This window comes from Salvelinus alpinus, chromosome 26, assembly GCF_045679555.1.
Source record: "Salvelinus alpinus chromosome 26, SLU_Salpinus.1, whole genome shotgun sequence".
Taxonomy (NCBI): domain Eukaryota; kingdom Metazoa; phylum Chordata; class Actinopteri; order Salmoniformes; family Salmonidae; genus Salvelinus; species Salvelinus alpinus.
Window position 1 is genome coordinate 33,878,724 of NC_092111.1, and position 72,089 is coordinate 33,950,812.

At 42.5% G+C, this 72,089-nt stretch overlaps 3 protein-coding genes across 5 annotated transcripts; 2 read left to right on the forward strand and 1 right to left on the reverse strand.

Annotated features, from left to right (window-relative positions):
* Positions 1-10,371: 10,371 nt before the first annotated feature.
* LOC139555221 (otolith matrix protein OMM-64-like) lies at positions 10,372-23,380 on the forward strand. 3 transcript variants are annotated; one of them, XM_071368835.1, is made up of 19 exons: positions 10,372-10,480; positions 11,289-11,350; positions 11,894-11,917; positions 12,355-12,420; positions 12,529-12,570; positions 13,941-13,976; positions 14,095-14,148; positions 15,003-15,041; positions 17,645-17,824; positions 18,614-18,646; positions 18,772-18,849; positions 19,248-20,102; positions 20,495-20,539; positions 20,692-20,748; positions 20,870-20,923; positions 21,013-21,075; positions 21,710-21,775; positions 22,433-22,514; positions 22,616-23,380. In XM_071368835.1, exons 1-18 carry the CDS (start codon positions 10,470-10,472, stop codon positions 22,459-22,461), a joined length of 1,794 nt encoding a protein of 597 aa, XP_071224936.1. In that variant the 5' UTR covers positions 10,372-10,469; the 3' UTR covers positions 22,462-22,514; positions 22,616-23,380. The 3 variants fall into 3 exon arrangements, with proteins under 3 accessions (XP_071224936.1, XP_071224937.1, XP_071224938.1); XM_071368836.1 differs by having other exon boundaries at positions 17,648-17,824; XM_071368837.1 differs by lacking the exon at positions 21,710-21,775.
* A 4,683-nt stretch (positions 23,381-28,063) lies between these two features.
* Positions 28,064-34,200, reverse strand: LOC139554346 (streptococcal hemagglutinin-like). Its single transcript, XM_071367099.1, has 2 exons — positions 33,906-34,200; positions 28,064-29,379 (listed from the first exon to the last, which is right to left on the reverse strand). The coding sequence occupies exons 1-2, from the start codon at positions 34,198-34,200 to the stop codon at positions 28,064-28,066; spliced, it is 1,611 nt and encodes a 536-aa protein (XP_071223200.1).
* Positions 34,201-41,179: 6,979 nt separating this feature from the next.
* Positions 41,180-54,537, forward strand: LOC139554347 (uncharacterized). Its single transcript, XM_071367100.1, has 4 exons — positions 41,180-41,349; positions 49,162-49,223; positions 53,532-53,585; positions 53,747-54,537. Exons 1-4 carry the CDS (start codon positions 41,339-41,341, stop codon positions 54,535-54,537), a joined length of 918 nt encoding a protein of 305 aa, XP_071223201.1. The 5' UTR covers positions 41,180-41,338.
* The last annotated feature ends 17,552 nt before the right edge of the window (positions 54,538-72,089 follow it).

Genomic DNA, 72,089 nt, shown 5'->3' on the forward strand with positions numbered 1-72,089 from the left:
ACAATGATCCAGGGTTTTGCCAGCCCGGGTCGCGCATTCGATCCCCAGCTACAATCCCCAGCTACAATAAATGCAGCCTCAGGATATATGGTTTCCAGTTTAGATAGAGTCAAATTAAGTTCTTTCAGGGCCGTCGATGTGTCTGCTTGGGGGGGGGGGGGGGGATATACACGACTGTGATTATGATTGAAGAGAATTCTCTTGGTAGGTAATGCGGTCGGCATTTGATTGTAAGGAATTCCAGGTCAGGTGAACAAAAGGACTTGAGTTCCTGTATGTTGTTATGATCACACCATGTCTCGTTAATCATAAGGCATACACCTCCATAACTATAGGACTGACAAGAGCAGGGTCAAAGATCAAGCACTGATCTCTATCTCTCTAGCCAAGTTGAAAACCTTGGATCTTGAATCTGCATTAACAAATGTGTCAGTATGTTTAAACTGGCAGGTTGTTGAAAACGTGTAAGGTCATACCTCACATTTGATTGTCCACACCCATGTTGGGAAGTTAACTGTTATTTACAATTGTATTGTTGAGGACCTTTCAAAAGCCAACTAGTGAACCACTGAATATGGATAAATATGTCACCTGACACCATTGATATTGAAACCCAATTTCATCCATTCTACCACAATATCTTCATTGCTCTGTTTTGTCCAATCACAAGATTCCAACAGACTCTATGTCATCATTAGACAACAGCATCCCTCCGCAACAGATCAGCTTTCAGGAACTTGTTCTATCAAAACTGAACATTAAACAAAGACGTTTCATTGGGTCTGATACCTCCCTTATTTACAGTTAAGCTTTTTTCTGAGAGATTTCAATAGATTGAATTGTAATACGATGCAATTCGTTTGAAATGCCAAGCAAGCAACCTGGTAAGCAAAAACCTGAGTTCACTCCCATGTTCATTCACTGAAATGTTGTGTGACTGAAAATAACAAGGAATGAAGACTATTGAGGTGTTCTGAGAAATCTCCCGGTGGTTTCCAGGCACCGAGAATCAGGAAGAAGCAAAGGAGAAAGAGAAAGATATCAAATGCTTATTTGTTACACAGGCTAACTAATTGACTGTGTCGAAAAGCTTAGTCCTACCGCCCATTATAGGGTGGAAAAGCCCCTTCTGAAAGATAGCATCAGTACCAAGCTTATTAATGGTACTGAGTAATTTAAATGAGCCTCTATGACGTGACTATAGCTCTTTTGAATTGTCTGCAGCTTAGGCCCACTAGTATAGGATGGAAAGACCCTTCTAAGTCAGATATGGAGGACTCATTGTGGGCCGTTGCCAACACAATGCTAAACTGAAGAGCCAATGAAGCTAACAGCAGGGGGTTAATATCAGTGGAAGCTAGCTAATAATCTATTATTCTGTTACACCAGTAATCTATTATCTTTATCTCAGTGATCACCTATTCACCATACAAACGGTTAGCATTAGCATCAGATTAGCATCTGAAACAGTCAATCCCCAATCCTCAAAAGAGTTTAATCTGACCAGACAAGACCCATTATAATCCTGCCAGTGTGGTCTCTTGCATGTGAAAATGTCTTATTGAATGTTTTCATCAGGTTAGTAGAAGTGCAGACCTCACTACCCTCTGGAGAGCCTTACGGTTGTGGGTGGAGCAGTTGCTGTACCAGGCGGTGATACAGCCCGACAGGATGCTCTCGATTGTGCATCTGTAAAAGTTTGTGAGTGTTTTTGGTAACAAGACAAATTTCTTCAGCGCTGATGCGCCTTTTTCACCACGCTGTCTGTGTGGGTGGGCCATTTCAGTTTGTCCGTGATGTGTATGCCAAGGAACTTAAAATTTTCCACCTTCTCCACTACTGTCCCGTCGATGTGGATATGGGGCTGCTCCCTCTGCTGTTTCCTGAAGTCCACGATCATCTCCTTTGTTTTGTTGACATTGAGTGTGAGGTTATTTTCCTGACACCACACTCCGAGGGCCCTCACCTCCTCCCTGTTAGCCGTCTCGTCGTTGTTGGTAATCAAGCCTACCACTGTAGTGTCTTCTGCAAACTTGATGATTGAGTTGGATCCGTGCATGGCCACGCAGTCATGGGTGAACAGGGAGTACAGGAGAGGGCTGAGAACGCACCCTTGTGGGGCCCCAGTGTTGAGGATCAGCGGGGTGGAGATGTTATTTCCTACCCTCACCACCTGGGGGCGGCCCGTCAGGAAGTCCAGGATCCAGTTCCACAGGGCGGGGTCGAGACTCAGGGTCTTAAGCTTAATGACGAGTTTGGAGGGTACTATGATGTTAAATGCTGAGCTGTAGTCGATGAACAGCATTCTTACATAGGTATTCCTCTTGTCCAGATGGGTTAGGGCAGTGTGCAGTGTGATTGCGATTGCATCGTCTGTGGACCTATTGGGGCGTTAAGCAAATTGGAGTGGGTCTAGGGTGTCAGGTAGGGTGGAAGTGATATGGTCCTTGATTAGTCTCTCAAAGCACTTCATGATGACGGAAGTGAGTGCTACGGAGCGATAGTCATTTAGCTCAGTTACCTTAGCTTTCTTGGGAACAGGATCAATGGTGGCCCTCTTGAAGCATGTGGGAACAGCAGACTGGGATAAGGATTGATTGAATATGTCCGTAAACACACCAGCCAGCTGGTCTGCGCATGCTCTGAGGAGTGGCTGTGTCAGTGGCACTGTATTGTCCTCAAAGCGAGCAAAGAAGTTGTTTAGTTTGTCTGGGAGCAAGACATCGTGGTCCGCGACGGGGCTGGTTTTCCTTTTGTAGTCCGTGACTGACTGTAGACCCTGCCACATACCTCTCATGTCTGAGCCGTTGAATTGAGACTCTACTCTGTCTCTATACTGACGCTTAGCTTGTTTGATTGCCTTGCGGAGGGAATAGCTACACTGTTTGTAATCGGTCATGTTTCCGGTCACCTTGCCCTGATTAAAAGCAGTGGTTTACGCTTTCAGTTTTGCGCGAATGCTGCCATCAATCCACGGTTTCTGGTTGGGGAAGGTTTTAATAGACGCTGTGGGTACAACATCACCGATGCACTTGCTAATAAACTTGCTAACCGAATAAGTGTATTCATCAATGTTATGGTCTGATGCTATGCGGAACATATCCCAGTCCCCGTGATCGAAGCAATCTTGAAGCGTGGAATCCGATTGGTCGGACCAGCGTTGAACAGACCTGAGCACGGGCGCTTCCTGTTTTAGTTTCTGTCTATAGACTGGGAGCAACAAAATGGAGTCGTGGTCAGATTTTCCGAAAGGAGGGCGGGGGAGGGCTTTGTATGCGTCGCGGAAGTTAGAATAACAATGATCCAGGGTTTTGCCAGCCCGGGTCGCGCATTCGATCCCCAGCTACAATCCCCAGCTACAATAAATGCAGCCTCAGGATATATGGTTTCCAGTTTAGATAGAGTCAAATTAAGTTCTTTCAGGGCCGTCGATGTGTCTGCTTGGGGGGGGGGGGGGGGGGGGGGGATATACACGACTGTGATTATGATTGAAGAGAATTCTCTTGGTAGGTAATGCGGTCGGCATTTGATTGTAAGGAATTCTAGGTCAGGTGAACAAAAGGACTTGAGTTCCTGTATGTTGTTATGATCACACCATGTCTCGTTAATCATAAGGCATACACCTCCATAACTATAGGACTGACAAGAGCAGGGTCAAAGATCAAGCACTGATCTCTATCTCTCTAGCCAAGTTGAAAACCTTGGATCTTGAATCTGCATTAACAAATGTGTCAGTATGTTTAAACTGGCAGGTTGTTGAAAACGTGTAAGGTCATACCTCACATTTGATTGTCCACACCCATGTTGGGAAGTTAACTGTTATTTACAATTGTATTGTTGAGGACCTTTCAAAAGCCAACTAGTGAACCACTGAATATGGATAAATATGTCACCTGACACCATTGATATTGAAACCCAATTTCATCCATTCTACCACAATATCTTCATTGCTCTGTTTTGTCCAATCACAAGATTCCAACAGACTCTATGTCATCATTAGACAACAGCATCCCTCCGCAACAGATCAGCTTTCAGGAACTTGTTCTATCAAAACTGAACATTAAACAAAGACGTTTCATTGGGTCTGATACCTCCCTTATTTACAGTTAAGCTTTTTTCTGAGAGATTTCAATAGATTGAATTGTAATACGATGCAATTCGTTTGAAATGCCAAGCAAGCAACCTGGTAAGCAAAAACCTGAGTTCACTCCCATGTTCATTCACTGAAATGTTGTGTGACTGAAAATAACAAGGAATGAAGACTATTGAGGTGTTCTGAGAAATCTCCCGGTGGTTTCCAGGCACCGAGAATCAGGAAGAAGCAAAGGAGAAAGAGAAAGATATCAAATGCTTATTTGTTACACAGGCTAACTAATTGACTGTGTCGAAAAGCTTAGTCCTACCGCCCATTATAGGGTGGAAAAGCCCCTTCTGAAAGATAGCATCAGTACCAAGCTTATTAATGGTACTGAGTAATTTAAATGAGCCTCTATGACGTGACTATAGCTCTTTTGAATTGTCTGCAGCTTAGGCCCACTAGTATAGGATGGAAAGACCCTTCTAAGTCAGATATGGAGGACTCATTGTGGGCCGTTGCCAACACAATGCTAAACTGAAGAGCCAATGAAGCTAACAGCAGGGGGTTAATATCAGTGGAAGCTAGCTAATAATCTATTATTCTGTTACACCAGTAATCTATTATCTTTATCTCAGTGATCACCTATTCACCATACAAACGGTTAGCATTAGCATCAGATTAGCATCTGAAACAGTCAATCCCCAATCCTCAAAAGAGTTTAATCTGACCAGACAAGACCCATTATAATCCTGCCAGTGTGGTCTCTTGCATGTGAAAATGTCTTATTGAATGTTTTCATCAGGTTAGTAGAAGTGCAGACCTCACTACCCTCTGGAGAGCCTTACGGTTGTGGGTGGAGCAGTTGCTGTACCAGGCGGTGATACAGCCCGACAGGATGCTCTCGATTGTGCATCTGTAAAAGTTTGTGAGTGTTTTTGGTAACAAGACAAATTTCTTCAGCGCTGATGCGCCTTTTTCACCACGCTGTCTGTGTGGGTGGGCCATTTCAGTTTGTCCGTGATGTGTATGCCAAGGAACTTAAAATTTTCCACCTTCTCCACTACTGTCCCGTCGATGTGGATATGGGGCTGCTCCCTCTGCTGTTTCCTGAAGTCCACGATCATCTCCTTTGTTTTGTTGACATTGAGTGTGAGGTTATTTTCCTGACACCACACTCCGAGGGCCCTCACCTCCTCCCTGTTAGCCGTCTCGTCGTTGTTGGTAATCAAGCCTACCACTGTAGTGTCTTCTGCAAACTTGATGATTGAGTTGGATCCGTGCATGGCCACGCAGTCATGGGTGAACAGGGAGTACAGGAGAGGGCTGAGAACGCACCCTTGTGGGGCCCCAGTGTTGAGGATCAGCGGGGTGGAGATGTTATTTCCTACCCTCACCACCTGGGGGCGGCCCGTCAGGAAGTCCAGGATCCAGTTCCACAGGGCGGGGTCGAGACTCAGGGTCTTAAGCTTAATGACGAGTTTGGAGGGTACTATGATGTTAAATGCTGAGCTGTAGTCGATGAACAGCATTCTTACATAGGTATTCCTCTTGTCCAGATGGGTTAGGGCAGTGTGCAGTGTGATTGCGATTGCATCGTCTGTGGACCTATTGGGGCGTTAAGCAAATTGGAGTGGGTCTAGGGTGTCAGGTAGGGTGGAAGTGATATGGTCCTTGATTAGTCTCTCAAAGCACTTCATGATGACGGAAGTGAGTGCTACGGAGCGATAGTCATTTAGCTTAGTTACCTTAGCTTTCTTGGGAACAGGATCAATGGTGGCCCTCTTGAAGCATGTGGGAACAGCAGACTGGGATAAGGATTGATTGAATATGTCCGTAAACACACCAGCCAGCTGGTCTGCGCATGCTCTGAGGAGTGGCTGTGTCAGTGGCACTGTATTGTCCTCAAAGCGAGCAAAGAAGTTGTTTAGTTTGTCTGGGAGCAAGACATCGTGGTCCGCGACGGGGCTGGTTTTCCTTTTGTAGTCTGTGACTGACTGTAGACCCTGCCACATACCTCTCATGTCTGAGCCGTTGAATTGAGACTCTACTCTGTCTCTATACTGACGCTTAGCTTGTTTGATTGCCTTGCGGAGGGAATAGCTACACTGTTTGTAATCGGTCATGTTTCCGGTCACCTTGCCCTGATTAAAAGCAGTGGTTTACGCTTTCAGTTTTGCGCGAATGCTGCCATCAATCCACGGTTTCTGGTTGGGGAAGGTTTTAATAGACGCTGTGGGTACAACATCACCGATGCACTTGCTAATAAACTTGCTAACCGAATAAGTGTATTCATCAATGTTATGGTCTGATGCTATGCGGAACATATCCCAGTCCCCGTGATCGAAGCAATCTTGAAGCGTGGAATCCGATTGGTCGGACCAGCGTTGAACAGACCTGAGCACGGGCGCTTCCTGTTTTAGTTTCTGTCTATAGACTGGGAGCAACAAAATGGAGTCGTGGTCAGATTTTCCGAAAGGAGGGCGGGGGAGGGCTTTGTATGCGTCGCGGAAGTTAGAATAACAATGATCCAGGGTTTTGCCAGCCCGGGTCGCGCATTCGATCCCCAGCTACAATCCCCAGCTACAATAAATGCAGCCTCAGGATATATGGTTTCCAGTTTAGATAGAGTCAAATTAAGTTCTTTCAGGGCCGTCGATGTGTCTGCTTGGGGGGGGGGGGGGGGGGATATACACGACTGTGATTATGATTGAAGAGAATTCTCTTGGTAGGTAATGCGGTCGGCATTTGATTGTAAGGAATTCTAGGTCAGGTGAACAAAAGGACTTGAGTTCCTGTATGTTGTTATGATCACACCATGTCTCGTTAATCATAAGGCATACACCTCCATAACTATAGGACTGACAAGAGCAGGGTCAAAGATCAAGCACTGATCTCTATCTCTCTAGCCAAGTTGAAAACCTTGGATCTTGAATCTGCATTAACAAATGTGTCAGTATGTTTAAACTGGCAGGTTGTTGAAAACGTGTAAGGTCATACCTCACATTTGATTGTCCACACCCATGTTGGGAAGTTAACTGTTATTTACAATTGTATTGTTGAGGACCTTTCAAAAGCCAACTAGTGAACCACTGAATATGGATAAATATGTCACCTGACACCATTGATATTGAAACCCAATTTCATCCATTCTACCACAATATCTTCATTGCTCTGTTTTGTCCAATCACAAGATTCCAACAGACTCTATGTCATCATTAGACAACAGCATCCCTCCGCAACAGATCAGCTTTCAGGAACTTGTTCTATCAAAACTGAACATTAAACAAAGACGTTTCATTGGGTCTGATACCTCCCTTATTTACAGTTAAGCTTTTTTCTGAGAGATTTCAATAGATTGAATTGTAATACGATGCAATTCGTTTGAAATGCCAAGCAAGCAACCTGGTAAGCAAAAACCTGAGTTCACTCCCATGTTCATTCACTGAAATGTTGTGTGACTGAAAATAACAAGGAATGAAGACTATTGAGGTGTTCTGAGAAATCTCCCGGTGGTTTCCAGGCACCGAGAATCAGGAAGAAGCAAAGGAGAAAGAGAAAGATATCAAATGCTTATTTGTTACACAGGCTAACTAATTGACTGTGTCGAAAAGCTTAGTCCTACCGCCCATTATAGGGTGGAAAAGCCCCTTCTGAAAGATAGCATCAGTACCAAGCTTATTAATGGTACTGAGTAATTTAAATGAGCCTCTATGACGTGACTATAGCTCTTTTGAATTGTCTGCAGCTTAGGCCCACTAGTATAGGATGGAAAGACCCTTCTAAGTCAGATATGGAGGACTCATTGTGGGCCGTTGCCAACACAATGCTAAACTGAAGAGCCAATGAAGCTAACAGCAGGGGGTTAATATCAGTGGAAGCTAGCTAATAATCTATTATTCTGTTACACCAGTAATCTATTATCTTTATCTCAGTGATCACCTATTCACCATACAAACGGTTAGCATTAGCATCAGATTAGCATCTGAAACAGTCAATCCCCAATCCTCAAAAGAGTTTAATCTGACCAGAGAAGACCCATTATAATCCTGCCAGTGTGGTCTCTTGCATGTGAAAATGTCTTATTGAATGTTTTCATCAGGTTAGTAGAAGAGTTTTTTAGTTGTAACAAAGAAACGTTCTGACAAGCATGCAAGAACAGTTTTGGTTGGAACTATGATTATAATTATTCGTTCTCTTCAAATGCGGCTTTAAAAGTTGCCTCAGAGTGTGAGTGTAAGACTTTGATGTAAAGATAAACATGGATAACTTTAGTATTATCCCTATGGACAAAAAGTTGTTACATTGTCAACCTTATCGATTCTCTCTACTGCTTTAGGAAAACGAAGAAAGACTGAAGGTTTCTCAACAATATCATTTTCCCAACAAAGGATTTGAGGAAGTCTTTTTTGTTGTTGTTGACACAACCCGTTCAACACAAACACTGAGTATACAAAACATTAAGAACACATGCTCTTTCCATGACATAGACTGACCAGGTGAATCCAGGTGAAAGCTATGATCCCTTATTGATGTCACTTGTTAAATCCACTTAAATCTGTGTAGATGAAGGGGAAGAGACAAGTTAAAGAAGGATTTTTAATCCTTGAAACAATTGAGACATGGATTGTGTATGTGTGCCATTTAGAGGGTGAATGGGCAAGACACAACATGTAAGTGCATTTGAATGGGGTATGGTAGTAGGTGCCAGGCGCACCGGCTTGTATCAAGAACTTCACGCTCAATAGTTTTCCATGTGTATCAAGAATGGTCCACTACCCAAAGGACATCCAGCCAACTTGACACAACTGTGGGAGGCATTGTATCCCTGTGGAACACTTTCGACACCTTGTAGAGTCCATGCCCCAACGAATTGAGGCTGTTCTGAGGGCAAAAGGAGGTGCAACTACATATTAGGAAGGTGTTCCTAATGTTTGGTATACTCCGTGTATATTAGGTTAAAGTGATTAATCCTGTGTCGTTGTTCCTCTACTGCTATGAACTCTGTTCACGCCATCACATCACTTCAACACCCCTACTTTATATCTGGCTACATCATACCATTACCACTGGATAACTTCCAATCAGGTAGTCTATTAGTAGCCTACTATGTGGAGAAACCAGCACAGAGAAATCACTTGGTTTAAATCAAAGACAATTTCCTGCCTGACCACATACAGTATCGGTGTGCTGTCCCCCCGAAACACACACCAATCGCAGCTCAGTTGACAAACACAAATAAATCCCATGGACAAACAATAGAAATAAAACAACAAAACGATCTACAGACTAAAGTGTTATCTGTGGGTACTTTGAGAGGGGTACGGGGTTAGTGTGTAAGCTATGTGTGTGAGGGGCTGAGGGTTTTTAAAGGGAGATTCAGGGGTAGATTCAGATCAGAGGGGACTTTAGAACATGAGCTGTTTGAAAACACAAAGGTGTGAGAGCCTCACGTTCAACCCTGTTTTAAACTAGTTTAATGCTAGCTGTTCCTCTGCAACGCCTCTGTCTCTCTGTCAATTCAATTCAATTCAATTCAAAGCGCTTTACTGGCACGGGAAACATATGTTTACATTGCCAAAGCAAGTGAAATTGACAATAAACAAAAAGGGAAATAAACAATCAGAAATTACATTTCAGAAATTACAGAAATTACAGAAATTAACAGTAAACGTTACTCACAAAGGTTTTAAAAGAATATAAACGTTTCAAATGTCATATTATCGCTATGTACAGTGTTATAACGATGTGCAAATAGTTTGAAAGATAAAATAAATAAACATAAATATGGGTTGTATTTACAATGGTGTTTGTTCTTCACTCGTTGCTCTTTTCTTGTGGCAACAGGTCACAAATATTGCTGCCGTGATGTCACACTGGGATTTCACCTAGTAGATATGAGAGTTTATCAAGACTTAAAAAATTTGTATTATACTTCTTTGTGGGTCTGTGTAATCTGGGTGAAATATGTGTCTCTAATGTGGTCATACATTTGCCAGGAGGTTAGAAAGTGCAGCTTGGTTTCCATCTCATTTTGTGGGCAGGTGCACATGGCCTGTCTTCTCTTGAGAGCCTGGTCTGCCTACGGCGACCTCTCTCAATAGCAAGGCCACGCTCACTGAGTCTGTACATAGTCAAAGCTTTTCCTAATTTTGGGTCAGTCACAGTGGTCAGGTATTCTGCTACTGTGTACTTTCTGTTTAGTGCCAAATAGCATTCCAGTGTGTTCTCTGTTTGTCAGTGTGTCTCTGTGGCTCACAGGCTCTGCCCCCTAGGAGCAGAGGGGGTGGTGAAAGTATAAAACCTCTTGGGCTCCCTCCAGCCACACTGTAGACCTACTGGAAACTATAGAGACACCTGAGTATCGCCCCACTGACTGAACTATCCCGTCACAATGCTGTCACGGTAAGTGAGCACTAACACAAGGGTGGCTTGCATTGGGCATTTGGTTTTGACTTACGTGTGTGTATACTGGAACTTTTAAAATGACACAATCTATTTGACATATTTGGACAGCTGTATTCTTGGGGGAAGTGTATTTGTTAGTCTACCTGTAGAAGGAAACTTGAGACGTTTAGACCTGCTGAGGGTATTTCAATGATAGAGAGTGGGGAACAGTTGAATTCATTGTTTTTGTGGGAGTTTTTTGTGGGATCGCAATAGCTTGGTAATGTGTGTGTCCTTTATGTAGTTGTTCCAGATTTACTTTTTTCTTGTTCAATCATTAACTTCAATAAAAATAGCATCACTGATATCAATGACGATACTGGTACAAGATAAAGTGACGGGACTCTAAATAGTCTTTAAAAATATTTAGAGAATTTACCTTTAAAGTCAAAATAGTTCACAATAATCCTTTATTTGACCTTTCATTATATTAAAATATGAAAAGTATATAATGTACCAATATATCATTGATTAATTTTTTATGAACTTTTCATTGATAATTCATTATCCATAATATATATTGAACATAAGAACATCCATAAGATACTTTGCATTGCTGCAAGTTACATATATTCTTATTATAATGCAATGAGCAGGGGAAACACAGTTCCTCCTACCTGCTTCCATTCAAATACTATTTTTTCCTTTTCCACTGCCACTATGACCCTAAGATGGCTTCTAGGAGAAGTCATTACATCTGTTTGACTAAAGTATTGTTTTAAAAGTGTCGTGACCAGTTCTATCTCTGTGTTCTTCATTCTAACAGAACGTTGATTGTTCCTTTGATCTTTGCTTTGGCTGGTCTTGCTCTCTCAGCCCCCATTACTGGTAAGAAAACATGAAATTAAACCTTCTGTTAAATCTTATAATTGTGCAGGAATTTAGAATATTTCCATCAGTAACTACAGCTTAATAATAATGTACATTTTTTTAATAGGTGAACAAGATGTCTAGAGACGACGGTTTTCATTTTAGTTTAATTTCAGTTTCAACGCAATGACAAAACATGCTTCACCTTTCCAGTTATCCAGTCTGTAAGCTACTATAAGCTACTATAAGCTACTCTAAGCTACACTGCAAACATCAAGTGAGCAAACAAAATGACCATTACATTATGTTTAAGGAGGCATTTGCAATGTATACAGCGACCTCCATCCATCCCATTGAATCACAATGGGAGTCCTCTGCTTCTCCACAACGGTAGTGTAATCAGAACCCAGGTCACTCTGTGGAGACACAAAAGAGGTCTGTTCTCTTGTGCCTGATGTGGGATAGAGAGAGAAGTAGGGTGGGCCTCACATATGGTCTATTCAAATGGAGATAAATCCCCAAACCACTAATCATGCTCCCCTATGCATCTTTCCTTTGCAGATGGAACAGAGGGAGACAATGATGGTAACGTGTAATTTGTGTTTTATCATGACGTTCATAATTACCACAACAGTTAGAAAATTACAGGCTAATAAGCTTTGTTAATTATAAGTAGTGTATACACATGAATGTATTTGTATTTAGTCAGAAGTACTGTTTATGATGGAACAATGACACCATTCATTGTGCTGTGCTTCAGAGAGAGCTGCTGCCTTGCTAGAGCACCTTAATGTTAAGCAGACTGACAGACTGACAAGCCCTCCATATGTGCTTTGTCTTCTGATTTCATTTACATTCATTTTCAAAACACTGGACTGAAACCTCAACACTGCTAAAATCAAATCATTAGTGTTGCATGATTGGATACATTAAGATATTGCATTTTATAATTTGGTATTGGCTTAGCTGGGTGATCATTGGCAACTGACAAAGTGGGTGCTATGATACTATTCTGGTCTCAGGTGCCAAAGATGGCGGAGGCCCCACTGGCAGCCCGGTAGTTGCAGCAGCAGCTGGAGACTCTGTAGGTTTGTATTGACTCCAATGTATCTCATACCCAATACCTAGTTAAACACACCAGGTATGTACCATTTCATACCGACGGAAACTAAACAGAAAACCTCTGTTGTTCACAGGGACCACAGATGGGACTGACTCTAGTAAAGAGCTGGCTGGAGGTATGAGTGGCTGGGTTTGGGGACTGGGGGAATCTGTCTTTCTATCAAGGAAGAAGTGTATGAAAAAAGTATGACGTAGAATCAACTCAACTCTCAAGGAAACCAACTCTGTAGATTAGAACAATAATTAGGATGGTGATTCCCCCTGAAAGTAAAAACTTTAACTGCACAGGACCAGTGAAGGACGTTCAACATGAGAGAATTAAAAACTGAGCTGTTGATTGTGACGCTAATTTGTTTTTAGGTGCAGTGGATTCCACAGATGCACCAGATCAGTGTGTGTGTGTGTGTTTGTGTGTGTGTGTGTGTGTGTGTGTGTGTGTGTGTGTGTGTGTGTGTGTGTGTGTGTGTGTGTGTGTGTGTGTGTGTGTGTGTGTGTGTGTGTGTGTGTGTGTGTGTGTGTGTGTGTGTGTGTGTGTGTGTGTGTGTGTGTGTGTGTGTGTGTGTGTTGACTTCAAAAAGACAACCCATGTTGAGCAACTCAGAGTATAATGTGAAAACTGCACACCTAATTCATTAGCCACAATTATACAAATTACAGCACATAATTAGTGAGCAGACAAAATGGGCCTGCTTTGAGACTATCATGGAGACACTTAACTATCCTCTATAGAGGAACTGTAATATCGGACACTCACATAAACCTGTATGTATACACTATAACAACAGCACCCATGAAACATAGCTTGACAAATGCTTTCTAGACCAGACATGAGTAAACTGTCATAGTTTCACCTGTCACCAGAGAGCGGCAGAGACCGCCCTAGAGACTATTATGACACTCAGGTGTTTTCTGTTAATAATTATGATTCCCTTTTATGTGAGGTGTGTTTTCTGTTACCTTTTGCAGAAGCTTGATTTGTTTTCTGTGTGCGTTGTCTCCTGAGTAGTTATCGAGTCTTAGTGTTTGTTGTTTTCCCAGTTTTACATTTTACCTACTCTTGAACGTTTTCCCAAGGGTTCCTCGGTTGGTTCTCTTCTCTGCTCCTGGGTCCTACCTCATCATGCACCATAAATGTGTCAGAGTCTGACTATTTGCAGTGGGGCCATGCTAGAGGTTTAGACAGTTGACAGAATAAACCAAATGGTTCTCAAATCCAAGCCAAAGTTATATCAATTCCCAAACCTTTTCATGCCATTAAACATTGTTTACTTACAGCCTTCTTCAAACACAGATTCTATAACATCCACTTTAAACAGTATTTGAAAGACAGTAAGCCCAATCAAAACCATTTACCAATTAAAAAATATAATAGTAATATTGATCTTGTCCAGACCAATTTTATTACTGAAGAGTCCATGGCTAAAACAAGTTCAATGGCCAGACGTCGAACTCCAACTCACCCAATGTTTTCTTCTTCATTTATCAGATGTGAGTAGCAGTGATACATCCACAGACACAAGCAGTGAGTCACCAATTCATTTGAATGGAAATGAAACACACTGACTATTGGGAATTTCCTGATAATTACAGTAATGGTGACTTCAATGACAGCATCAAAGTCACCCGTCCTTGTCTTCCAGATGTAGATACCAGCGTGGAAACCCCAGGCAGTCCTGATGTCTCTGATGCCCCAGGTGAGGCCTAGGAGTAAAATACACAAAGGTCAAATGTCAAAGATAAGGGTTATGGCCAAAGGTCGAAATCATTCGATAAGAATGAGCCGGTTGACGTTTATTGTCATGAGTCTTGTCCTGGAGGCAGAAATGAGAAATTACCCCTTAGATTGGCAAGCTGCAAAGTCAAAATTGGCTATATTGTAAAAATGAATGAAAACTAAAATGTTGGTCTTAATTTCAGGTTAGGGTTATGCATCAGGCTTTTCATTGTGGTTAAGGTTAGGGTTAGATTTAAAATCAGATTTTATGACTTTGTTGCTGTGCCAGCTAGTGACCATTCTGCAGAGCTGCCTCCAGAACAAGATTCATCACGAAAAATGCTAACCAGCTGGTCAAAATCTGTGAAAGTCCCTGTTGATGATGAGGATTTGTTATTTCAATTCATGCAGAAAAATATTTTTTTGCCCAGGCGAGTGCGGCATGCTGTGACGTGCTGTGCCTTGAAGTGCACATAAAATATATACACTACCGTTCAAAAGTTTGGGGTCACTTAGAAATGTTATTGTTTTTGAAAGAAAAGCAAAAATTTGTGTCCATTAAAATAACATTGAACAAGGACATTTCTAAGTGACCCCAAACTTTCGAACGGTAGTGTATATATACTTAATCTGCATGTCCACTTTAAAGTCACTCCGAACTGGACAAAGCTGTGAGGAGAGACAAACTTTAGCCTCATATCTACTGTCAAAAAAAAATATTGCAGCAAAAAATGGCCAAAATGCTGTATAGTTGTATAATCAATAACAAGGCAAGAAATTACACAGTATTTTCAAGCCTTCCAATAACACTAATGTCATTATGTTACGATGCAGCTGAAGCAGCAGGCAGCCAAGATACAACTGATGCAGCTGGTGAGTGAAGAGATAATGTCATTATGTTAAGATGCAGCTGGTGAGTGAAGAGATAATGTCATTATGTTAAGATGCAGCTGGTGAGTGAAGAGATAATGTCATTATGTTAAGATGCAGCTGATGCAGCTGGTGAGTGAAGCGATAATGTCATTATGTTAAGATGCAGCTGGTGAGTGAAGAGATAATGTCAGTATGTTAAGATGCAGCTGATGCAGCTGGTGAGTGAAGAGATAATGTCATTATGTTAAGATGCAGCTGATGCAGCTGGTGAGTGAAGAGATAATGTCATTATGTTAAGATGCAGCTGGTGAGTGAAGCGATAATGTCATTATGTTAAGATGCAGCTGATGCAGCTGATGAGTGAAGCGATAATGTCATTATGTTAAGATGCAGCTGGTGAGTGAAGAGATAATGTCATTATGTTAAGATGCAGCTGATGCAGCTGGTGAGTGAAGAGATAATGTCATTATGTTAAGATGCAGCTGATGCAGCTGGTGAGTGAAGAGATAATGTCATTATGTTAAGATGCAGCTGATGCAGCTGGTGAGTGAAGCGATAATGTCATTATGTTAAGATGCAGCTGATGCAGCTGGTGAGTGAAGAGATAATGTCATTATGTTAAGATGCAGCTGGTGAGTGAAGCGATAATGTCATTATGTTAAGATGCAGCTGATGCAGCTGGTGAGTGAAGCGATAATGTCATTATGTTAAGATGCAGCTGGTGAGTGAAGAGATAATGTCATTATGTTAAGATGCAGCTGATGCAGCTGGTGAGTGAGGAGATAATGTCATTATGTTAAGATGCAGCTGATGCAGCTGGTGAGTGAAGAGATAATGTCATTATGTTAAGATGCAGCTGGTGAGTGAAGCGATAATGTCATTATGTTAAGATGCAGCTGATGCAGCTGGTGAGTGAAGAGATAATGTCATTATGTTAAGATGCAGCTGATGCAGCTGGTGAGTGAAGCGATAATGTCATTATGTTAAGATGCAGCTGATGCAGCTGGTGAGTGAAGAGATAATGTCATTATGTTAAGATGCAGCTGATGCAGCTGGTGAGTGAAGAGATAATGTCATTATGTTAAGATGCAGCTGGTGAGTGAAGCGATAATGTCATTATGTTAAGATGCAGCTGATGCAGCTGGTGAGTGAAGCGATAATGTCATTATGTTAAGATGCAGCTGATGCAGCTGGTGAGTGAATAGATAATGCCATTATGTTAAGATGCAGCTGATGCAGCTGGTGAGTGAATAGATAATGCCATTATGTTAAGATGCAGCTGGTGAGTGAAGCGATAATGTCATTATGTTAAGATGCAGCTGATGCAGCTGGTGAGTGAAGCGATAATGTCATTATGTTATGATGCAGCTGGTGAGTGAAGCGATAATGTCATTATGTTAAGATGCAGCTGATGCAGCTGATGAGTGAAGCGATAATGTCATTATGTTAAGATGCAGCTGGTGAGTGAAGCGATAATGTCATTATGTTAAGATGCAGCTGATGCAGCTGGTGAGTGAAGCGATAATGTCATTATGTTAAGATGCAGCTGATGCAGCTGGTGAGTGAAGCGATAATGTCATTATGTTAAGATGCCGCTGATGCAGCTGGTGAGTGAAGAGATAATGTCATTATGTTAAGATGCAGCTGATGCAGCTGGTGAGTGAAGCGATAATGTCATTATGTTAAGATGCAGCTGATGCAGCTGGTGAGTGAAGCGATAATGTCATTATGTTAAGATGCAGCTGGTGAGGGAAGCGATACGTTTTGAGAGATGTTCTTGCCACTCAAGGCCACAGCTTCCTCGTTCTTTTGTGTACAACAGCTACTTTTAGCCTCAGAAAGACTAAGCACAGCTGGGTACAACAGCTACTTTAGTCAAAACAAAGATACAAAGTGAAACACAAATTCTTCTAGAGTTATTATACATTGTACAAAATGGTAGTTAGAGGTGACACTTGGATCCCCAATTTCCCCTTCCCTGATACATGTGTAAATATTGTACTATAAATTGTGCCTTTCAGTATTATACTTACAGTGCCTTCAGAAAGTATTCATACTGCTTGACTTATTCCAAATGTTGTTGTGTTACAGCCTGAATTCAAAATTGATTTAATATATTTTTTTCCTTACCCATCTACACACCCCATAATGAGAAAAGTGAAAACATGTTTTTAGAAAAGTTTGTAAATTTATTGAAAATGAAATACAGAAATATCTAACTTACATAAGAATTCATACCCTGAGTCAATACTTTGTAGAAGCTCGCCGATTACACCTGTGAGGCTTTTTGGATAAGTCTTTAACCTCTACGGGACGGTTGAGCTAACGTAGGCTAATGTGATTAGCATGAGGTTGTAAGTAACAAAAAAAAAATCCCAGGACATAGACATGATGACAGTGAGAAGGTGTCAGCAGAGGTTTTGGGTAAGAACTTTTCTCTCTGAATTCCTTGTACAATAACCAAGCTCTGACTTCACTGATCATCAGAACATTATAACTGTAACAAACATCATCAGTGTAACAAACATTGCTATAAACATCAACAGGCAGACTTAAAATATATAATAAATCTATGTTGCTTTAAATTATGATTTCACAATCAGCAGATGTGGATAAGTCTCCAGAAGATAACTCCACAGAGTCTCCAGAAGATAACTCCACAGAGTCTCCAGAAGATAACTCCACAGAGTCTCCTGACAGTACCTCCACAGAGTCTCCTGACAGTGACTCCACAGAGTCTCCTGAAAGTGACTCCACAGAGTCTCCTGAAAGTGACAACACAGGTAAGTGTTAAAAACAGACTGATTCAAAAACAAAATCTTTAAGTTAAAGTACATTGCTGCTGGTGTAGATAAAGACAGATTAAAGATATGCCAAAAATATGAGGACAGTATGACGTGGAAAAGTGCACAGTACACAACAATAACGTTGGAGACACACGTCTAAGAGTATTTTTCTTTGTCCGTCAGATCAGTGTTTCCCAACTCCAGTCCTCAAGTACCCCTAACAGTACACGTTGATTAAACTCATTGAGGTCTTGATGATTAGTTGACACGTTGAATCAGGTGTGCTTGTCTGGGGCTACACCAAAATTGTGTGCTTTTGGGGTACTAGAGGACTGGAGTTGGGAAACTGCATTAGATGACAATAAAGATGAAACAGAGTCAGATGATACCTCTGAGGGTAAGGGACTAAAGACTTGGATTATGTATCTACAAAAATAAATACTTGGATTCTGACATTAACTAATCATAACATGAGGCAGGTGAACTCCTTGCAGAGAAAGACAAAACATAGTTATCTTCACAGTATTTTCAATAGGAAGTGCTGCCAGTAGAAAAAGTTCCTTTGTTTTGGTAGTGAAGAACTAGAACGGTCACAGTGCAATAGGTCATCCTCTGTCATTCCACAGACAAGGTCGACAGGGACGATGCTGTAAATACCGCCGTTAATACTGTACGTCCTCCCACCCTCAAAGCATTGATAAATAGACAATACATGACCCTGTCTAATGAAAACATGATTAGGTACTCATAATAAAACACACAATGAACTTTGTGTTTCTTTTCAAGATGAAGCGCTGACAGACGTGCAAGCTGACTCTGGTAAGTATGAAGAACAACGTCAATGTTTTCATCATATTGTTGTACTAGACAGGTTCATTGGCAATACAACGACATCAAATAATAGGTTGCGACAGTTTGATGACATAAATCATGTGTGATTGTAGACGTGACCAGTGATGACACGGAGGAGGCCACGGAGACAGACAAAGATGATGACAAGAGTGACGACAAGAGTGACTCAGGTGTGTTAAATTGACATTTCTGAACTGGATATTTATTGTCTGGGAAACTGTCATTTTGAACCATTCTACCCATCAGTTGGTCATAAACCTGTTATTCTCTTCACCTCAAGAGGATGCAGATGGGAAGGATACTGCAGGTGAAGAAGAAATGTTAGATAATGACTCTGCAGGGGAGTCTACTCATTGAAGTTTGTGTATCTCTCACCCACAAAGGGTCATTATAGGGAAGGTCTCTCTACTGGTGTCCCCAAGTGCTCAGTACTATGACCTCTTTTGTTCTCACTACTGGTGTCCCCCATGCCCTCTCTTGTTCTCACTTGGTTCAGAACTACATATTCTACGTCATATACCATAATAATTAATTACCAGAATGTCTAAACACTGTCACTTTTCTGCAGATGCTGCCACAGACAAAGACGATAGTGATGAGGATAAGGACATTGAACTAGATGGTAAGGCCCCTGCAGAAGAGAAGGACAGCGCAGAAGACACAGAGACAGAGGAAGCGGCGGACAGCGACAGCAAACAAGACGGCGCAGACTCAGACACTAAGGATGACAAGCCAGACAAAGATGACAAGAAAGACAGCACAGATGATAGCAAAGACAGCGACAGCTCAGATGACCACAAAGAGAGCAGCGAAGAAGAGGCGCGGATTCCAGAGGAGGAACCAGAGCACCAGGAAATAGAAGAAAAGGACAGCGAGAGCCAACAGGACACCTCAGAAGAAAACGACAAGCCAGACAAAGAAGATGAGAAAGACAGCGACAGCTCAGACGACAGCAAAGACAGCAGCGAAGCGGATGTCCAGTTCTCGGAGGAGGAACCAAAGCAGCAGGAAATGGACATGAAGGACAGAGGTGACGTGGGGGAACAACAGGCCAGCCCTGAAGACAACATCGAGGAGGGAAGCCATGTAGGGAGCCAAGAATTTGAGCCTCTACAGGATTCGGAGGAGGAGGCGGAGCTGGAGTCAAAAAAGGAGAGGAAGCTGGAGGAGGCGGAGAAGGAGGAGCTGGATGTGGAGATGAACCTAGACACAACAGAGTCCGACAGTAAGGAGGACAGTAAGGATGACAGTAAGAATGAAATTAAGGATGAGAGTGAGGATAAGACTGAGGCTGACACAGACTCCAACAGCAAGGAGGACATTGGGACCAGCGATGCCCCTAAACCACAAGAGGATGACAGTGAAGAGGACACTGAAGTCCAGCCAGAGGACACTGATGATAGCATGTTGAAGGAGCCCAAAGGTGCGGTTACCACTACTAAACCATAGAAATGTGGCTAATAATTAAGCCATAATGTAATGTACATATGTGATTCCCTGTAAAATGGGCTCTCGAGTGGCCCAGCGGTCTAAGGCACTAGAGTGCTAGAGGCATCACTACAGACCCTGGTTCGATCCCAGGCTGGATCACAACCGGCCGCGCATTGGGAGTCCCATAGGACGGTGCACAATTGGCTCAGCGTCATCTGGGTTAGGGTTTGGCCGGGGTAGGCCGTCATTGTAAATAACAATTTGTTCTTACCTGACTTGCCTAGTTAAATAAAGGATAAATAAAAATATCAAAGCACTAAGTATTACATTGTGAGTGGTATTGGTACCATATTGTGATAACTGAAACACTGCTTTCTGATACAGATTCTGATGATGCTGACAAAGATGATATGGACAAGGATGCCTCTGGTATGTCTATCTATCTTGCATGTCACTTGATCCCCTTGCTTCTTTATCAGCGGATCCATGCAGCACTGAATCAAAGAGACTGGGGTAAATTGTATCAAATATTCCATCATTTCATGCTATTTCTTGATGTTATGCACATTTTCTTTTCATAGACTCAGAGGATGACAAATCTGAATCTGATGCAGAGCCAGGTGCAGATTCACACAAAGGTTTGTTTCCTCTGATCCTGAATCATATCACCTGTGCTTTCAAATGGCTTGGTCTTTAGCTGTTGTAACGTTCTAATTCATTATTGTGGCTCAACATCATATATATTAATCTGGTCTTTAGATGAGGATGAGACCGACGAGGATTCCGATGATGCGTCAGAGTCCATGGCGAAAGGTTAGTCAAAGCCATACAAACAAACGTTCACATTTGAGTAATTGAATTGAAATAGTAAAATAAAGTCTGTTTCGTGTTTTTTTACTCAGATGACGATATGGATGATGATGATGACATGGATGGGGCAGAAACTATGGCTCCAGATTCAGAAGGTAAGGACCAAAACTGACTTACATCTTTGGGTAGTTACCAATGAAAGGCCCGATCATGCTAAGGCTTCCTCGACCAGGGGAAGAAACCGTGCATGTGTGTGCACCAGTCAACTCAGTCAATGTGCCATGAAGTAAACATATCTTTTGTCCCTGTGACTTTTCTGATCAGATGTCTGTTTGTTTGAACAGAGATAATGAAGTCTGATGAGATGTCTGTTTGTTTGAACAGAGATAATGAAGTCTGATGAGATGTCTGTTTGTTTGAACAGAGATAACATCTCACAACATTATGCAGACACAAACGCACACGCACACGCACACGCGCACGCGCACACGCACACGCACACACACACACACACACACACACACACACACACACACACACACACACACACACACACACACACACACACACACACACACACACACACACACACTCTCTTAGTACTGTGCAGGGAGTTATCTGACTCATTTATCCAAACACATGAGGTACAATGACAAGTATGAGGACGAGAACAACACAACGATGACAGAAAGTTTAAAAAAAATATATATAAACCTACATACTGGGAGCACATAACAGAGCTTTACTGGGAACAGTGTGGATTGGAATAAACATCCTTTTCTCCCTCAGCTGTTCCAGCTGACATTCTGGACCAACCAGACCAACAGGATTACATGACACAGGGTGACTCTCACGGTAATGTCAGCAGAACACTATGACACACCAAGCCACATCAGCACATTAACAAATCATATATGTAATTTAGCAGACACTTATTTTCCTCAAATAACCTGTATCCACGCACATTGACTCAGTATCGGTACCTCCTGTATTTTTTATTTAACTAGGCAAGTCAATTAAGAACGAATTCTTATTTACAATGACGGCCTACCGGGGAACAGTGGGTTAACTGCCTTGTTCAGTGGCAGAACGACAGATTTTTACCTTGTCAGCTAGGGGATTCAATCTAGCAACTTTTCGGATACTGGCCCAGCGCTCTAACCACTAGGCTACCTGCCACCCCGTATATAGCCCCGTTATTGTTATTTTATTAGTGTTTATTAATTTTTACTTTAGTTTATTTAGTAAAGATTTTTCTTATCTCTTATTTTTCTTCAAACTGGCTTGTAAGTCAGCATTTCACAGAAAGGTATTCGGCGCAAATACAATTTGATTTGACTTACAGTCATGTGTGCAAACATTTTACTTGTGTACATCTTACATCCGGTTCAGACGTATTTAACCCGTCTGTCACTCTCTGACGTAGAGAGAGATGGATGTGATCCATTGTACTGTATGATGCTGTCAGATTGTATTAATTTCTATGTACTGTATATCTCATTTTGTTTACAGGCGCTGATGCACCGGCAGCCCAGTCTTAGCCCTGTAGCTGGAGCCCACAGGACGCTGTGAATGGAATCAGACAGTTTGATAGGTAGCTAAAGCCATATCCATTGATTTGTACTTACTATAAGAGGAGAGGTACGTTGTACAATGACTTTTTTTTTCACTTCATTCCATCTCTTTTCATTGCAGTCCCATCATGGTGAATCCCACATAAACCAACACGTCCTCCCGCAGTCATGACAACAAACAGCGTAAAAAAAACTTACGTTCCTTAAGTTCCTTAACCCTCTCTTGCCACTCAAAATGGTGAAGGTGTCTACGGGGATACAATTAAATTATTATACTGTTTTGGTGTACATTACATTTTTACCCACTTTTTGACTGCATTGTTGTTTTTTGGCATCTCAAGGGTAGTTTAATATTTGATCATGGAGAATATATATTTTTTCAACTTTGTTTTTGTTAAAGACAGTTTATTTAAGTTGTGACATCATCATTATACAAGTTACACCCCTGTCTTATCAACTAGCGTGTTGATAAAATGGTCACCATGTTCCCTTACAATGCCCTTGAAAAAAAGTCTGTTTTTTTTTAAGATAGCACTCAGTCATTGTAGGTTTGCTAGGTTTCTGCAGGTTGTGGGTTACTACAGTTTTTCTCTTGCTTTCATGTGATGCATTGCTGTCTCAGTCCTTGACAGAAAGCTCAATTGGCACTTTTTCCTTAACCGATAAAAATAACTCTACTGGCTCAGTTCAACATTCATTTTAAAGTTATCAGAAACATAAGGTCCTTTATACAAAATGAAGTGTACATACAATGTCTTTGATCAGATATAATCTACATTGGTTGGACAAATGGTAAAATAACAATTGCATAGAAATAATGAGAATTTAATTTCATAACTGTATGCACACAGGGGGGATATCTAATAAAGATTGAGTTGTCAGATCATTTTTGGGGGGCAAGTTTGTTGGGATAAAAAGCAGTATGTGTGTGTTTTTGTGAATGTGTAAAGGATGTGCTGATGAAACGAGAAGCAAGTAAGAAGCCTACTCACTGACTACCAGGACATTACAATAATATCAACTATAAATAATTTGATAATACAACGAACGAACAAATATAATGTCATAACAATAATCAATGGAGTTTCTAGAATGTGATGCATTGACAGTTGAAATACAGACACATGTCAAGTCGAATAGTAGCATACTAAGTCCTACATCCAGGGTCTGGGATAATATACCACATTAGTAACCAACACAGCAGATAACCTTATCAGACATTGTAACACTATAACAACACTGTAATAAAAGGGATTATGTCAATGATGACATGAAGAAGAGGTGTGAAGTGCACTGGCCTGGTAGCAATCACTGGCCTGGTAGCACTGGCCTGGTAGCACTGGCCTGGTAGCAATCACTGGCCTGGTAGCACTGGCCTGCACTGGCCTGGTAGCACTGGCCTGGTAGCACTGGCCTGCACTGGCCTGGTAGCAATCACTGTATAGCTACAGGTAAGTCAGGGCCAGGGGCCACACATTTATCCTAAACGGTATCTTGAGATACCACATTACATCAATTGTTTTTCATGTCTTCCAGTATGTGCTGTTCAACACTCCTATTTCTGACAAACCTTTCATTGTGGATGGATGAGTATTTCCAGGTAATGATATTCCCTTGGCCTTATTTTCTTTCAATCCAACAGTGTCACTGTGGCTTTTGTCTTATAAGAAAGCATCATGGCATTGCTTATTTCCTCGTTCCTTGGCTTTGTTGAGAAAGAGTGGTGGTCTCTGAAAGTGGCGCAACTGTCCCAGCGTCCCAGTAAGAGGACGGAAATGACCAGTAAGAGACAGATGTACAGAACACACATTTATTGCCACACTCAAGACAGACACACACACACACAGCAAACAGGAAGTGGACTAGGTGGAAGTGAAAGTGTTGTAGTGTAAGAGATTTACGGTCAAAGATGCCCTAAATACCAGTCAGGGAATCCAGAAAAAGCATTGTCCATGTGGATGTGAGTTGAGGTGGAGGACAGGAATTTCTTGAGGTTATTTCAACCTGCCCTCCTTGAGACAACTAAAAAGTTCAGGGGCTTACCAGGTCAGCTGACTCTGTTCTCTGGCAACCTGGTCCCTAACACATACTGTAGGTGTGAAGTTGCCTTCCGCAGCAGGACAATAGACTCAAGGCGTCTGCATGCTTCTCAGCCAAAACAATTCGTAGGAGTTTGTGCATATATAATGACGACGTTGTTTTATATTTTTATTAGTACCCCTTTTTCTGCCCAATTGGTAGTTAAAGTCTTCTCCCATCACTGCAACTCCCATGGGGACTCGGGAGAGGCGAAGGTCGAGAGCCATGCGACCTCTGAAACACGACCCTGCCAAGCTGCTCTGCTTCTTAACACACTGCTCGCTAAACCCGGAAGCCAGACTAACCAACGTGTTGGAGGAAACACCGTACAACTGGTAACCGTGTCAGCATGCATGTGCCCAGCCCGCCACAGGAGTCGCTAGAGTACGATGGGACAAGGACATCCAAACCCTTCCCTAACCCGGATGACGCTGGGCCACTTGTGCGCCGCCTCATGGGTCTCTCGGTTGCGGCCGGCTGCGACACAGTCCGGGATCGAACTTGGATCTGTAGTGAAGCCTCAAGCATTGCGATGCAGTGCCTTAGACCGCTGCGCCACTCGGGAGGCCCCTATGACGTTTCTGTCAGTGTTGATCTTCGGTGAGGCTTTTTTCAGATGTTTGGGCCCCTGAAACCTGGGGGTCTTCTCACATTACAAATAAACCAAACCTGGTGGTCCAGATAGGACCCAGCCTGCATGGAGACGGAGGAAGAGGAGGAGAAAGAAGAGGTGATCTGTTTCACCTGTCTTTGTGTTTGTCTACACCCCCCTACAGGTGTCGCCCATCTTCCCCATTATCCCCTGTGTATTTATACCTGTGTTCTCTGTTTGTCTGTTGCTAGTTCATCTTGTTTGTCAAGCCAACCAGAATGTTTGTGTCAGTGCTTGCTTTTCCCCAATCTCTCTTTTCTCATCCTCCTGGTTTTTGACCCTTGCCTGTCCTGACCCTGTACCCACCCGCCTGACCACTCTGCCTGCCCCTGACCCTGAGCCTGCCTGCCATCCTGTACCTTTGCCCCACCTCTGGATTACCAACCTCTGCCTGACCCTGAGCCTGCCTGCCGTCCTGTACCTTTACCCCTGTTGCTTTAATAAACATTGTTACTCCGACACGGTCTGCATCTGGGTCTTACCTTGATACCTGATAGGAGGAGAAGGAAGAGGAAGTAAGGGGAAGTGAACCAAAGACAAAAGCCTCCAAACAGCTCAGAACAAAGGGTCTGTGCCCTGCCAGAAGACGAAGTAGAAGGCTACTCATTTTCCTCTGTGTGATTGGCTGGTCACCTCTAACCTGAGTGGAGATCTGGTTGATGAAACAGAGAGTGGTAGTACTGGAGCGTCCAATGGGGACTACACCTGTAAAGACAGACTACATCTCCACTGGTTAACCTTTGAGGGCGATGCTGGATCAATCCACCAGCCCGTCAGGCCTCTAATCTCAGCCATTACCCAAGCTTGGCTCCAAGGCCACTTTCAGCCCACAACAGGAACCCACTGTCCCAGCCCAAGGAGCCTAGCAGTCACGTGATGTGGGGAGGTGGGACATGGATCTAGCTAAGAGGAATCTTGGCAAAAGGCATAACATGCTGACCACACCACCTGCGTTGCGTGCGTGAACATGGGGAAATAAATGTACACATAGATGTTATTCAATCATTGCATCCACACTCCTTGTGCACATCAATGAGTGTCTGAGTAGCCAGCCGCTAAAATAGAACTTGTTTCTGTTTGTGACGCATGATGCACTGCAAGTCCCGCCTCTCCCATCTCCTCATTGGTTTTTAGGAGCATATACCCACATGGGTGATTGAAAGATGAAATGAGGTCCACACTCCAGTCCAGTTGGTAGTGGTAATGCACCTTAAAGTTGGTTGCCAACCGCCACATACAGTCCAAAGAAGCAGAAGAAGCCTGAAGGAGGAGAGATTACTAGAAACTAACTCTGTTAACCATTTTATCTGTGTATTAATTGTCGGATTAGATGACCTTGTGCATTTCAGGTAAAATAACAACCTAATATTTATATCCCAGGACAAATTAGCTAGCAACAGCAAGCTAGCTAGCTAAACTGCCATACATGTTTAATGCTTTTTGACCTGTCCAGAAATTAATATAGTTGGTTCAGGGTTCGTTTTGATATTTCAACCTGCATGTCCTGATGGTGTCTGGTGTGGGTGGACAAAATCAACATGCACGCGATGGCGCACGCCTGGTGTAATCAGCATGTAACACTATAATACGGCAGCCTTTCTACATGCCCCCCACCATCAACCCTGTTATTTGGATATCCAAAGGGAGGAAGGGTCGCATCTCCTGAGACACACTTCCTCTGAGTACCAGTCAGTCCCAAACGTTCTAAAGAGAATTAGGCCATAGTGCTGGTTCTGTTCAGTTGACCAATTAACAACTAGAACATAAGAACTGGCTATTAGAACTACACGTGTACTACATTGAACATGTCCCAAATTGACTTGAATTAGAAAAAGTCAAGTCACGGTTGTTGCTAAATCAACAATTCAAGTAACAGGGCGATTATATAAAAAAGAGATGAATCAATGCAAAAATGTACCTACATGTGTATACAGTTGAACAAAGTTATTGGGTTGATCAAGGGAACAGTTGGTTTTATATTTCAGTGGACAACAATGGGGGTCTGTTTTAATGGCAGAGGTAATTACTTTTGTTATGAAAGATATATTTATCCAGTTTATCAGGAAGAATTTATTAAACCAATAAGTCTCTGAGCCTCGAGATATTAATGACAGCGTAAAACAGTCCTTCGGCTGGTGTTGACCTGGGCTGTGACTGATGTGAATTAGCAAGCTCAGCAGGAATGCAATCACCCAATACTGGAGAAGAGGGCTGAATTAACAGTGGCTCTCTGGACACCATTGGGTTTAATGTACTATTCTAGTTGGCAGACAGAGGGACTAAACAGCAGTGCGTCCCACCTAAGAACAGCCCTTAGCCGTGGTATATTGGCCATATACCACACTCCCAAGTGCCTCAGGCTCCCGAGTGGCACAGCGGTCTAAGGCACTGCATCTCAGTGCAAGAGGCGACACTACAGTCCCTGGTTAGAATCCAGGTTGAATCACTTCCGGTTGTGATTGGGAGTCCCATAGGGCGGTGCACAATTGGTCCGGGTTTGTCTGGGGTAGACCAGACAAATAAAGGATACAAATAAAAATAGCTTCATTATAAACTGAGTGGTTTGAGCCCTGAATGCTGATTGGCTGAAAGCCCTGGTATATCAGACCATATACCAAGGTTATGACCCCAACATTTTTTTTTACTGTTCTAATTACTTTGGTAACCATTTTATAATAGCAAAAGTCACATCGGGGGGTTGTGTTATATGGCCAATATACCATGGCTAAGGGCTGTTCTTAATAATCCCGTCCTCAGAAACACCACTGCTGCGCTTTTCACCTCTACTGTCTGTCAGCGAACAGGAAATGAGATCAGAATGCAGAAGGCTGCTCTTTTTCATTTCATAAGAAGAGTGGCTGTACCCTCCACTGTCAGAAGGGTGGCAGTGCCCTCCACTGTCAGAAGGGTGGCAGTGCCCTCCACTGTCAGAAGGGTGGCAGTGCCCTCCACTGTCAGAAGGGTGGCAGTGCCCTCCACTGTCAGAAGGGTGGCAGTGCCCTCCACTGTCAGAAGGGTGGCAGTGCCCTCCACTGTCAGAAGGGTGGCTGTGGCCTCCATTGTCAGAAGGGTGGCTGTGGCCTCCACTGTCAGAAGGGTGGCTGTGGCCTCCATTGTCAGAAGGGTGGCTGTGGCCTCCACTGTCAGAAGGGTGGCAGTGCCCTCCACTGTCAGAAGGGTGGCTGTGGCCTCCACTGTCAGAAGGGTGGCTGTGGCCTCCACTGTCAGAAGGGTGGCTGTGGCCTCCACTGTCAGAAGGGTGGCTGTGCCCTCCACTGTCAGAAGGGTGGCTGTGGCCTCCACTGTCAGAAGGGTGGCTGTGGCCTCCACTGTCAGAAGGGTGGCAGTGCCCTCCACTGTCAGAAGGGTGGCAGTGCCCTCCACTGTCAGAAGGGTGGCTGTGCCCTCCACTGTCAGAAGGGTGGCAGTGCCCTCCACTGTCAGAAGGGTGGCTGTGGCCTCCACTGTCAGAAGGGTGGCTGTGGCCTCCACTGTCAGAAGGGTGGCTGTGCCCTCCACTGTCAGAAGGGTGGCTGTGGCCTCCACTGTCAGAAGGGTGGCAGTGCCCTCCACTGTCAGAAGGGTGGCTGTGCCCTCCACTGTCAGAAGGGTGGCTGTGCCCTCCACTGTCAGAAGGGTGGCTGTGCCCTCCACTGTCAGAAGGGTGGCTGTGGCCTCCACTGTCAGAAGGGTGGCTGAGGCCTCCACTGTCAGAAGGGTGGCTGAGGCCTCCACTGTCAGAAGGGTGGCTGTGCCCTCCACTGTCAGAAGGGTGGCAGTGCCCTCCACTGTCAGAAGGGTGGCTGTGGCCTCCACTGTCAGAAGGGTGGCTGTGGCCTCCACTGTCAGAAGGGTGGCAGTGCCCTCCACTGTCAGTAGGGTGGCAGTGCCCTCCACTGTCAGTAGGGTGGCAGTGCCCTCCACTGTCAGAAGGGTGGCAGTGCCCTCCACTGTCAGAAGGGTGGCTGTGGCCTCCACTGTCAGAAGGGTGGCAATGCCCTCCACTGTCAGAAGGGTGGCTGTGCCCTCCACTGTCAGTAGGGTGGCTGAGGCCTCCACTGTCAGAAGGGTGGCTGAGGCCTCCACTGTCAGAAGGGTGGCTGTGCCCTCCACTGTCAGAAGGGTGGCTGTGCTCTTAACTGTTGATCTCCGAGCTGAGAGGTTAGACTAGAGGTAGAGGTTACAGCTCATGTCAGGGGGATTCATGGAAGGCAAGATGGTTGAGCAACCTGACCCGTTTTCTCTTCCCTAACTAGGCTTAATCTAGTATATCCGGCTGCATATTGAATTTTGAGATTGCTGAAATGCCAATATGTTTGGCAATGACAAGGAGTGGCAAGGAGTGGAATGTTAGCTACAGAGACTGGTACTCAGATTACTCTTCACCACTATCCAGATCTGTCCACAGTCTCACTCTCAGCAAGATCCATCAGTTAGAGACGGCCTGACTCAGGGTTTGTTTGAATAAATTGAATGCTCATATTGGAATTTTTATTTTATTTTATTCCTGTTTGTATCTCTATCTCTAATGTTAATGTGTTTTAGTAATATGTTCACCTGTAAGGAAGAAACCTAGCTAGGGAGTAGCTGAGCTCAATTGGTAGGGGCTGGGGTTATCCCACAAGTCCTGCCCCTTCCCAAAATGGGGGGATGAGAGGGTATAAAACATATAGTGGTGCCCAGTCAAGCTTAAGGAAGTCTAAAACCCTGTGTGCTACAGTTACCTGCTGTGGTGGTTCATTTCTTTACTATCAAATGAGGAGAGACAAACTTATCACACAAGTCAGAGTTATACTTAAACTAAATCTTTAATCACTTATTAATAAGGGAGCAGGTCAATACAAAGCACACATATAAAGTGAATCGATTGAGTACTCTACGATAATGATGGCTGGTCATGGCTGGTCGACAATTCATGCTCAAATGATTCCTTGAGAGCCCCGAGAAAAAAGTACAAAGGTATTTTATAGCCAAGATACACCCCTTTCAACCTACATGACGAACAACAGATATATAGAATGGGTCACAAGGTTAAGATTTGTATGAAAGATACCTATAATACATAGCAGACAGTATCTGCTGTGTCAACAGTTCTCATTGTGTAGAGACCAGTGTCTGGCCCCGTATAGAACAGAAGCATTAACTCATGCTCTGGAATGCTCTTTAGGTTTTATCACCCAAAAGACATGGTAAATCTCCTGTCAGTGTTATCTCCCAGAGGCCCATCCTCAGTAGAACACACACACAATAGTTAACAATACTCTATTCTGTTGCATAAAACAACCATTTGATGCAATAAAAGTATTATAACATAATCTTTCAATTTTTTCACCATACTGCTCTATATTTCTGCTCCTGTGTTTCCCACATAGACCTTTACAAAACATGTTGCCACGGTGAGTAAACAATGAAGAGCTGCAAATGTTGCGTATAATGAATCCTGTAATTGGTCATCTTGGTAATGAAAGATTGTATCTTGGTCCAGGCGTATTGTTTTGTTTTGTTCAAAGCGTGAGATTTTGGTTAGGCCTTGAATATGATTATTGTTCTGTAATGCTGATGTAATTGATCAATTTATGATTTGCCTCTCTGGGTTGGTATCCATCCACACAATGAACAATTTACTAGTAATGCATTGACATTTCATATGATCGAGGTAGTTGGTTTTCAAGCGCTTGAGAAATAATTTATATAACCTAAATACATTTTTGCCGTTGGTATTGTTGTTGAAGAATACATAATATCTGATAAAATAGATGACACTGATTCTCAGTTATGGTCTTGGCTTTATTGGGCACTCTTTCTTGATTCTTCCTCTTAATGTAACACAATTGATACGATTTCTTTGGAATACTGCTCCCTAGTGACATCTCATATGTTTGCACTGAGGAAATAAATATGACATGCATGTACTGTAGGTTTATGGCAAATGTATCAATCCACAAAGAAACTTCACCTCCATCTGCAAAACTGTATTTCAACTTAAATCATACACTTCAGATTGGAGAAGGAATATAATTGATCCTTGATATTAAACGGTTGATATACACTTATGCATCCCTCCATATTTTGATATACATCTTCTTTATCTGCAGAAATATTTGTAATTACTTCTGTGGTTGTCTTTTTGGTAACAACAATTTCAACTGCTCCCGTGGAAGGTATGGAAGTAGCTCATTGAATTAAAGTTGTATTAGTATTCATTGTGATATTTGAACAGATAATCAACTAAATACTTTCTTTCTTTAGAGAAAAAGCCGGAGAAGATAGAGATTGAGGTAGAGGAGGGTGAAGTGGAACTCTCAGAAGAAGGTGTATGAGATGGGAAGGGAGGGAGGGAGGGAGAAGGAGGGGAAGGCAGAGAGTCATGTGTCAGGATACCATAGGACCAGCCAGTGCTGGTGAGACGAGGACAATGCTATGCTAAATGTGACATTTTAATGCTATTAACAAACTAAAATGGTGCCCTCAATAATCCCAACTACAAACAAAAGATAAAAGTGAAAATCTGAATATGATAAAGTTACAAAACAGGACATACGAGTACATTTAAAGTAAATTATCAAATATTGTTGGTAAAAAAAACTATCATTAATCACATTCCTCTCCAATAGAGTATTATACCAGAATGTTTCTTTTTTTTATTGATAAAGACGTAATCATATGAGTCCCTATGTGGTGAAGGGCTAACTATGAGCATCTGACCAATCAGAGAATGCGTGATCGGTGCATGGACAGAGTGTGGGGTGCATGGAGAGAGTCTGATTGGCTGAAGCCACGAGCTGTGGGTGATCGATATCGCTCATGTGAGGAGCAGTGATGCCAATTTAGCAATTTTGTTGCTAAATTGCTAAACATAGCAAAACGACATAATCTGTATCAGTAGCTATAGTTAGCTAGCTAACTATCTAGCTAGCTGTCATTATCTAAAATAGTTATTATTTGATTAATGGTGGTCGGACCCATCTATGTGACGCTAGCTAATAAAAGGATTAGCCACAATAGTGGAATTTACGGTTAGCCTTCAGAATAAAGGTCTGTAATTGACAGTGATTCAAATGAATACAAATAGTGGAATTATGCCTTAATTTAATAGATCATGCTAAATGAGGTTGGAATGTTGTTATATAAAATTAACAAAAGACTATAATTTGTTAATTTCACAAAAATCGGTTGAAATCACACTGGATGTATAACACGTAAGAATTGCGTTTGTGGGATACTTATGTCACTGTACAGCCTTACCTATGGATTTTGGATCAATGACATGGGGTATCAGTCTACTCAGTGGCACCCAGAGAACATTAGCATCGTAGCTCTTATTGTGGGATTCTGAAACCACTGTGAATTGAGCCACATTTATTGTACCAGTCAACCTACTATGTGTATTGAACACTATTCCAGAGGAAAAACAATACAACATGGATGTTCTGGAGCCTGATAACTCTGAGGAGGACTTTGGGAAAAAAGTACTTGGGTACTGAGTAGACTGATACCCCATTTCATTGATCCCAAATCCTTAGGTAAAGCTGTACATTGCAATATGAATGTCAATAAGCACAATAGGCTGACTGGGGAGGTGTTTTCACGTAGTCACAGTCCCACGATAAGAGCTACGACGCTAATATTTGTGTAAACTTTTCACAGTTGTGTTCTGTGGGTGTCACCGAGTAGACAGATAACCCATTTCATTGCTCCACATTCCAACCTTGTTTAACATTGTCTAGTCTAAATATGGCATGATTACACCAATTGTAACCTTCTGCGTCACTTTCAAAGAGGGTCTTTTATTTTGAATGCGAACCGAAAATTCCACCAATGTGGCTAATCCTTATTGTGGCTAGCTTCACAACACATAACCCGGTCCGGTCGAGCCTCACTAGCCAGATGAAGTTAGCTGGCTGTTTATAACGTTAGTTTTGGGCAACAGGGTTGAGTAGCTGGCTGGCTAGTTATTTTCATGAATTGAAGTTCAATTGCAATAGGCGAACAGCAAGTGGCTACCTAGCGAATACTTACTCACATTGATTCCTAAATCATTGCTAAGAATATTCGAAATGACCAGTCATTAACTGGTCATTGTTTTCAGGGTGGTTGCATTGTTGATAGCTAGGTACCAAGCTAAAGCTAGCTAGCTACCCCAGAAATTGCTAATAACATCTGTATGAAAGATATTTGCTTTTTTTTTTTAAATATATAATGCTTGTTTGATCCTGATTTTATATCAAAGCTTACACCGACGTTTTCCCATTCGGTCGAACAAATAATGGCTTATTACCAACGCGGTATTGTAAACGCATCGTTCGTGGTCGGTGTATGCTTTTCGCAGACTTTTTTTAACAGCTTTGACAGAGAGTAATGGTGGCGCTTGGCTTGCACGTGCAAATTCAGCACACACAACATTCTATAATATCATTGTGTTATTTGACGTGCAAATTTAAAGCTTATTTGACGTGTATCTTTTTTGACACTCAAAGACCCAAAAGGCGTTCCATACTGGAGAGGCAATATAGTCACACCCGATGGTCACAGTCAAACAATAGACTGTCCCGTGTTCTCCATGGCAACCTGTTGGAGAGGGCTCCCCAGACAGGAGGAAGCCCTGGATCTGGTCTTCTGTTGCATAAGTCCAAGAAGACTGTATATTCTGCTCAATATGGGCAACATGAGCTTCCTGTACTCCATATGACAATTGTGGCGATGTCCACTGCGCTGCAACTCCCTGATATCCAAACGTAGAAGAATAATCCACATGCTGGGTTGTTGGGGATGCAGCCCCACCTGGTGCTGAGCAGTATCCCACAGATGTAGGACAGGGTCCATGCTGCATCGTAGGCAGGCGTGGTTCCCGTAGGCTCCAGAGAGGGGGTATAATCCACATCGTAGTAGTTCACTGGATACCCCAGAGCCATACTCCACTGCACTGCAGGGGGGCAGTGTGGAAAATACCCTGTGTGGTCTCTGTGGGCCTCCATACTGAAGTGGTGTCAGCAAAGTCACAAATTTGTCTCGAAGGACCATGAAAGAGAGCGACCCGGCTCTACGTATTTTACTGGTTTGTGACTCACTGACACCTAATAATTCCCACCTCAAAGTTGTATCTCAAACAGACCGTTTCCTCATTGAACATGTTGTCATGTTGGCTCATTGGCTGAGCTGGCCAATCAGCAGTCTACTCACATGAATATTTTTACTGACCGGAATACACCCACACCATTCTATTGCAGGGGTGCGTACACCCACACTGATCCAGCACAGAACAGCTGCTTTTTAACATACTTAATTAAAACAATTTCGAAGGGAAATTATTTCACTTTGAGACATTTTATTTGAGGCTTTCTTCCATCAAAAACAGATCTTACATTGTGAGTTAAACTCACTGCAGAAGTTTGTAATGTTTCAGTCTTACAATACAGGATATATATTTGTAAGTGAATGTATTGAAAGGTTTTTAATGGACTGTTAAATAAGGTTGTCTAGACTTCAAGGCTGGTTTCCTGTAGGTATAAGCGCTCAGCCTGACACCTCGTTAAGGTGCTAAGGGAGGATTTCCTTTATAACACTCAATACAAATACAATTTGTACATTTGAAAAATATTTTCTAGGAACCCATTCACTTCCTTTACTGGTTTGGTAATAGTATTGGCTGTCAATTGGTAGTGTATCAGGTTACATATGGACATTATGTGTAGGCTGAATCTTTATTTTATTTATTTCACCTTTATTTAACCAGTTAGCCTAGTTGAGAACAAGTTTTAATTTGCAACTGTGACCTGGCCAAGATAAAGCAAAGCAGTTCGACAGATACAACAACACAGAGTTACACATGGAATAAACAAACATACAATCAATAATACAGTAGAAAAATCTATATACAGCATGTGCAAAGGAGGTAGGATAAGAGAGGTAAGACAATAAATAGACTATGGTGGCAAATTAATTACAATATAGCAATTAAACACTGGAATGGTAGGATGTGTAGAAGATGAATGTGCAAGTAGAGATACTAGGGTGCAAAGGAGCAAGATAAATAAATACAGTATGAGGATGAGTTAGATTGGATGGACTATTTACAGATGAGCTATGTACAGGACCAGTGATCTGTGAGCTGCTCTGACAGCTGGTGCTTAAAGCTAGTGAGGGCGATATGAGTCTCCAGCTTTAGTGATTTTTGCAGTTCGTTAGTCATTGGCAGCAGAGAACTAGAAGGAAAGGCGGCCGATGAGAAATTAGCTTTGGGGGTGACCAGTGAAATATACCTGCTGGAGCGCGTGCTGCAGGTGGGTGCTGCTATGGTGACCAGTGAGCTGAGATAAGGCGGGGTTTTACCTAGCAACGACTTATAGATGACCTGGAGCCAGTGGGTTTGGCCTCGGATATGAAGCAAGGGCCAGCCAACGAGAGCATACAGGTCGCAGTGGTGGGTAGTATATGGGGCTTTGGTGACAAAACGGATGGCACTTAGTTAAATAAAGGTCAAATTTTAAAAAGCATAACTTTGGTATCAGAAGGAAGTAATGGCATTAGGCCATACCATTGCATTCTCATATTAAATATCTGGCAGATGGGCTGCGTTAACACAATAGAAAAACAAATCTCACTAATTGTTCTTTTGGCTGATCAGATCAGTTCTTTTGACAATAATTGGATCAGAATTGGGCTTCCTGTGTAAACGTAGCCATGGTAGCACTGAATGGCCTGAGGTGTTTCTGTCTGCTTCAGGTGGTGGAGGAGGTGGTGAAAGACATGGTAGTGTAGGAGGAGGAGGTTGTGCAGGTGGAGGAAGTGGTGGAGAAGAAGGAGGTGGTGAAGGAGGAAGAGGAGGAGTTGGTAGAGGAGGAGGTGGTGATGGATGACGTGGTATAAGAGGAAGTGGTGATGGTGGTGTAAGAGAAGGTGATAGAGGAGGTGGTGGAGGATATTCTCATGCTTCACCCTCTGACACCAACTCTCATGGTAAAGCCTTGTTCTGTCATCTGCTGACTATCACCATGTTATTACCACTTTATTCTAGGCTGTCATGTTAAGTGCTACGAGGAGTTTCATTTAAACAATCTGTTTTTACTGACCTCTTAACATCCCCTGTCTTTCCGATGCTTCTTTGCCAGGACATGCAGGTTCCTCTTTAGATACCAGTATTTTAGGTAAAGTTACTTATTTATATTTCGAATTATCACACAATTAGCTTAATTAATCAAGACGTATAATGATTGAAGTGATGTGTCTATTGAATCTAATAAAGTGCTTTGTCTTATCTACTGGAATTTATAAAGCTGTCTTGCATTAACTTCCGCTACCCGACCCAGTCTCAGGGATGGCTAACTCTGGAGATCTCCACTGAGTTAGGTAAATCAGATTTTCACTAAATCAGCTTTTCACTTTCATAAATACACCCAGTCACTACAAAGATACAGGCTTCCTTCCTAACTCAGTTGCTGGAGAGGAAGGAAACCGCTCAGGGAGTTTAAAGGCTGTGATATGAGAAAACTGAGGATGGATCAACAACATTGTAGTTACTCCACAATACTAGCCTACATGACAGTGAAAAGAAGGACTCCTGTACATAATAAAAAATATTCCAAAACATGTATCTTGTTTGCAACAAGGCACTAAAGTAAAACTGCAAAAAATACAAAGTGTTATATTTGGGGTCAATCCAACATCACTGAGTACCACTCTTCATATTTTCAAGCATGGTGGTGGCTGCATCATGTTATGGGTATGCTTTTCATCGGCGAGGACTAGGGAGGTTTTTGGATAAAAAGAAAGGAATAGAGCTAAGCACAGGCAAAATCTTAGAGAAAAACATGGTTCAGTCTGCTTTCTAACATACACTGGGAGTCTCACGTTCGTCATAACGATGAGACCAAGGCGCAGCGTGATTTGAATACATTCTTCTTTAATAAACAAATAAACACTAAACAAACTAACAAAACAACAAAACTAACGTGAAGCTATTTAAACCGAGTGCTGACATGCAACTACACATAGACAACTACCCACAAATACAGGTGGGAAAAGGCAACCTAAGTATGGTTCTCAATCAGAGACAATGATAGACAGCTGCCTCTGATTGAGAACCACACCCGGCCAAACACACAGAAATACAAATCATAGAAAAAGGAACATAGAATGCCCACCCAAATCACACCCTGACCAAACCAAAATAGAGACATAAAAAGCTCTCTACGGTCAGGGCGTGACAGGGAGACAAATTCACCTTTCAGCAGGACAATAACGAAGGCCAAAATTTGGAGTCCAATATACACTGGAGTTGCTTACCAATACAACATTGAATGTGCCTGACTGTCCGAGTTACAGTTTTGACTTAAATCTAATTGAAAATCTATGGCAAGATCTGAAAGTGGTTGTCTAGCAATGCTCAACAACCATTTTGACAGAGCTTGACATTTTTTGAAAAGATTAATGGGCAAATGTTGCTCAATCCAGGTGTGTAAACATCTAATCGCTGCCAAAGGTGCTTCTACAAATTATTTACTCAGGGCTGTGAATACTTATGTAAATGAGATATTTCTGCATTTAATTTTTATTTCTGCATTTAATTTTCAATAAATTTGCAAAGATTTCTAAAAACATGTTTTCACTTTGTCATTATGGGATATTGTGTGTAGATGGGTGAAATGTAAAAAATATATATATTTTGAATTCAGGCTGTAACACAACAAAATGTGTAATAAGTCAGCTGTGTGTACGGCTGCATTCATATAGGCTTTGTAATAGGTGAATTACCTTATCTATATTGTAGCCAATATTCATTACCAAAACAGCCTTGCTTTAGTGTATAGGGCACTGTCCATTCTGCTGATACAGCACAGTAAAGATATGCAAAAGAAATTGTGCCAACTTGTCACTTCAAAAGCACTCAGTCAATGGTCTCGGAGTTTCGGCATTTGAACTTGAACTTGGTCTGTTGTGGTATAGCATGATATAAGCATAATTAAATATAAATCCAAAGCAAGAACCCCCCAAAATTGTGCTGCATCACCGATTTCAACTGCCCCCTGAGTCACTTTATCCTGGCGGTTGATCTGCTATGGATCCCACAGGTGTAAGTTCTCACCTGGACTATACAGGTGAGTGTCCTCACCTGGACTACACAGGTGAGTTTTCTCACCTGGACTACACAGGTGAGTGTCCAGGTGAGGGTGCTATGTTTCACACCTGTCTGGTATATTCACTTGCTTCTCCATTTCTTCATTTGATTCCGTATTCTCATTCAGGTGACAAAGTACCTCCTGGATGGTGGCGCCGGTAGTGTGGGAGATGGACGCGGACATTGAGTAGGCGTTACGTGCAGAGCCCGCTCCCGTCCAGTGTCCCGCTGGGCGTCTGTACGTCCCGTCTGCTGTTCGTGACCGGTTGATCTATTGGGCCCACACGTCACCCTCCTCTGGTCATCCTGGGATCAGTCGGACAGTGCGCTGTTTGAGCGGGAGGTACTGGTGGCCTACCTTGGCTAAGGACGCGAGGGTTTATGTTTCCTCCTGCTCGGTGTGCGCCCAGTGTAAGGCTCCTATGCACCTGCCCAGAGGGAAGCTACACCCCTTACCCGTTCCACAACGGCCTTGGTCGCACCTGTCGGTGGATTTTCTTACCGATCTTCCCCCCTTACAGGGTAACACGGTGATCCGGGTCGTTGTGGATCGGTTCTCTAAGTCCTGTCGTCTCCTCCCTCTGCCCGGTCTCCCTACGGCCCTACAGACTGCGGAGGCCTTGTTTACACACGTCTTCCGGCACTACGGGGTGCCTGAGGATATAGTGTCTGATCGAGGTCCCCAGTTCACGTCTAGGGTCTGGAAGGCGTTCATGGAACGTCTGGGGGTCTCGATCAGCCTTACTTCAGGGTTTCACCCCGAGAGTAATGGGCAGGTGGCCTAAATCAGCCATATCGATGGCCATCATAGGTCATACCAGTATGTAAGATTAGCTCAGTCACAAATTTCTCAGCTTCTGAGTATCACAGAAACACAACACTTTGATTGAATAACAGACAAAGGTTCATAACAAGTGGCTATGGATGAAATTGATCAAAATATTTGTTAAAAACATACAACAACATTTTGTTTGAAACATCACATTTGACTATAATTGTGTGAGATTTTTTAAAGAATATATGATATTTTGAGGAATTTAAACAATTTACCATTTATTTTGGGTCTAAAATTACCCTGTTGGTGCTTTTAGGGTTAAAAAACAGTCCAGGGATGAAAATGACCAGAATGTCCAGCTGTCAGAGTAATGTGTCCTAGCATTTCCCAGATGTTAGCCATCACCACTCACAGTTTTTCTTCCTCCCTTCCCAGCTGGTGAACATGGCCTCGTCTTTCATCACTACAACATGGCAGGTGGGTCCTACCTACAGATTTAGGATCTTAATTTGGCCTATATTGTCACAGCAAAAATAATCCTGCAGCAACAGGATTTGAATTTTTAGTCCATAATGTTGCTTGATCGGTGGTTAGGCTATTAGCTGGCCAAAAGTAGGCTACATTTAAAGTGAAATAGTGTTAATATAACCGTGTTTTAGTGTGTTTATGTAAAACACAAAGCTCATCGGGATTTCCCACGGTGCAGGAAAATGATCAGCAACAAAAGAGTGATCAAATTAAGATCTGTAGGGTTGCAAAATCACGGCAAATTTCCCAAAATCCCCTGGTCTTCCTGATTCTGGGAATCTTCGAATAGGGGTTTCTGGATAAACGGAATTTGGGGAACGTTACCGGAATTTTGTAACCCTAGTCCTACAATAATGGAATCAATGATCCATTTTAATTTGACAAATTAAACATTTCTGAAGGTGTCCTAGGGATTAGAGGGATCACTTCTTTACAATGTACTGTAGTTGTACCATTTTGCAAAATACAACATTGTTTAGGCTATATTTAATTTACCACTATGTTCATTTCACGACTCCATTTGTGAAGCGACGATGATGCGGCACAGTTTGGGGGTTCGCGCAGTAGGTTACGCTAATTTTGCGGTATATCAGTTTTTAGAGCATAATTATGACTTTCACACTATGGGCCCTCAAACAGATACCAAAGGTAAGCCACCGCCTTGAAACCTTGAGATTACAGTGAGCTTTTAGCAAAAGGCAGAGACTGTGGATCCGTCGGTAACCACTTCCCTCCACCCCCATCTCACACCCCCACCCTTGGAGCTCCTGGAAATATCTGTATCATGTATTTCTTTACCTCTACTTTATGCAAAACATTTTGTGGTCACTAAGGGATTTTCAAGGTGAATAAAAGAAAAGTTGCAAATAGTAAATAAAAATGAATCTGGTTTAATACAATTAAACCAATGTGGTTTATTACAAGTTGCAACAGGGAGACAACGTCCAGCATGAGAAAAGGTCTAACTGGCCTTCTCTAAGCAGGCTCTTATATTTTAATATTCCATCAACACCCACCGTCTTGTAGGAAGTCACAACATCAGCTGCTACAGAATTACACAGGGTCACAGAATATAATAACAATCAGTATCCTTGGTTCTTGTTCCTGCAGTCTGGCGTCAACCACTATCAACAGACATGAGAACAATCCATAACATTCAGTATCAAATCTAGTGACCATCAACCCATACACAAACGAGTGTCTCAAAGTAATTTGGAAATCATGTGTATTACAGAAAGGGGAATCTATAAAACTAAATAAAGCGAGTCTCGCACTCTATATATAAACTGCCAGTAATTTATTGGGTAAACCTGAAGGCACAGTGATGCCGAAATGTTGGTGTTTAACCCAATAAATTACTGGGAGTTTATATATAGAGTGCGAGACTCGCTTTATTTAGTTTTATAGATTCAGGGGTAGATTCAGATCAGAGGGGACTTTAGAACATGAGCTGTTTGAAAACACAAAGGTGTGAGAGCCTCACGCTCAACCCTGTTTTAAACTAGTTTAATGCTAGCTGTTCCTCTGCAGTGCCTCTGTCTCTCTTTCTGTCTCAGTGTGTCTCTGTGGCCCCCTAGGAGCAGAGGGGGTGGTGAAAGTATAAAACCTCTTGGGTTCGCTCCAGCCAGACTGTAGACCTACTGGAAACTATAGAGACACCTGAGTATCGCCCCACTGGCTGAACTATCCCGTCACAATGCTGTCACGGTAAGTGAGCACTAACACTGGGTATTTATTTTTGACTTACATGTGTGTACGGGGACTTTTAAAATGACACAATCTATTTGACATATTTGGACACCTGTATTCTTGGAGGAAGTTTATTAGTCAGTCTACCTATAGAATGAAACTAAAGATGTTTACAGCTGCTGGGGGTATTTCAATGATAGAGAGTGGTGAACAGTTGAATTAATTGTTTTTGTGTGTGTTTTTTGTGTGATCACAATAGGTTGGCAATGTGTGTGTCATTTTTGTTATTTCAGATGTACTTTTTCTTGTTCAATCATAAACTTCAATAACAATAGCATCACAACTGATGTCAATGATGATACTGGTACAAGATAAAGTGACGGGACTCTAAATAGTCTTTAAAAAGATTTTGAGAATTTGGGAAAATGTTCAACTCTTAGTCAAAATGTTTAATAAACATCCTTTGTTTTTGACTTCTCATTATATTACAAAGATGAATTGTATAATGTACCAACTTTTCATTGATTACCTTTTCATTGATTAACTTTTCATTGATAATTCATTATCCATAATATATATTGAACATAAGAACATCCATAAGATACTTTGCATTGCTGCAAGTTACATATATTCTTATTATAATGCAATGAGCAGGAAAAAAACGATTGTCCATTTTGCTTCGTCCTATTTGCTTTGCATTTTCCACTAGCACTAACTACCCTAAGAGGCCTTCTAGGAGAAGTCATTATCTCTGTTTGACAAAATGACGGTTCTCTTTCAAATAATCGTTTGGTGTCTCACAACGGGAATTTGCTGAATAAGCAATTCACTACGGAAGATCCAATCACACGACATCTGTAGTAGACAGACAAGTCGCGTGGCCAATGAGGAGTGGAGCCTCCTCAACAAAAGGTGCCACAGTAAAAGTCTAAAAAATAAAGTCAAAATAAAACATAACAAAAAGTATGTTTGAATGACACTGAGAGGCAGTGTTTTTACAGCTAATGCCGGTTTGCCTGAGGCTGATGCCTTGCAGGTGTTTGTACATATGTGCACAAACACATGTACATAGTTCCAAACATGCACTCAAACATATTCAATTGGCCTTGCTGTTATGCTTTTTGTTGTCCTTGATGTTTTTTGCATTGTTTTCTGTTTTCCTTCATCTTTTTTTCTCTTTTGTTCATTTTCTTGGATGGATTATTTTATTTTAATCGTATTTTCTCGGATGGTTGAGGGGCAGCTCTTGGGGAACTGTGGGGGGATCTGGGAGGGCTGGTGGCCTGGCGGTTGGGAGCTTGGGCCGGTGGCCGATGGATCGCTGGTCCGGGTCCCCGTTTTTGACCTTGTGGGAGATCTGTCAACGTGCCCTTGAGCAGGACGTTGACCCTGGTTGCCTCTGTGTGTCGCTCTGGATCCGAGTCTGTTAGATGACTAATATGATGTAGTTGTTGAGCGGCTTCACAGCAAGTATATTGTATGTTTTAGCCTATAGACAGAAACTAAAATAGGAAACCCCGGTGCTCAGGTCTGTCAGCTTCTATCTCAACATTGAGTGGCTGCTGCCAACATACTGTCTCAAATCTATAGCCACTTTAATAATACAAAATTGGATGTAATAAATGTATCACTAGTCACTTTAAACAATGCCACTTTATATAATGTTTACATACCCTACATTACTCATCTCATATGTACAGTGGGGCAAAAAAGTATTTAGTCAGCCACCAATTGTGCAAGTTCTCCCACTTAAAAAGATGAGAGAGGCCTTTGGAGGGAGTTGAAAGTCCGTGTTGCCCAGCAACAGCCCCAAAACATCACTGCTCTAGATGAGATCTGCATGGAGGAATGGGCCAAAATACCAGCAACAGTGTGTGAAAACCTTGTGAAGACTTACAGAAAACGTTTGACCTCTGTCATTGCCAACAAAGGGTATATAACAAAGTATTGAGATAAACTTTTGTTATTGACCAAATACAAATACTTACTTATACTTATTACTTATGAATTACTGAAAAATCATACAATGTGATTTTCTGGATTTTTGTTTTAGATTCCGTCTCTCACAGTTGAAGTGTACCTATGATTAAAAAAAAATCCTACCTCTACATGCTTTGTAAGTAGGAAAACCTGCAAAATCGGCAGTGGTTCAAATACTTGTTCTCCCCACTGTATATCCGGTCAACTGTAATTGCTGTTATTGTGAAGTGGAAACATCTAAGAGCAAAAACGGCTCATCCACAAAGTGGTAGGCCACACAAGCTCACAGAATGGGACTGCCGAGTGCTGAAGCGCATAAAATTTGTCTGTCCTCGGTTGCAACACTCACTACCGAGTTCCAAACTGCCTCTGGAAGCAACGTCAGCACAATAACTGTTCTTCGGGAGCTTCATGAAATATGTTTCCATGGTCAAGCAGCCGCACACAACCCTTAGATCACCATGCGCAATGCCAAGCATCGGCCGGAGTGGTGTAAAGCTCGCCACCATTGGACTCTGGAGCAGTGGAAACGCGTTCTCTGGAGTGATTAATCACGCTTCACCATCTGGCAGTGCGACTCATGAATCTGGGTTTGGCAGATGCAAGGAGAAGGCTACCTGCCCGAATGCATATAGTCAACTGTAAAGTTTGGTGGAGGAGGAATAATGGTCTGGGGCTGTTTTTCATGGTTCGGGCTAGGCCCCTTAGTTCTAGTGAAAGGAAATCTTAACGCTACAGTATACAATGACATTCTAGCAGATTCTGTGCTTCCAACATTGTGGCAACAGTTTTTCGAAGGCCCTTTCCTGTTTCAGCATGACAATGCCACCGTGCACAAAGCGTAAATGCTTTGTCGAGATCGGTATGGAAGAACTTGACTGGAATCCACAGAGCCCTGACCTCAACCCCATCGAAAACCTTTGAGATGAATTGGAACGCCAACTACGAGCCAGGCCTAATCGTCCAACATCAGTGCTCGACCTCACTAATTCTCTTGTGGCTGAAGGGAAGCAAGTCCCTGCAGCAATGTTCCAACATCTAGTGGAAAGCCTTCCCAGAAGAGTGGAGGCGGTTTTAGCAGCAAAGGGAGGACCAACTCCATATTAATAGCCATGATTTTAGAATGAGATGTTCGACGAGTAGGTGTCTACATACTTTTGGTCATGTAGTATATACACTACAGTTCAAAAGTTTGGGGTCACTTAGAAATGTCCTTGTTTTTGAAAGAAAAGCACATATTTTGTCCATTAAAATAACATCAGATTGATCAGAAATACAGTGTAGACATTGTTAATGTTGTAAATGACTATTATAGTTGGAAATGGCAGTTTTTTTATGGAGTATCTACATAGACATACAGAGGCCCATTATCAACAATCATCACTCCTGTGTTCCAATGGCACGTTGTGTTAGCTAATCCAAGTTTATCACTTTAAAACTTCTTATGGCTGCAGGGGCAGTATTGAGTAGCTTGGATGAAAGGTGCACAGAGGTGCCCATATTAAACGGCCTGCTCCTTAGTCCCAGTTGCTAATATATGCATATTATTCGTATTGGATAGAAAACACTCGGAAGTTTCTAAAACTGTTTGAATTATGTCTGTGAGTATAACAGAACTCATATGGCAGGCAAAAACCTGAGAAGTTCCACTTCCTGTTTGAATTGTTTCTGAGGTGGCAGATTTTCAACCAAGCTCTCAATGAAATTACAGCGAGATATGGATGAGTTTTCACTTCCTACGGCTTCCACTAGATGTCAACAGTCAACAGAACTTTGTCTGATGACTCTAATGTGAAGGGGGGCCGAAGGAGACAGGAATTAGTCATCACTGCCACAAGCTGGTCACGCATTCACCATGCGCCTTCACATGAGGAGGACGTCCGTTCCACCGCTCTTCTGAAGTCAATCTAATTCTCCGGTTGGAACGTTATTCAAGATGTATGTTAACAACATTCTAAAGATTGATTCAGTACATCGTTTGACATGTTTCTACTGACTGTTACGGAACTTTTAGACATTTCGTCACGTTATAGTGGAGGCGCTTTGTGACTTTGGAATTGTTTACCAAAGGCGCTAACCAAAGTAGCTAATTGGACATAAATAACGGACATTATCGAACAAATCAAGCATTTATTGTTGACCTGGGATTCCTAGGACTGCATTCTGATGAAGTTCATCAAAGTTAAGGAAACATTTATAATGTATTTTCTGGTTTCTATTGACCCCAACATGGCGGCTAATTTGGCTATTGTTCTGACCTCCGTCTCAGATTATTGCATGATTTGCTTTTTCCGTAAAGTTTTCTTGAAATCTGACACAGCGGTTGCATTAAGGAGAGGTATATCTATAATTCCATGTGTATAACTTGTATTATCATCTACATTTATGATGAGTATTTCTGTTGAAACGATGTGGCTATGCAAAATCACTTGATGTTTTTGGAACTAGTGAATGTAACGTGCCAATGTAAACTCAGATTTTTTGTTATAAATATGAACTTTATCAAACAAAACATGCATGTATTGTGTAACATGAAGTCCTATGAGTGGCATCTGATGAAGATAATCAAAGGTTAGTGATTAATTTTATCTCTATTTCTGCTTTTTCTGACTGCTATCTTTCGCTGGAAAAATGGCTGTGCTTATTGTGGTTTGATGGTGACCTAACATAATCGTTTGTAGTGCTTTCGCTGAAAAGCATATTTGAAATCGGACACTTTGGTGGGATTAACAACAAGAATACCTTTAAAATGATATAAGACACATGTATGTTTGAGGAATTTTAATTATGAGATTTCTGTTGTTTGAATTTGGCGCCCTGCACTTTATCTGGCTGCTGTCATATCGATAGCGGGATGCAGCCATAAGAAGTTAAAAGGCCTAATTGATCATTAGAAAACCCTTTTGCAATTATGTTAGCACAGCTGAAAACGGTTGTCCTGATTTAAAGAAGCAATAAAACTGTCCTTCTTTAGACTAGCTGAGTATCTGGAGCATCAGCATTTGTGGGTTCGATGACAGGCTCAAAATGGCCAGAAACAAATAACTTTTTTCTGAAACTCAGAAACTCAGTCTATTCTTGTTCTGAGAAGTGAAAGCTATTCCATGCGAGGAATTGCCAAGAAACTGAAGATCTCGTACAACGCTGTGTACAACTCCCTTCACAGAACAGAGCAAACTGGCTCTAACCAGAATAGAAAGAGGAGTGGGAGGCCCCGGTGCACAACTGAGCAAGAGGACAAGTACATTAGAGTGTCTAGTTTAAGAAACAGACGCCTCACAAGTTCTCAACTGGCAGCTTCATTAAATAGTACCCGCAAAACACCAGTCTCAATGTCAACAGTGAAGAGGTGACTCCGGGATGCTGGCCTTCTAGGCAGAATTCCTCTGTCCAGTGTCTGTGTTCTTTTGCCCATCGTAATATATATATTTTTTGGCCAGTCTGAGATATGGCTTTTTCTTTGCAACTCTGCCTCGAAGGCCAGCATCCCAGAGTCGTCTCTTCACTGTTGACGTTGAGACTGGTGTTTTGCGGGTACTACTAAATTAAGCCTTGTGGCCTTGTGAGGTGATTGATCTATTAGCCTTTTAAAACGATAAACTTGGATTAGCTAACACAATGTGCCATTGGAACACAGGAGTGATGGTTGCCGATAATGGGCCTCTGTACGCCTATGTAGATATTCCATAAGAAATCTGCCGTTTCCAGCTACAATAGTTATTTACAATATTAAAAATGTATTTGTATTTCTGTATTTCACTGTATTTCTGATCAATTTGATGTTATTTTAATGGACAACATTTTTTATTTTCTTTCAAAAACAAGGACATTTCTAAGTGACCCCAAACTTTTGAATGGTAGTGTATATGTCAGTGGAGGCTGGTGGGAGGAGTTATAGGAGAACGGGCTCATTGTAATGGCTGGAATGTAATAAATTGAACGGTATCAAATGCATCAAACATATGGAAACCACATATTTGACTCTGTTCCATTCATTCCATTCCAGCCATTACAATGAGCTCTACCTCCCTTCACAGGAGGGCTACTACCCACTCTACTTTCCTTCACAGGAGGGTAAATACCTACTCTACCTCCCTTCACAGGAGGGCTACTACCCACTACCTCTCTTCACAGGAGGGCTACTACCCACTCTACTTCCCTTCACAGGAGGGTAAATACCTACTCTACCTCCCTTCACAGGAGGGCTACTACCCACTACCTCTCTTCACAGGAGGGCTACTACCCACTCTACTTCCCTTCACAGGAGGGTAAATACCTACTCTACCTCCCTTCACAGGAGGGCTACTACCCACTACTTCTCTTCACAGGAGGGCTACTACCCACTCTACCTCCCTTCACAGGAGGGCTACTACCCACTCTACCACCCTTCACAGGAGGGTAAATACCTACTCTACTTTCTTCACAGGAGGGCTCCTACCCACTCTACTTCCCTTCACAGGAGGGTAAATACCTACTCTACTTTCTTCACAGGAGGGCTCCTACCCACTCTACTTCCCTTCACAGGAGGGTAAATACCTACTCTACTTTCTTCACAGGAGGGCTCCTACCCACTCTACTTCCCTTCACAGGAGGGTAAATACCTACTCTACTTTCTTCACAGGAGGGCTCCTACCCACTCTACTTCCCTTCACAGGAGGGTAAATACCTACTCTACTTTCTTCATAGGAGGGCTCCTACCCACTCTACTTCCCTTCACAGGAGGGTAAATACCTACTCTACTTCTCTTCACAGGAGGGTAAATACCTACTCTACTTCTCTTCACAGGAGGGATGCTACCCACTCTACCTTCCTTCACAGGAGCAAGAGGCACGGGACACTATTGCTCTCGTAACCCCTCCTCCAGGCGTTCCAGGGCACCTTCCATGCATTATTTTAACGATGAGATGCGTTAAGACATGGTACGATCTGTGAACAGATACTACAAGCTATATCGCTCTGTGTTCAGTAATGCTTTGGTATACCCGTAGCATGGAAATTAATCTTTCCACTGATCAGGTGTATGTTAGTGTCTTTTCTGAGATTGAAACGCAGACCCAGTCTCCAAGCCGGTGGCCCTGTTTTGGGTATGGCTATGGTGCTTGGTATGCTTTTCACAGAAGCTGTTCAGCCACTGGCAAATGCTAAAAATAACCTTACAGGTGGCTGCACACTGAGTGGGCACACTGAGTGGGCACACTGAGTGGGCACACTGAGTGGGCACACTGTGTGCTTGCCACCATTCGTGATGGTTCCATGCCCCATTGTTACGTTGGATTAGAGCCCTTATATAACCCTGCCTTTTTGCCTCGGATTCTATCATTCCTATTGTTCTATCCTGGTAATTTTGGTTTTGCCCACCGATCCTTTTCTCATGGGGAGGAAGTGTCTCCATCATTTATGTCCAAGTGTTTACTTCATAGGCATGACGCTAAGGCAACTCTTTTGGCCTCTGAGGGATGAATCTGTTCGATTATCCTGACATTGGAGAGCATATGGGAGTTGGCTACATCCCATTGTGAGATGGCAAACGATTATTACTTATGTAACCCTGGTTCTCTGAGTGAGTTTCTCACTGCAGTTCCCTGCTTGCAAGAGCGCAAGGAAGAGGGACATGCTTTAGAATGACCAGAGAGCAGCTCCATGGCACTTTTTATTGAGGAGGCTCCCCTCCTCATTGGCCACGTGACTTGTCTGTCCACGACAGACGCTGGATCTTCCGTAGTGAATTGCTTATTCAACGAATTCCCATTGTGAGACACCTCTATTAGCAGAGAACTGGGGTTACGCAAGTAGCCTTAAGTTTTAAAAGTGTCGTGACCAGTTCTATCTCTGTGTTCTTCATTCTAACAGAAAGCTGACTGTTCATTTGATCTTTGCTTTGGCTGGTCTTGCTCTCTCAGACCACGTTACTGGTAAGAAAACATCAAATGTAACCTTCTTATACATCTTATAAAAGTGGGTGAATTTAGAACACTTCCATCAGTAACTACAGTTTAACAATAATGTACATTTTTATAATATGTGCACAATATGTTGTCTAGGGACGATGGTTTCCATTTTAGTTTGATTTCAGGTTCAACGCAATAACAAAACAATGCATTACGGATTTCCTGCTTCACCTTTCTAGTAATTCAGTCTCTAAACTACACTGCAAACATTAAGAGAGGGAATATGACACTATCATGGAGACACTTAACTAACCCATATAGAAGAACTGCAATGTCGGATACTCACATAAACGTGTATATACACACCTTTACTTTTTCCACATTTTGTTGTCTTACAGACTGAATTTAAAATGGATTCGCTGGATTTTTTTTGTCACACCCCATAATGTCAAAGTGAAATTATATGTTCATTTTATTTGACTAATTAATACAAAATGAAAAGCTGAAATGTCTTGAGTCAATAAGTATTCAACCCCTTTGTTATGGCAACTCTAAATAAGTTTAGGAGTAAGACTTTACGGAACAAGTCACATAATAAGATGCATGTGTGAAATAATAATGTTTAACATGATTTTTTTTAATGACCACCTCATCTCTGTACCCCACACAATGCAAAATAAATGTGGCAAAGCAGTTAAGTTTTTGTCCTGAATACAAAGTGTTATGTTTGGGGCAAATCCAATACAACACATTACTGAGTACCACTCTCCATATTTTCAAACATAGTGGTGGCTGCACCATGTTATTAGTGTGCTTGTAATCGTTAAGGACTGGGGAGTTTTTCAAGATAAAAAAAGAAACAGAATGGAGCGAAGCACAGGCAAAATTCTAGAGGAAAACCTGGTTCAACCTGCTTTCCACCAGACACTGGGAGATGAATTAACCTTTCTGCAGGACTATAACCTAAAACACAAGGCCAAATCTACACTGCAGTTGCTTACCAAGAGACAGTGAATGTTCCTGAGTGGCCGAATTACAGTTTTGACTTAGAACTACCTGAAAATAGTTGTCTAGCAATGATCAACAACCAACTTGACAGAGCTTGAAGAATGTTGCACAATTCAGGTGTGGAAAGCTCTTAGAGACTTGCCCACAAAGACTCACAGCTGTAATCACTGCCAAAGGTTCTTCTACAAAGTATTGACTCAGGGGTGTGAGATATTTCTGTATTTCATTTTCAATAAATTTGCTAACATTTCTAAAGACATGTTTTCCCTTTGTCATTATGGTGTATTGTGTGTAAATATACAGTACCAGTCAAACGTTTGGACACACCTACTCATTCAAGGGTTTTTCTTCATTTGTACTATTTTCTACATTGTAGAATAACAGTGAAGACATCAAAACTATGAAATAACACATATGGAATCATGTAGTAACCAAAAAAGTGTTACACAAATCTAAATATATTTTAGATTTTACATTCTTCAAAGTAGCCACCCTTTGCCTAGATGAAATCTATTTTGATTTGTTTAACACTTTTTTGCTTACTACATGATTACATATGAGTTATTTCATAGTTTTGATGTCCTCACTATTATTCTACAATGTAGAAAATAGTAAAAAATAAAGAAAAGTCCTGAGTAAATGTGTCAAAACTTTTGACTGGTACTGTATATATATATATATATATATATATACAGTTGAAGTCGGAAGTTTACATACACCTTAGCCAAGTACATTTAAACTCAGTTTTTCACAATTTCTGACATTTAATCCTAGTAAAAATGCCCTGTCTTAGGTCAGTTAGGATCACATGTCAGAATAATAGTAGAGAAAATTATTTATTTCAGCTTTTATTTATTTCGTCACATTCCCAGTGGGTCAGAAGTTTACATACACTCAATTAATATTTAGTAGCATTGCATTTAAATGGTTTAACTTGGGTCAAACGTTTTGGGTAGCCTTCCCACAATAAGTTGTTTGAATTTTGGCCCATTCCTCCTGACAGAGCTGGTGTAACTGAGTCAGCTTTGTAGGCCTCCTTGCTCGCACACACTTTTTCAGTTCTGCCCACAAATTTTCTATAGGATTGAGGTCAGGGCTTTGTGATGGCCACTCCAATACCTTGACTTTGTTATCCTTAAGCCATTTTGCAAGTATGCTTGGGGTCATTGTCCATTTCGAAGACCCATTTGCGACCAAGCTTTAACTCCCATATTGATGTCTTGAGATGTTGCTTCAATATATCCACATAATTTTCCTTCCTCATGAGGCCATTTATTTTGTGAAGTGCACCAGTCCCTCCTGCAGCAAAGCACCCCCACACCATGATGCTGCCACCCCCGTGCTTCACGGTTGGGATGGTGTTCTTCGGCTTGCAAGCGTCCCCCTTTTTCCTCCAACCATAACGATGGTCATTATGGCCAAACAGTTCTATTTTTGTTTCATCAAACCGGAGGACATTTCTCCAAAACGTACAATCTTGGTCTCCATGTGCAGTTGCAAACCGTTGTCTGGCTTTTTTATGGTGGTTTTTGAGCAGTGGCTTCTTCCGTGCTGAGCGGCCTTTCAAGTTATGTCGATACAGGTCTCGTTTTACTGTGGATATAGATACTTTTGTACCTGTTCCCTCCAGCATCTTCACAAGGTCCTTTGCTTTTTTCGCACCATAGTACGTTCATCTCTAGGAGACAGAACGTGTCTCCTTCCTGAGCGGTATGACGGCTGCGTGATCCCATGGTGTTTATACTTGCGTTCTATTGTTCGTACAGATGAATGTGGTACCTTCAGGCATTTGGAAATTGCTCTCAAGGCTGAACCAGACTTGTGGAGGTATACAATTTTTTTCTGAGGTCTTGGCTGATTTCTTTTGATTTTCCCATGATTTCAAGCAAAGAGGCACTGAGTTTGAAGGTATGCCTTGAAATAGATCCACAGGTACACCTCCAATTGACTCAAATGATGTCAATTAGCATGTCAGAAGCTTCTAAAGCCATGACATAATTTTCTGGAATTTTCCAACTTGTTTAAAGTCACAGTCAACTTAGTGTAAACATCTGACCCACTAGAATTTTGATACAGGGAATTATAAGTGAAATAATCTGTCTGTAAACAATTGTTGGAAAAATTACTTGATGTCCTGACCAACTTGCCAAAACTATAGTTTGTTAACAAGAAATTTGTGGAGTGGTTGAAAAATGAGTTTTAATGACTCCAACCTAAGTGTATGTAAACTTACGACTTCAACTGTATATATATATTTTTTTAATCAATTTTGAATTCAGTCTTTAACACAACAAAATGTGGAATAAGTCAAGGGGTTTAGATACTTTCTTATGGCACTATATGAATACACTATAACAACAGCACCCCTGAAGCATAGTTAGACAAATGCTTTCTAGACCAGACATGTGTCACGATCGTCTTGAGGTGAATGAGTGGACCAAGGCGCAGCGTGATATGAATACATCTTCTTTTAATATATAACAAAGACGACAACTGAAGAACACTGACAAACTAATACAAAAAACGATCGTGAAGCTATACAAACTACGTGCACACATGCAACATAGACATAGACAATTACCCACAACCTACCTAATGCCTATGGCTGCCTTAAATATGGCTCCCAATCAGAGACAACGATAGACAGCTGTCTCTGATTGAGAACCATTCCAGGCAACCATAGACTTACCTAAACACCTACACTGAACACAACCCCATGAACTCTACAAAAACTCCCTAGACAATCCAACCACCCAAGACGAGACAAACACAGACAAACATCCCCCATGTCACACCCTGACCTAAAATAATAAAGAAAACAAAGATAACTAAGGCCAGGGCGTGACAACATGAGTAAATGTGTCAGTCTGACTATTTGCAGTGGGGCCATGCTAGAGGTTTAGACAGTTGACAGAATAAACTAAAGGGGTCTCAAATCCAAGCCAAAGATATATGAATTCCCAAACCTTTTCATGCCATAAAACATTTTACTTACTGCCTTCTTCAAACACACATTCTATAACATCCACTGTAACAGTGTTTGAAAGACAGTAAGCCCAATCAAAACCATTTACGAATTAAAAAATATAATAGTAATATTGATCTTGTCCAGACCAATTTTATTACTGAAGAGTCCATGGCTAAAACAAGTTCAATGGCCAGACGTCGAACTCCAACTCACCCAATGTTTTCTACAGACACGAGCAGTGAGTCACCAATTCATTTGAATGGAAATGAAACACACTGACTACTGGGGATTTCCTGATAATTACAGTAATGGTGACTTCAATGACAGCATCAAAGTCACCCGTCCTTGTCTTCCAGATGTAGATACCAGCATGGAAACCCCAGGCAGTCCTGATGGCCCTGATGCCCCAGGTGAGGCCTAGGAGTAAAACACACAAAGGTCAAAGGTCAAAGATAAGGGTTAAGGCCAAAGGTCAAAATCATTGGAGTGCAGGATGTAGTTATTATGATTAGTTATGAGGATGCATGGCAATTTGTATTTCAATTTAATGCAGTAGAATATTTTCTCACAGGCAAGTTCTGCATGCTGTGCTGTACTGAAGACTGCATCGATGAAAGCAGCCATGCAGGGAGCCAAGGTTGTTGGGTGCCCTGTATGGAGGCATGTTGGAAGGAATGTATGGAGCCTTATATGGATCTCTGTATGGATCCCTGTACACAGGATTCATCGAAGGTGTGCAACAGTAAGGGGGACATTAATGAGGACAGTAAGGGGGACATTAATGGGGACGGTAAGGGGGATGGTAATGGAGGCAGTAAGGAGGACAGTCAGGGAGATGGTAAGGGAGGCAGTAAGGAAGACAGTAAGGAGGACAGTAAGGGAGACGGTAAGGGAGGCAGTAAGGAGGACAGTAAGGGAGACGCTAAGGGAGGCAGTAAGGAGGACAGTCAGGGAGACGGTAAGGAGGACAGTAAGGAGGACAGTAAGGGAAGCAGTAAGGAGGACAGTAAGGGAGACAGTAAGGAGGACGGTCAGAGAGACATTAAGGGAGACAGTAAGGGAGACAGTAAGGAAGTCGATAAGGGGGACAGTAATTTGGACAGTAATTTGGACAGTAAGGGAGACATTAAGGGGGACAGTAAGGGGGACAGTAAGGGGGACAGTAAGGGAGACATTAAGGGGGACAGTAAGGGGGACAGTAAGGGAGACATTAAGGGGGACAGTAAGGGGGACAGTAAGGGGGACAGTAAGGGAGACATTAAGGGGGACAGTAAGGGGGACAGTAAGGGGGACAGTAAGGGATACAGTAAGGGAGACAGTAAGGGGGATAGTAAGGGAGACAGTAAGGGATACAGTAAATGAAACTGTAAGAGGGAAAGTTAAAGACAGTAAGTGTGAGTGTAGTCTAACATTGCTCTTAAGTTCCTTAGCCCTCCCTTGGCCCTCAAAATGGGGAAGGTATCTACAGAGATACAATTGAATTATTATGCTGTTTTGATGTACATAACATTTTTACCCACTTTTTGACTGTGTTGTTTTTTGTTTTACTTCCTGATGTTTTGAGATCCTCTCTAGTGTTTACAGATCATACGGGTCTGATTGGTGAAATCAATGCTAGCAGTAATATACAGAATGACAATGTATGAGAAGAAATGTGTAGCTGCAATACTGTCAAGAAATGATTCCAATTCCAATGATAATGAGTACATGATGCGTGAGATGTTCATTAAAGAATCATTTCTGTGATGTGGATTTTTGCCCCTCTGCACAACCTGACTCCAGGGCTAAGCCTCTCCCCCTTCAGAAGAAGGCCTCTGTCAGGTTTATTATGGGTTTTATGGTATGAAGTTCACTGCCTTAGTTTGAGTTTATTTTGATTTCTCGATTGCTTTGTTTTAAGGTACTTAGTATGTTGCATTTATTCAATATAATCACACATGAGAATCAAAGTTGTAACACTTAAGATAAGAACGATTGATGTTTTTTGTTTATGGTTGTGTATTGATTGCTTATGCTGTTCAGGTTTTCCCCTTCTGCTATACAAAGAATGTTATGCCAGTTCAGTGCATTTACCTTCCTCTAGTCCTTTCCTGGGGAAGGAGTTTTGGTTCATAGAAGACTGTTCGCTCTCCCCTGCCTGATGTGCCCCGTTACAGTGATGGATGAAGAGACACGTCTGGCAATCCACTAAAGACAAGTATGGAATGTTGGATTCAAAATTCTTGGTGCCCCTTAAATTTGGTTAACCTCTCTTAGGTCAGGAGTCTTCTTCTCAAAACCCATTGGAGGAAAAGCTCAGAGGGGAGGTACCTCTGGCTTTCTCATCCAATGGGTTTTGTGAAGGAGACGAGGAGAGAGAGGAGAGGGCATGAGGAGTGTGCAATTGAGATCTTCCCAATGGATCCTAGGTGACCGTCCTGAGTTCAAAGGCCAATGGCTGTAATTCAGCTATAGGTAGTTTCAAGTGATAGATATATCTAATATACGGTCTTCTCTGACCAAGAGGGTGGACAACATTGACTAAATGTTTTGACCAGGGTCTAGGTACTTGGAGAGCAAACAGTGATAGGATGACTTTGTAGTGATGGTTTTGTCCTTCAATTGTTGGCATATTGGTATGGACCTTCCAAGGAACTTGCCTGTTTCCCCATACGCATATTTGTCTAGTAAACATTTTAAAATATAGAACCTGTTTGCCTTATTTTCCAAACCTTGAACAAATTAATTATTCTCCACAATCTCAAAGGTAGTTTAATATTTGATCATGGAGAATCAAACTTAGTTTTTGTTAAAGACAGTTTATTTAAGTTGTGACATCATCGTTATACAAGTTACACCCCTGTCCTTTCAATTAGCGTGTTGATAAAATGGTCACTATTTTCCCTTACAATGCCCTTAAGAAAACCAGCTGGCCCAGTGAAATGACTGTGTTTTATTTATACACAGAGTATATCAAATCATTTAGGAACCCCTCCCCCTTGCTTTTTCCCTCAGAACAACCAAAATTCGTCAGGGCATGGACTCTCCAACGCGTCGAAAGCTTTCGACAAGGATGCTGGTCCATGTTGACTCCAACTTTATTTAACCAGGTAGGCAAGTTGAGAACAAGTTCTCATTTACAATTGCGACCTGGCCAAGATTAAGCAAAGAAGTTAGACACGTACAACAACACAGAGTTACACATGGAGTAAAACAAACATACAGTCAATAATACAGTAGAAAAATAAGTCTATATACAATGTGAGCAAATGAGGTGAGATAAGGGAGGTAAAGACAAAAAAAGGCCATGGTGGCGAAGTAAATACAATATAGCAAGTAAAACACTGGAATAGTAGATTTGCAGTGGAAGAATGTGCAAAGTAGAGATAGAAATAATGGGGTGCAAAGGAGCAAAATAAATAAATAAATACAGTAGGGGGAGAGGTAGTAGTTTGGGCTAAATTATAGATGGGCTATGTACAGGTACAGTAATGTGTGAGCTGCTCTGACAGCTGGTGCTTAAAGCTAGTGAGGGAGATAAGTGTTTCCAGTTTCAGAGATTTTTGTAGTTCGTTCCAATCATTGGCAGCAGAGAACTGGAAGGAGAGGCGGCCAAAGGAAGAATTGGTTTTGGGGGTGACCAGAGAGATATACCTGCTGGAGCGCGTGCTACAGGTGGGTGCTGCTATGGTGACCAGCGAGGTGAGATAAGGGGGGACTTTACCTAGCAGGGTCTTGTAGATGACCTGGAGCCAGTGGGTTTGGCGACGAGTATGAAGCGAGGGCCAGGAAACGAGAGCGTACAGGTCGCAGTGGTGGGTAGTATATGGGGCTTTGGTGACAAAACGGATGGCACTGTGATAGACTGCATCCAATTTATTGAGTAGGGTATTGGAGGCTATTTTGTAAATGACATCGCCAAAGTCGAGGATCGGTAGGATGGTCAGTTTTACAAGGGTATGTTTGGCAGCATGAGTGAAGGATGCTTTGTTGCGAAATAGGAAGCCAGTTCTAGATTTAACTTTGGATTGGAGATGTTTGATGTGAGTCTGGAAGGAGAGTTTACAGTCTAACCAGACACCTAGGTATTTGTAGTTGTCCACATATTCTAAGTCAGAACCGTCCAGAGTAGTGATGTTGGACGGGCGGGCAGGTGCAGGCAGCGATCGGTTGAAGAGCATGCATTTAGTTTTACTTGTATTTAAGAGCAATTGGAGGCCACGGAAGGAGAGTTGTATGGCATTGAAGCTCGTCTGGAGGGTTGTTAACACAGTGTCCAAAGAAGGGCCAGAAGTATACAGAATGGTGTCGTCTGCGTAGAGGTGGATCAGAGACTCACCAGCAGCAAGAGCGACATCATTGATGTATACAGAGAAGAGAGTCGGTCCAAGAATTGAACCCTGTGGCACCCCCATAGAGACTGCCAGGGGCCCGGACAACAGGCCCTCCGATTTGACACACTGAACTCTATCAGAGTAGTTGGTGAACCAGGCGAGGCAACCAATGCTTCCCACAGTTGTGTAAAGTTGGCTGGATGTCCTTTGGGTGATGAACCATTCTTGATACACACAGGAAACTATTGAGTGTGAAAAACCCAGCAGTGTTGCAGTTCTTGAAACAAACCGGTGCGCCTGGCACCTACTACCATACCCTGTTCAAAGGACTTAGTTAATTTGTCTTGCCCATTCACTCTCTGAATGGCACACATACACAATCCATGTCTCAATTGTCTAAAGGCTTAAAAATCCTTCTTTAACATGTCGCCTCCCCTTCATCTACACTGATTGAAGTGGATTTAACAAGTGATAAGGGATCATAGCTTTCACCTGGATTCACCTGGTCAGTCTATGTCATGGAAAGAGCAGGTGTTCTTAATGTTTTGTATACTCAATGTATTTCCACACTACGAGGTTGGAATAATACTGAATAATACTGTATTAATAATACTGAATAATATTGTATTAATAATACTGAATAATACTGTGAAATTGTGAAAATAATAATGTCGCCTGAAATTTCAACCTGTTTCATGGGATGGAGATTTGGCCTGCTTGGGGACATCACTAGGTGGTAAATTAGTTAATAGTTTTCTCCTCCCCACTCAGACCACTCCCAGACAGTCCTACACTCTCAGAAAAATGGGTCCCAAAAGGGTTCTTTGGCTGTCCCCATAGGATAACTTTTTGGTTCCACGTAGAACCCTTTTTGGTTCCACGTAGAACCCTTTTTGGTTCCATGTAGAAACATGTGGAAATGGTCCAACATGGAACCCAAATGAGTTCTACCTGGAATCAAAAGAGTTCTACCTAGAACCAAAAAGTGTTCTTCAAAGAGTTATCCTATGAGGACAGCCGAAGAACCCTTTTAGGTTCTATCTAGATAGCATTTTTCTCCCCCAAGAGTGTAGCAAAATTCTTGCTTGAGAAATTGCTCTTTGCTAAGAAACTATTTTTGTTTCTTTTTGACCATATTAATTGACAACTACAACAGTAAGGTACTTTATTGTTACCCAGAAATGATTTGATATTGAGATAAAAATGTTACAATTGGACCTTTAAGATAGCACTCAGTCGTTGAAGGTTTGCTAGGTTTCTGAAGGTTGTGGGTTACTACAGTTTTCCTCTTGCTTTCATATGATGCATTACTGTCTCAGTCCTTGACAGAAAGCTCAATTGGCATTTTGTTCTTCTAACCGATAACAGCTGCTACATTTGAAAAATAACTCTACTGGCTCAGTTCAACATACATTTTTAAGTTATGAGAAACATAAGGTCCTTTATACAAAATGAAGTGTACATACAATGTCTTTGATCAGATATAATCTACATTGGTTGGACAAATGGTAAAATAACAATTGCATAGACATAATGAGAATTTTATTTCATAACTGTATGCACACAGGGGGGGGGATATCTAATAAAGATTGAGTTGTCAGATCATTTTTGGGGGGCAAGTTTGTTGGGATAAAAAGCAGCATGTGTGTTTTTGTGAATGTGTAAAGGATGTGCTGATGAAACGAGAAGCAAGTAAGAAGCCTACTCACTGACTACCAGGACATTACAATAATATCAACTATAAATAATATGATAATATAATGAACGAACAAAATATAATGTCATAATAATTAATCAATGGAGTTACTAGAATGTGATGCATTGACAATTGAAATAAAGACACACATGTCAAGTTGAATAGTAGCATACAAAGCGCACAGCCAAGACAACGCAGGAGGGGCTTCAGAGAAGTCTCTAAATGTCCTTGAGTAGCCCAGCCAGAGCACGGGCTTGAACCCGATCAAAAATCTCTGGAGAGACCTGAAAATAGCTGTGCAGCGATGCTCCCTATCCAACCTGACAGAGCTTGAGAGGATCTGCAGAGAAGAATGGGAGAAACTCCCCAAATAAAGGTGTGCCAAGCTTGTAGCGTCATACCCACGAAGACTCAAGGCTGTAATCGCTGCCAAATGTTCTTCAACTGAGTAAAGGGTCTGAATACTTAAATAAATGTGATATTTCCGTTTTCTATTTGAAATAAATTAGCAAAAATGTAAAAAACCTGTTTTTGCTTTGTCATTATGGGGTATTGTGTGTAGATTGATCAGGGAACATTTTAGAATAAGGCTGTAACCTAACAAAATGTGGAAAAAGTGAAGGGGTCTGAGTACTTTCCGAAGGCACCGTATAAGAACAATGCCAAAGAGTCTGCAGCCTAGAGATGTTAAGGTCAGAATGTTGTGAGATGGTTCTACTAAGATTACCTGAGAAGAAAGTTACCGTGGGAGTGTTTGTTTGAGTTCAGTTTGTCCCTAGCTGTTCTTTGTATTATTTTAGATATCGTTTTTGTTTTATGTTCTTTTATTAATCTCTTTTATCGCTTTCTGTTTATTTCTTTATGATCTACTTTATTTTAATGCTTTACTGCACTTTAACTAAAGTTTGATTTGATTTGAATTTCATTCCTCCTATAGAGATTAATTACAGACTGATAAATGTCCAAGTGAGAGCAACTCCACTCCACCTCCAGTAATTTCCAAAATATCTCATCATATCCCATTACTACAGAGAATGACTCCTTAAGGAGGATCAGAGGTGGCTCGTGATCACCAGGACAAAAAGTCTTCACAGGATTTGAGATCAATTTGAAATGGCATGGTATTGTAACACGAGAAGGAAGTGTGTGTGTGTGTGTGTGTGTGTGTGTGTTTGTGTGTGTGTGTGTGTGTGTGCGTGCATAGTCTGCGTCTGTGTGAGGGTTCTAAACTGAAAATGTGTTATAAGCAAGTTATTAACTTCAATAACTATTCATCAAAATTACACAAATACACAAATGTCTTCTCAGTTAAAATTCTAAATGTACTTTCGGACTAGTGAAATGACACTGGCTACAGCATTACAACTGTTCTAGAATGCAAACTTAGGCAAGATGTTTCAAGGATGTTTTGACAAATGAATAAATTGTCTCTGATATTTCACAACCTACAATAAAGTCTACTTTTCTATCTTCTTCATCGGCCATGCTACAAAGTCATCACACTGAAGATGAATCTTCAGGGTTGGTACAATCAATCACTTGCTCTACCAACATGCTTCCGTTAACACAACCTCCATCCAGTCTAGAACCCATAGCCCCTGTCTGACATTTCCACTGGGCCTGAGTCTGAATGGTAAGTCAATGTTCCATCATCAGTTACCCCCAGAGAAAGACTATGCCTGTAGAGACAGACTACATCTGCACCGGTTAACCTTTCGAGTGCGAGGCTGGATCAATACACCAGCCCGTCAGGCCTCTAATCTCGGCCTCTAATCTCGGCCGTTACCCAAGCTTGGCTCCAAGGCCACTTTCAGCCCACAACAGGAACCCACTGTCCCAGCCCAAGGAGCCTAGCAGTCACATGATGTGGGGAGGTGGGACATGGATCTAGCTAAGAGGAATCTTGGCAAAAGGCTGACAGGGTCCATAACACTGTAATACGGCAGCTAAAGAGAATTAGGCCATAGTGCTGGTTCTGTTCAGTTGACCAATGAACAACTAGAACATAAGAACTGGCTATTAGAACTACACGTGTACTACATTGAAAATGTCCCAAATTGACTTGAATTAGAAAAAGTCAAGTCACGGTTGTTGCTAAATCAACAATTCAAGTAACGGGGCGATTGATTTAGAAACGTGTATAAAAAAAGATATGATTCAATGTATACAGATGAAGATTCTCTGTGCCACTGAAGTCTATAGAGTTAAAGTTATTGGGTTGATCAAGGGAACAGTTGGTTTTATATTTCAGTGGACAACAACGGGGATCTGTTTTAATGGCAGAGGTAATTACTTTTGTTATGAAAGATATATTTATCCAGTTTATCAGGAAGAATTTATTAAACCAATAAGTCTCTGAGCCTCGAGATATTAATGACAGCGTAAAACAGTCCTTCGGATGGCGTTGACCTGGGCTGTGACTGATGTGAATTAGCAACCTCAGCAGGAATGCAATCACCCAATGCTGGAGAAGAGGGCTGAATTAACAGTGGCTCTCTGGACACCATTGGGTTTAATGTACTATTCTAGTTGGCAGACAGAGGGACTAAACAGTGTAATAACTAATATTCTGTAGGTAGTTTAATAGGAAGAAAGTTTATTATAAAAAAATCATGACTATCCACTGACCATGGCAAACCTGGGAGAATTGGATCAAAGGGCTTTGAGTTCTCTTTATGTGGGTTGGAGGTAGGCTATATTTTCTGGGGGGGAAAGTATCGTAGCAAGTTTGACTCAAATCGAAGATCTTCTTGGGCCTTGAAACATAGCACAACTAATGGGAACGGAACATAAAGTATTACCAACATCAACTAGCCTAACCCATAATCCCAGAGGGGAGGGGAGAGGGGAGAGGTGGGGAGGAGGAGAGGAGAGGTGGGGAGGGGAGAGGAGAGGAGAATAGATGTGGAGGAGAAGAGAGGTGGGGTGGGGAGGCAGAGAGGAGAGATGGGGAGGGGAGAGGAGAGGTGGGGAGGGGGGTGGTGGGGAGGCAGAGAGGAGACGAGGGGAGGGGAGAAGAGGAGAGGTGGGGAGGGGAAGGGAAGGGAAGGGAAGGGAGAGGAAGGGAAGGAGAGGGGAGTGGAGGAGAGGGGAGAGGGGAGAGGAGAGGCCACAGAAAACCCCTTCTGAGTGTCTTCGTGTCTGTCTCTCAGTGGCTCAGAAGAACCAGTCTCTACAGATCAGTATCACCAGCTCAGGCCCAATTTCTAACTGCAAACAATCCACTATCCCGTCCTCAGAAACACCACTGCTGCACTTTTCACCTCTCCTGTCTGTCAACGAACAGGAAATGAGAATAGAGTGCAGAAGGCCACCCTTTTTAACTCCACTGCCAGAAGGGTGGCCGTGGCCCCCACTGTCAGAAGGGTGCCCGTGGCCCCCACTGTCAGAGCAGTTTAACTGTTGATCTCAGAGCTGAGAGGTTAGACTAGAGGTAACACTAGACACCTAGTGTTAAGCGGAGCGACACAAGGGAACCCAAGAGCAGACTCAGATGAGGAAACAGGGATGAACGAACCAAAATATTTATTGTTACACAGAGAGATATGGAGTGCAGATCCGGGGAAGCTTGGATGAGTTGCAGAAAAACCAGATGTGGAGACTGAGGTTGGTGTTGGCTGAGTAGAACAGGGTAAACAGGTCCTGAGGGGAATCCAAGGGGAATCCGAGTAAAATCCAGAGCAAGGTAGTTGGGTGGTGTAATGTGGAACAGGAGCCAGAGACAGAGCGGTAACTGCAATGAGAAAATAGGCAGGGAAACAGGCACAGCAGAGTAACAGAATCTTGAGTAATCATAAATGGCTAGAATCATGAACTGACTGAGCAGAGATTACGATCTGGCAGAGTGGAATTGTCAGGACTGAGTATTTGTAGAGGTCTTGATTATGGAACGAGTTGCAGCTGGTAGGGATCTTCTCTGACTCCAGCACACCTGTCTCCAACCACACAATCACACAGAGAGGGAGAGGGAGAGAGAGAGAGTGTACAGGGGGAGTAACTGCATGTGTCATGTGTACCTTAGGTTAAGCCAGTGCTGGTGCGACGAGGAAAATGCTAGACGGGCCTAGGCTAAATGCGACATTGTAATGCTATTAAAAAACTAAAATGGTGCCTTTCGCCCCCATGACTGACAGAGGTCAAAATAAAGATAAATGCCGGACTTTTCTGAATAAAATGAGGTGAAGAATACACAGAGCGTAGAAATCTCTAATATAACTAAATAAATGATATGCAACTAATAAAAAAGGACTAACCCTCTTTAAAAAAACGATAACGTTATTTTTGAAGTGCACCACTCAGACCTACAACGTTAGGACCAATTTCCACCACTCAGACCTACAACGTTAGAACCAATTTCCACCACTCAGACCTACAACGTTAGAACCAATTTCCACCACTCAGACCTACAACGTTAGAACCAATTTCCACCACTCAGACCTACAATGTTAGGACCAATTTCCATCGCTCAGACCTATAACGTTAGAACCAATTTCCATCGCTCAGACCTATAACGTTAGAACCAATTTCCACCACTCAGACCTATAACGTTAGGACCAATTTCCACCACTCAGGCCTATAACGTTAGAACCAATTTCCACCACTGAGACCTATACCGTTAGAACCAATTTCCACCACCCAGACCTATAACGTTAGGACCAATTTCCACCACCCAGACCTATAACGTTAGAACCAAATTCCATCGCTCAGACCTATAACATTAGAACCAATTTCCATCGCTCCTACCTATAACGTTAGAACCAATTTCCACCACTCAGACCTATAACGTTAGGACCAATTTCCACCACTGAGACCTATAACGTTAGAACCAATTTCCATCGCTCAGACCTATAACGTTAGGACCAATTTCCATCGCTCAGACCTATAACATTAGAACCAATTTCCACCACCCAGACCTATAACGTTAGGACCAATTTCCACCACCCAGACATATAACGTTAGAACCAATTTCCATCGCTCAGACCTATAACATTAGAACCAATTTCCATCGCTCAGACCTATAACGTTAGAACCAATTTCCACCACTCAGACCTATAACGTTAGAACCAATTTCCACCACTCAGACCTATAACGTTAGAACCAATTTCCATCACTCAGACCTATAACGTTAGAACCAATTTCCACCACCCAGACCTATAACGTTAGAACCAATTTCCACCACTCAGACCTATAACGTTAGAACCAATTTCCACCACCCAGACCTATAACGTTAGGACCAATTTCCACCACCCAGACCTATAACGTTAGAACCAATTTCCACCACCCAGACCTATAACGTTAGGACCAATTTCCACCACCCAGGCCTATAACGTTAGGACCAATTTCCACCACCCAGACCTATAACGTTAGAACCAATTTCCATCGCTCAGACCTATAACGTTAGAACCAATTTCCACCACCCAGACCTATAACGTTAGGACCAATTTCCACCACCCAGACATATAACGTTAGAACCAATTTCCATCGCTCAGACCTATAACATTAGAACCAATTTCCATCGCTCAGACCTATAACGTTAGAACCAATTTCCACCACTCAGACCTATAACGTTAGAACCAATTTCCACCACTCAGACCTATAACGTTAGAACCAATTTCCATCGCTCAGACCTATAACATTAGAACCAATTTCCATCACTCAGACCTATAACGTTAGAACCAATTTCCACCACCCAGACCTATAACGTTAGGACCAATTTCCACCACCCAGACCTATAACGTTAGAACCAATTTCCATCGCTCAGACCTATAACATTAGGACCAATTTCCACCACTCAGGCCTATAACGTTAGGACCAATTTCCACCACCCAACCACTCAAGGGTATAACCTTTCAGGACCATTTTTGGGGGGGGGGGGGGGGGCACTTTGCACAAATATTTTCTATTTGTTTCATTAGAGGGAAAGAAGTCTTCCAAATATGTCTGGACACAGACTTCTGGGAAATATAGAATATGAGAAGTTATTATTGAATGTCTCAACTTTTCAGATAATGATGTCTCAGTCAGGATAAGGATAAGGGTGAGAAGTTAACAAACGGCCACCAACGAATAGAATATCTAGCATCTTAGTGCATAAACCAACGTCAACTTGTGTGACATTTTGAGAGTTAACTTCCTTGTAAATGGTTAAACTAATTGCTCACATCTGTTCATTCTGTTTGAAACATGTTATGGAAAGATTATGCAAAACATTCAAGGAAAAATGGTCTCTCACTAATCCCAACTACAAACAAAATGTAAAATAGTGAACATCTGAATAGGATAAAGCCACTAAACAGGACATGAGGACATTTTAAATTAAAACATGACATATTGTTGGTATAAAACTCATTAATCATTAATCACAAAGTATGTATGTGCACATGTGCATGCAGGTAAACCTAAATTCCTCTCCAATAGAGTATTATACAAGAATTAGGGTTTTTTATTGATAAAGATGTAATCATACAAAATCTCATACAGAAGTATGTTCCTTTTCCCCTTCTCATCCATCAAGGAATTGGAGCACAGCAAGCCACCACAGTATCTAAAGGCCTGGGTAAAACACATCTAATCCTCTCTTAGCTCGGTGATGGGATCTAATCCTCTCTTAGCTCGGGGATTTTACTCTTAACCGGCACTTTTACTGAAACGTTGATTAATGTGCACTGTCCCTGTAAAAATAAAATAAACTCAAACTCAACTGTAATTTGATGACAAGTGTTTTGCTTTCAATGCAGGTCCCAGTTTGGATCCGAGTCAAAAAGGAAATGCTACTGTCCACTACCTCTCTACACAATCATTCATGTAGACCATAGAAATACCAGGTTGTTTTACAAGCTCTGTCTGAATGGCTGGGGTTTGTCTCTATTCAAGAGATTGAACTAACAATCTCTTAGTAGGTGCAGGGAGTCATGGAAGTTCAGTGTCACACGGGCAAGCCCTAGGTAATCTCTCTGCCTTGCCTTGGTTAAATTAGATCTGCTCAGCATTACACCTCTATAACAATAGTCCAATAATGCATTACATAAATCCTGGATAAATTGTATTGACAGTAGACCAAAAGGAATCAGAAACTTATTTTAGGAACAGTGGTTGTCCACCCAAGAAAAGGGGATGTCCACCCAGAAACAGGGGTTGTCCACTCAGAAACAGGGGTTGTCCACTCAGGAACAGGGGATGTCCACCCAGAAACAGGGGTTGTCCACTCAGAAACAGGGGTTGTCCACTCAGGAACAGGGGTTGTCCACTCAGAAACAGTGCTTGTCCATCCAGAAAACAGGGGATGTCCACCCAGAAACAGGAGTTGTCCACTCAGAAACAGGGGTTGTCCACTCAGGAACAGGGGTTGTCCACCCAGAAACAGGGGTTGTCCACCCAGAAACAGGGGTTGTCCACTCAGAAACAAGGGATGTCCACCCAGAAACAGGGGTTGTTCACTCAGGAACAGGGGATGTCCACCCAGAAACAAGGGATGTCCACCCAGAAACAGGGGTTGTCCACTCAGGAACAGGGGTTGTCCACCCAGAAACAAGGGATGTCCACCCAGAAACAAGGGATGTCCACCCAGAAACAGTGGTTGTCCACTCAGGAACAGGGGTTGTCCACCCAGAAACAAGGGATGTCCACCCAGAAACAGGGGTTGTCCACTCAGAAACAGGGGTTGTCCACTCAGGAACAGGGGATGTCCACCCAGAAACAGGGGTTGTCCACTCAGGAACAGGGGATGTCCACCCAGAAACAGGGGTTGTTCACTCAGGAACAGGGGATGTCCACCCAGAAACAGCGGTTGTCCACCCAGAAACAGTGGTTGTCCACCCAGAAACAGGGGTTGTCCACTCAGGAACAGGGGATGTCCACCGAGAAACAGGGGTTGTCCTCCCAGGAACAGGGGTTGTTCACTCAGAAACAGGGGATGTCCACCCAGAAACAGCGGTTGTCCACCCAGAAACAGTGGTTGTCCACCCAGAAACAGGGGTTGTCCACTCAGGAACAGGGGATGTCCACCCAGAAACAGGGGTTGTCCTCCCAGGAACAGGGGTTGTTCACTCAGAAACAGGGGATGTCCACCCAGAAACAGGGGTTGTCCACTCAGGAACAGGGGATGTCCATCCAGGAACAGGGGTTGTCCACCCAGGAACAGGGGTTGTTCACTCAGAAACAGGGGTTGTCCACTCAGAAACAGGGGATGTCCTCCCAGAAACAGGGGTTGTCCTCCCAGAAACAAGGGTTGTCCACTCAGAAACAGGGGTTGTCCACTCAGAAACAGGGGTTGTCCACCCAGGAACAGGGGTTGTCCACCCAGAAACAGGGGTTGTCCATCCAGGAACAGTGGTTGTCCACCCAGAAACAGGGGTTGTCCATCCAGGAACAGGGGTTGTCCACTCAGGAACAGGGGTTGTCCACTCAGAAACAGTGCTTGTCCATCCAGAAAACAGGGGATGTCCACCCAGAAACAGGAGTTGTCCACTCAGAAACAGGGGTTGTCCACTCAGGAACAGGGGTTGTCCACCCAGAAACAGGGGTTGTCCACTCAGGAACAGGGGATGTCCACCCAGAAACAGGGGTTGTTCACTCAGGAACAGGGGATGTCCACCCAGAAACAGGGGATGTCCACCCAGAAACAGTGGTTGTCCACCCAGAAACAGGGGTTGTCAACTCAGAAACAGGGGATGTCCTCCCAGAAACAGGGGTTGTCCTCGCAGAAACAAGGGTTGTCCACCCAGAAACAGTGGTTGTCCACCCAGGAACAGGGGTTGTCCACCCAGAAACAGGGGTTGTCCACTCAGAAACAGGGGTTGTCCACTCAGGAACAGGGGTTGTCCCCTCAGAAACAGTGCTTGTCCATCCAGAAAACAGGGTTTGTCGTCCCAGAAACAGGAGTTGTCCACCCAGAAACAGGGGTTGTCCACTCATGAACAGGGGTTGTCCATCCAGGAACAGGGGTTGTCCACTCAGGAACAGGGGTTGTCCACTCAGAAACAGGGGTTGTCCACCCAGAAAACAGGGTTTGTCCTCCCAGAAACAGGAGTTGTCCACCCAGAAACAGGGGTCGTCCACCCAGGAACAGGGGTTGTCCACTCATGAACAGGGGTTGTCAACCCAGGAACAGGGGTTGTCCACCCAGGAACAGGGGTTGTCCACTCATGAACAGGGGTTGTCCACCCAGGAACAGGGGTTGTCCACTCATGAACAGGGGTTGTCCACCCAGGAACAGGGGTTGTCCACCCAGGAACAGGGGTTGTCCACTCATGAACAGGGGTTGTCAACCCAGGAACAGGGGTTGTCCACCCAGGAACAGGGGTTGTCCACTCATGAACAGGGGTTGTCCACCCAGGAACAGGGGTTGTCCACCCAGGAACAGGGGTTGTCCACTCATGAACAGGGGTTGTCCACCCAGGAACAGGGGTTGTCCACTCATGAACAGGGGTTGTCCACCCAGGAACAGGGGTTGTCCACCCAGGAACAGGGGTTGTCCACCCAGGAACAGGGGTTGTCCACCCAGGAACAGGGGTTGTCCACTCGTGAACAGGGGTTGTCCACCCAGGAACAGGGGTTGTCCACCCAGGAATAAGTCATATCTGTCTGAATGTGTTTGTATAAGCATATCTCAATGGTCCCTTGCAGTGATGAACTTTGTATCATATTCAATGTGTTTACCTTATAGGCTCAATGGGACAAGTAGGAGGGAGCTCCACTCTCATCATCATCCATGAGACTCATCTACAGCCTGCAGGTATCATTCATTACATAAAGTCTGCAGGTATCATTCACTACATACAGCCTGCAGGTATCATTCATTACATAAGCCAGCAGGTATCATTCACTACATAAGCCAGCAGGTATCATTCATTACATAAAGTCTGCAGGTATCATTCACTACATACAGCCTGCAGGTATCATTCACTACATAAAGCCTGCAGGTATAATTCACTACATACAGCCTGCAGGTATCATTCACTACATAAAGCCTGCAGGTATCATTCACTACATAAAGTCTGCAGGTATCATTCACTACATACAGTCTGCAGGTATCATTCACTACATAAAGTCTGCAGGTATCATTCACTACATACAGCCTGCAGGTATCATTCACTACATAAAGTCTGCAGGTATCATTCACTACATACAGTCTGCAGGTATCATTCACTACATAAAGTCTGCAGGTATCATTCACTACATAAAGTCTGCAGGTATCATTCATTACATAAAGTCTGCAGGTATCATTCACTACATAAGCCAGCAGGTATCATTCACTACATAAAGTCTGCAGGTATCATTCATTACATACAGCCTGCAGGTATCATTCACTACATAAAGTCTGCAGGTATCATTCACTACATAAAGTCTGCAGGTATCATTCGTTACATAAAGTCTGCAGGTATCATTCACTACATAAGCCAACAGGTATCATTCACTACATAAAGTCTGCAGGTATCATTCATTACATAAAGTCTGCAGGTATCATTCACTACATACAGCCTGCAGGTATCATTCATTACATAAAGTCTGCAGGTATCATTCACTACATAAAGTCTGCAGGTATCATTCACTACATAAAGTCTGCAGGTATCATTCACTACATAAAGTCTGCAGGTATCATTCACTACATACAGCCTGCAGGTATCATTCACTACATAAGCCAACAGGTATCATTCACTACATACAGCCTGCAGGTATCATTCACTACATACAGCCAGCAGGTATCATTCACTACATACAGCCTGCAGGTATCATTCACTACATAAAGCCTGCAGGTATCATTCACTACATAAAGTCTGCAGGTATCATTCACTACATAAGCCAACAGGTATCATTCACTACATAAGCCAACAGGTATCATTCACTACATAAGTCTGCAGGTATCATTCACTACATAAAGTCTGCAGGTATCATTCACTACATAAAGCCTGCAGGTATCATTCACTACATACAGCCTGCAGGTATCATTCACTACATAAAGTCTGCAGGTATCATTCACTACATAAGCCAACAGGTATCATTCACTACATAAAGTCTGCAGGTATCATTCATTACATAAAGTCTGCAGGTATCATTCACTACATACAGCCTGCAGGTATCATTCACTACATAAGCCAACAGGTATCATTCACTACATAAGTCTGCAGGTATCATTCATTACATAAAGTCTGCAGGTATCATTTACTACATACAGCCTGCAGGTATCATTCACTACATAAGCCAACAGGTATCATTCACTACATAAGTCTGCAGGTATCATTCACTACATACAGCATGCAGGTATCATTCACTACATACAGCATGCAGGTATCATTCACTACATAAAGCCTGCAGGTATCATTCACTACATACAGCATGCAGGTATCATTCACTACATAAAGTCTGCAGGTATCATTCACTACATAAAGTCTGCAGGTATCATTCACTACATAAAGCCTGCAGGTATCATTCACTACATACAGCCTGCAGGTATCATTCACTACATAAAGTCTACAGGTATCATTCACTACATAAAGTCTGCAGGTATCATTCATTACATAAAGTCTGCAGGTATCATTCACTACATACAGCCTGCAGGTATCATTCACTACATAAGCCAACAGGTATCATTCACTACATAAGTCTGCAGGTATCATTCATTACATAAAGTCTGCAGGTATCATTCACTACATAAAGTCTGCAGGTATCATTCACTACATACAGCATGCAGGTATCATTCACTACATAAAGTCTGCAGGTATCATTCACTACATAAAGTCTGCAGGTATCATTCATTACATAAAGTCTGCAGGTATCATTCACTACATAAGCCAACAGGTATCATTCACTACATAAAGTCTGCAGGTATCATTCATTACATAAAGTCTGCAGGTATCATTCACTACATAAGCCAACAGGTATCATTCACTACATAAAGTCTGCAGGTATCATTCATTACATAAAGTCTGCAGGTATCATTCACTACATACAGCCTGCAGGTATCATTCATTACATAAAGTCTGCAGGTATCATTCACTACATAAGTCTGCAGGTATCATTCACTACATAAGTCTGCAGGTATCATTCATTACTATAGGTATTATCATTATGAAAAAACCTACACTCGATCCCTCCGATGTCAACAACTACAGACCAGTATCCCTTCTTTCTTTTCTCTCCAAAACTCTTGAACGTGCCGTCCTTGGCCAGCTCTCCTGCTATCTCTCTCAGAATGACCTTCTTGATCCAAATCAGTCAGGTTTCAAGACTAGTCATTCAACTGAGACTGCTCTTCTCTGTGTCACGGAGGCGCTCCGCACTGCTAAAGCTAACTCTCTCTCCTCTGCTCTCATCCTTCTAGACCTATCGGCTGCCTTTGATACTGTGAACCATCAGATCCTCCTCTCCACCCTCTCCGAGCTGGGCATCTCCGGCGCGGCCCACGCTTGGATTGCGTCCTACCTGACAGGTCGCTCCTACCAGGTGGCGTGGCGAGAATCTGTCTCACCACTGGTGTCCCCCAGGGCTCTGTTCTAGGCCCTCTCCTATTCTCGCTATACACCAAGTCACTTGGCTCTGTCATATCCTCACATGGTCTCTCCTATCATTGCTATGCAGACGACACACAATTAATCTTCTCCTTTCCCCCCTCTGATAACCAGGTGGTGAATCGCATCTCTGCATGTCTGGCAGACATATCAGTGTGGATGACGGATCACCACCTCAAGCTGAACCTCGGCAAGACGGAGCTGCTCTTCCTCCCGGGGAAGGACTGCCCGTTCCATGATCTCGCCATCACGGTTGACAACTCCATTGTGTCCTCCTCCCAGAGTGCTAAGAACCTTGGCGTGATCCTGGACAACACCCTGTCGTTCTCAACTAACATCAAGGCGGTGACCCGTTCCTGTAGGTTCATGCTCTACAACATTCGCAGAGTACGACCCTGC

Bases quoted from the DNA above. Each gene is read 5' to 3' on its own strand.
- LOC139555221 (XM_071368835.1), top strand. The intron at 11,351-11,893 runs GTAAGAAAACAT...TTTCCTTTGCAG, and splicing joins TCTCTCAGCCCCCATTACTG to ATGGAACAGAGGGAGACAAT. The intron at 18,647-18,771 runs GTAAGTATGAAG...GTGTGATTGTAG, and splicing joins AGACGTGCAAGCTGACTCTG to ACGTGACCAGTGATGACACG.
- LOC139554347 (XM_071367100.1), top strand. The intron at 49,224-53,531 runs GTAAGAAAACAT...CTTGTCTTCCAG, and splicing joins TCTCTCAGACCACGTTACTG to ATGTAGATACCAGCATGGAA. The intron at 53,586-53,746 runs GTGAGGCCTAGG...ATTTTCTCACAG, and splicing joins TGATGGCCCTGATGCCCCAG to GCAAGTTCTGCATGCTGTGC.
- LOC139554346 (XM_071367099.1), bottom strand. From the start codon at position 34,200: ATGGAGGCCCACAGAGACCACACAGGGTATTTTCCACACTGCCCCCCT. The intron at 29,380-33,905 runs GTACAGGAAGCT...CTAACCTCTCAG, and splicing joins CGCCACAATTGTCATATGGA to CTCGGAGATCAACAGTTAAG.